Source organism: Lynx rufus, unplaced genomic scaffold, assembly GCF_022079265.1.
Source record: "Lynx rufus isolate CCGP_SWC_20201006 ecotype Redwood Valley unplaced genomic scaffold, mLynRuf1.p SCAF_7, whole genome shotgun sequence".
In the NCBI taxonomy this organism is placed as follows: Eukaryota; Metazoa; Chordata; class Mammalia; order Carnivora; family Felidae; genus Lynx; species Lynx rufus.
In genome coordinates this window covers 123426588-123498676 of record NW_025814889.1, presented here as the reverse complement: position 1 = coordinate 123498676, position 72089 = coordinate 123426588, and the positions used below count along the sequence as shown (strand labels likewise).

At 41.4% G+C, this 72089-nt stretch overlaps 1 protein-coding gene across 1 annotated transcript; it reads left to right on the top strand.

Annotated features, from left to right (window-relative positions):
* Positions 1–23182: 23182 nt before the first annotated feature.
* On the top strand, positions 23183–45397 carry CUNH12orf42 (chromosome unknown C12orf42 homolog). The gene is given in 5 exon segments (XM_047066403.1): positions 23183–23197; positions 24083–24230; positions 40752–41051; positions 44915–45096; positions 45098–45397. Coding segments are annotated over 5 exon segments (945 nt in total).
* The last annotated feature ends 26692 nt before the right edge of the window (positions 45398–72089 follow it).

The following is a 72089-nucleotide window of genomic DNA, read 5'->3' as shown; positions in this document are numbered from 1 at the left end:
GCTTGGGGACATTTGATTAGATTAATTTTCGTCTTTGTGGATGAGGTCCGGCAGATTTCTTTATTTTGATCCAAGACCCGGCTGCCCCACCTTCCCTATTTATTTGTATAACAAAGATGAAAACCACCGAAAAACAATTTAGTTTTTTTAGAGAGAGAAAGAGAGAGAGAGTACAAGTGGGGGAGGAGCAGAGGAAGGGTGAGAAACAGAACATTAAGCAGCCTCTACACTCAGCACAGAGCCCAGTGTGGGGTTTGATCTCATGACCCTGGGATCACGATCTGAGCTGAAATCAAGAGTCCGATGCTTAACTGACTGAAGGAGAGGCTTCAGATGCATGGCCTTTCTCTATTGTGGTCACATCAGCTGGTAACATGCTTGAACTTGACCACTACTTCTTGTCCAGATTTAAAGATGAAAAAGATAAAAACCTTTCCTTCTGGATATGTACATTCAGGGCACATAGATATACTAATTGGTAGTGCTTATTGTGGTGCCAGTTCAATAAGTTTGTACCATTAAAACTAGCAGCCCTGGAGAAAAATGTTGGACTTTCTCCCCGTGATTCTTTTCAAGCATTACTACAATTCTGGTTTCTGAAATGCCATTAAAATGCATCTCAGGAAGTATTCCTTAGCTGACCCTACTGCTTCTGTTAAGATGTTCAACTACATGATGACTTTTATAAATATCCTGTTTCAAATGGGGAACTTTGTCCACAGTCTGATTTGAGAAAGAGCTTTGATTTTTCTCTTTTTAAAGCAAAGTTTTAATCTTGCGGCACTGAATCTTTCCCCAACCCCTCGCAGGGTAAAAAGAAGTCAACTCGAATTGATTTTGTGCTTCAAATGCCTATATGGAAACAAATTGAAAGAAGATATTAAATATCTCCTTTTTTTTACAGGAAGTTATTTGGGGGAATCATTGTGTGTCTGCTGGAATATAGAAGAGCTTTGCTTTCATTCATGAGCATTAGAACTTCATTTTGTTATATAATGTTGGCCACAAACATTGAAATTTTGAAAGTGGATCACTGTATTTGGATTTGTACTAAAATTCTAACAGTTATGTATTTTCCTTTTATTTTTTTCAATATTACAACATCTCTGACAGGTTTTTAAAGCTCTCTGCCCTCTGGACACAGAGTAGGAGTTGTAAACAGGGGAGCAGGCAAAGTGCTCTCAAGCAGTGCCCTTGAATCTGTCCCCGGTGCTTGTCTGGTTATTTTCTTTCTGGCATCTGGAAGGGTGGCAGAGACCTGGTGACAGGACAATGAGGTTTTCCTATCAATGCTGACCCTCAGAAACTGACGTCATCTCTGTAATTTAATTTGTCCAGCTGTCTCTGCATTCTGTAGCCTCTATCGTGGAGTTTTGTTCAAGAGTGGGCTTGTTTTTATAGAAAGATAGAGGAAAATGTGTATGTGGTCTTTGAATTTGCATTTTTGTTTTTTTTTTTTATCTTCAAAGAGCAAGGGTGTTTTCTAGTTAACAAGTTTTCAGATTAACTTCGCTCAAGTTTCTTAAGGAGCATGTATTATGAGGTAATAATACTCAGGTACATTTGAGGACTGGAGATTGTATATATAGAATACCTAGTTCGGTGCCCAGTACAGTAGGTTCTCAATATATATTCATTTTTCTCTGTCACCTCTGTATTTGAGCATCATTTGTAATGGGATCCGGTAAGGCATCCTTCCTTGTCTAGATCTCCATAATCCCAGACTACACGGGATGAGAGATGAAGTGTGACACTGCTGCTTGATCTCTTTATAAGCTTTTCAGTCTTAGGAGATTGTTTCTTCTGTTAAAAGGCTGAGAAGGCCCATAAGTGTTTTGAGTATTTACTGAGTCTTGAGGTTCATCATGTGCCAGAGGTATCCAACCCAGTACCCTTCTAGCCGGGAGATCTGTAGAAATGCAAACATGCTTGCAAATTGATCAGTTTGGTGTGGATGTTTTATCCATCTGTCCAGCCAGCCAGCCAGCCAGCCATTTCTTCCTTTATCTTCTTCCTTTTTTTCTTTCTCCCTTCCTTTCATCCTTCCTTCCTTCCTTCCTTCCTTCCTTCCTTCCTTTGTCTCTTTCTCTCTTTTTCTTTCTTCCTTCCTTCCTTCCTTCCTTCCTTCCTTCCTTCCTTCCTTCTTTCCTCTTCTTTCTTTCTTTCTTTCTTTCTTTCTTTCTTTCTTTCTTTCTTCTTTTTTCTTCTAGTTTTTATTCTTTCTCCTCTTCCTCTTCTTCTTTATCGTCATCATCTATTTATTTATTTAAAGTATTGATTATACTAGCATGGTAGGTAGTGAATATCATAGACTAGGAAGAAACTGAAAGATGATGGGCCTATAACACCAAAGTACATTCCCTCTAGTTAAGGGAACTTTTCTCTCTTTCTTTTTAAAATGTAAAATGGACTTAAGTTAGGCAATCTTTTAATCAAGGCATAATTGGCATAAAATAAACTGCACATATTTAAGGTACACAAATATAATGAATTTTGACCTATGTATACATACACCTGTGAAACCTCCAGCTCACTTCATGACAGTGAACATACCCATCACCCCCCAAGTTTCCTCATTTTTCTTTTGTAATCCCTCCTTCCCATCCCTCCATGCTTCCCTTCCCCGGGCAACCACTCATTGGTCTGCTTTCTGTCACTAAAGGCTAGTTTGCATTTTCTAGAATTTTATGACAATGGTGTAACAAGCAGCATGTGCTGTGTTTTTTTGTTTGTTTGTTTGGTTGGTTGGTTGGTTGGTTTTTTTGCGGGGGAGAGGACCTGTCATCTTTCAATGTCATTATTTTGAGATTCATCCATGGTGTTGCACATACCGGGGGTTTGTTCCTCATCCTTGCTCAGGAGTGTAGCGTTTTGTAGTACATCACGGTTTATTCATTCACCTGTTGAAAGGGATTGGGTTGTTTCCAGTTCAGAACTATTACAAATAAAGTTAGTGTACAAACGTTTGTGTACAAACCTTCATATGGACATATGTTTTCATTTCTCCTGGATAAATACCTATTAGGGGAATGGTTCGATTGTCTGGTAGTTTAACTTTATTTCTTCACGTTGATCTTTGTAAAGTTCCAGCAGCAGTGGTGAAAGTTCCAGTTGCTCCATAATCTCCCCCAAGAGTTCACTGGTTTTGATTCCCATTCACACAGGTGAGTAATGGCTTAAATTTGCATGTTAATGACTAATGTTGAGAATTTTTCACATGCTAATTTGTTATCCACAGATCTTCTTGGGTGAATTGACTGTTCAAATTGTTTGCCAAGATTCCCCTATTGGGTGCCACCAGGGTGCCAAGGCTCAGGGCTCTGTGAAGGTGGTAAGCTGGACAGTCTCAAGGATCACCTCCGTCTCTGTCACCCCTCCAGTGTCACTGTGCTTTCTGATTTACTTGTAAATTTTTTTCCCAACAGCTTTTAAGAAGTCTTCTCCACTTCCCAAGAAACACTGTTCAATGCATTTTATAATGTGATGATAGTTTATTTTACTTAAATTCCGATTGAATTATTTGAGTGCAGTGGATCTTTTGAATATCACTTGCAGTTCTGAAATAAATATCCTTGCTAGAGAAGCACGAAGATGAAATGTAAAGTCAAATACTATGTATATTTGAATTTACCCAATAATATATGCATCTCAGTATGTCATCCTACCTTAGAGACCCAAAATGGAAAAAAATATTTATGTCTTAAATTATTCTTATTGTGAAAGTTAAGAAAAGAGAAGTCTTCTAAATGTAATCTCTTTGGAGTTTAAAAATCAGGAAAATGATGGAACTTGGGCATATTTACATTAATTAATTCAAACAAATATTCCAGATGGCTCTTCTAAAAATGTGCTTTTCTGGGGCGCCTGGGTGGCTCAGTGGGTTAAGCGTCCGACTTCGGCTCAGGTCATAATCTTGAGGTTTGTGAGTTCGAGCCCCACGTCGGGCTCTGTGCTGACACCTCGGAGCCTGGAGTCTGCTTCAGATTCTGTGTCTCCCTCTCTCTCTGCCCCTCCCCTGCTCGTGCTCTGTCTCTCTCTGTCTTAAAAACACATAAAACATTAAAAAAATTAAAAACATGCTTTTATATCAACCTTTACCATAAAAGAGACAGAAGTTCGTGCCCTGAGACTAGGTGGCTTAACAGAATTGGATTCAGCTAATAATTTGGTAAAAGTGTTGAACAATTAGTCACAATGTCTCCTGTCATTGTCCTCCTCTCTGGTCCCCACTCCTGCCACCCTGCTTCCCATTCCAACCTCTCTGTCTGCAAATGGATATATCACCAGCCTTCATGAACTGAGAATCAGCTAGAGGATCCACCAAGCACCTCTGTTATTGGACACGTGCCAGGGACCCAAGAACTATAGGCAACGAGGTGAAGCTGTGGTCTGAAAACAGAAAGGAGTAAAGTGTTGGAAGAAAATAGAAACACATGAAGAAGCTCTTACCTTGAGAAAGGGCTTTATGAAGCTCTAGAATCTGGAAGGACAGGATTCTAAAGATTAAATGCAACAGAGCAATCCCAAGTGACCAGGAAACACTGCTTCAGTCCTCATTAGAACAGCTTGCTGTACAGAAGCCAGATGCTACTCTGAACTTTGCCAGGATGACATCAGTTTCAAGTGCGTCAGTATAGCAGTAAAACACAGAATCTGAAATGTCGAGTTCCAGGTGTTGGTCAGAGAGTTGTGAATAGATTTTCAAAGGCAACCAGGAAACATGGGGCTGTTCCTTTGTCCTGTTAGAGAGTATGGTTGTCCTCTGAAGAGAAGAGATAGGGCCAGATACAAGAGAGGGTAAAGTCTCTAAGGAAGGATATACCAAAGAAGAGACAGAACTTTGTGGCTGTGCTGCTTAAGATACTAGCCACTAGTAACATCTAGCAATTTAAATGCAACTTAAGTAAAATAAGATGTAAAATTTAGTTCTTCGGTTGCATTAACCACATGTCCTGTATTATCAGCCACATCTGGCTAGTGGCTGCTGCATTGGACAGAACATTTCCATCTGTGCAGAAAGTTCTCATACAGTGCTGCTTTAGGAGATGCTTATGTTTTAGACAGGTGGAGGGTTAGACAGAGATGGAAGGAGAGCCAGTAGACAGAAAATGAGAAAATCAGAAATATGGAGGGTGAAGCAGAGAAGGCAATGTCTAAAGAGAAAGGACAGTCGTGGAAGCAAGAAACATACAAAATGGCAAAATGCTGCAAAAAAAAAAAAATACAGTGAAATGCTGCCTGGTGGACAAGAAGGAAGAGGACAGAGAAGTGGTTGCTGGGCTGGGGGACTGTGGTGTGGTGATGGACATCAGGAGAACAGTGTCAGGAGTGGAGGCAGAATTCAAATAGAAGGATTAAGGACTAAGTTGGGGGTGAGAAAATGGAGGCATTCGGAATGGAGAGGACGCCCTTTCCCCAAAAGTTTTGGTTGTACAGGAAAAAAGAAAGGTCAGATAGCAGTATCAGAGCTAAAAGATCTGAGTTGTCTATAGGTACAGAAGAGATGGAGATTTCCAACAGGAATGGGGACAGTCGACACAATGAGGTGATGGGAGAGGTAGCAGGGGATGAAAGGAAGAGGCCAGGTAGAGGCTCACCTGTGTCCTGACAAGGAGGAGAGGACAAAGAGTGGCTGGGTAGAGGCAGACAGAGGAAGTCCATAAAGGGGTTCATGGTAGAAGGCTTAGTCTACTGGGTGGGGTAAGGCTCAGGCTGGGGATGAGGTTCTGGGCTTGAGGAAAGCAGAGGAAGTTTGCATGGCTACGATGGCAAGTCCACAGAGATGAAGTAGAGTGAGAAGGAACCCATGCAGCATCCCCTTCCAAATAAAATGTTGGCTTTCTAATGGAGAACTTCTAGAGGCAATATCTTAACCCCAAGACCATGAGTATGTAAGAGTAAGAATTCCAGGGTAACCTAGTGAGCCCAAGTAAAGACACACGTTGGGAAGGGCAAGGAGACCTTAGAGCACAGGTCAGCTCACCGCATGTGGGTCAGGACCCACTCCAAACTCTGTAGTATTAACCCCGATTGTCACCTCCCATGTACCCAATCAGCTCGTTCAAAGCAGGGCAGTCTTCCTCAGGGGAATATTCAGAGAATCATTTTTACACAGCAGTCATTTAACCATGGATTAGGGAGGCTGGGTAGCATGAGCATGGAGAGGGAAGAAGAGACTGGGCTTGGACTGGTGGGGGGTGGGCATGGTGCGTGTGGCTTACTAGAGGAGACCCAGCTAGGGGGACACAGTCCAAGGGAGAAACCACATCTTACATTAAAATTCCCTGGCCCTCCCGGTTCCTGTCTGCTCCTCTGCATGGTCCCAGACCCTCGTCCCCAGCCCTACACCAGGGACTCCTAAGCTGCCGGGTCGGAACAAACTTTTCAGCTGTGCACAAAGGAGCAGACAGCACCAGGACAGAGGAGGTCTGCCAGCAGTGATCTTCTCAGTTACAGTGGACTTGACACTTTTGGCTTTGGTTTCTCCTTGAATACCTTTCTCGGCTGTAGACCGATCAGAACAGCAACTCTGCTTTAATAAGTTTCCAGCTCATTTCACTGTAACTTTGCAGGATCACGTTTTTGGTTATGCAGCAGAAGTATTTCCATTAAGAGCAGTTTCATTGGCGAAGCACCCCAACTTTCCCTCAAGGGCTGAACTTTGAACCAGGTTTGATGCCCACCAGCAGGATGAAGGTAGGATGCCAGAGATTTGAGAATCCTTTGTTTGACCAAGCTTTTGCGAATTCTCTTCAGGATGGAAGCAGAAGGGGGCTTGTTTCTAATGCCCTGTGTGAGCCATGAAGAGGGCTACTTTAAGCTGTTTCTTTCCCCAGTGATGCATTTTTAGTGTTTTATGAGTTGATAACTTACGGGGGTGTGGGGGGGGAAGGCTTGGCTCAAAATAAGAGAATAGACCCATAATAAACTCCTTTCATGTTCCAAGTTAGCATTTATTAGCGGTTCCTTCAAATAAGAAACTCTGGGATTAGACAGATTTGATGTTTTGAGAATAAATTCATTGATTGTGAACTCAAAAATAGCCAAGCTTTGTAATCTATATGTTCAGCACCACCCTAAGTAGTTTGCATCACTTACATTTTAATCCACAAAATGCCACAAAGGAGGTATTATTTTATTTGTTTCCTACCACCTTTTATCAACAGATAGGGAAACTGAGGCTTGGAGGAATCAAGAGGGAGTTAGTCAAAGGTGAAGTGTGGAGTGAAGCGTGAGATATATGACTTTCAAATTATGCTGTTGCCCCTAGATTTTCTGGCCAAAAAATGTATAGAAAACACTATACCAGCTGCTCTCTAACCAAAATAGAGCATGTTTTTTTATTTTATTTCTTTTTTTCTTTTACAATTAGAGTTTTAGAGCAGAAACACAGGAAGACTATAATTATAGGCCAGTGGCAGTCAGAAGGACGATACCATTAAATAGATGTAATGTTCAGTATCAACTTACCGTGCCCACTGGCAGAGTTCCAACTGTGATCTATAAAATGCTCATGGGTCCTAGACTCGTCTGGTGTCATATTCAAGATGATTTAAAGTATTGGGGCGCCTGGGTGGCTCAGTCAGTTAAGTGTATGACTTCGGCTCAGGTCATGATCTCATGGTTCGTGGGTTCAAACCCTGCCTCGGGCTCTGTGCTGACAGCTCAGAACCTGGAGCCTGCTTCAGATTCTGTGTCTCTTTCTCTTTCTGCCCCTCCCCTGCTCATGCTCTGCCTCTCTCTCTCAAAAATAAATAAACATTAAAAAAAAGATGACTTAAAGTATTGAAAGTATTTATTCAACGATTGCTTATTGAAAATGTATCCATCGTAACCCCAACCATCTAGCTGGTACTGAGCCCTAGCTACTAAGAATACAGCAACGAGCAAAAAGAAGCAATCTATGTCTCCAATAAGTTTATAGTTTAGAAGAGGGTGCAGGTATTATTCTAAGAGATCACAAACATAAAAAGAGAATGACAGTAGTCATTCACTGTGTCTGGCACTGACTCACAGTTTGCTTGTGAGATTCCTCTCAACTGTCTCATTAAATCAGTACCCCTCTGGTGATTTATTCCAGCAAGGCCTTTCTTTTTTTACCTGCAAATAAGAGGGAGGATCTTTTGGAATTTCTGCCATGGTACAATGGTCTGCAAACTGAAGATATTTGAGAACCACTGACCTATAGCCGGACTCTGAGAATTGCATTAGAGAACATGTCAATTGCCTATCTTCTTTTTCTCAGGGTTTGTAATGTTTGCATGCAGAGAATGTGAAGGCCAAGGTCAGAAAGCAGTCAGATTCAAAAGAAAAAAAACACAAACAACTTGTCAGGGGTAAATCCGTGTTGTTGCCCTAGAAAATGCAAAAATGGGTGCAAACTTAGGTATTTTTGTCTTGCAGCATCTATACTAAATGCATGTTTATTTTCTGACTGTACAAAGATCTTTTTCTCTTGAGAGAAATTATCTGCCTACTCAGGCTTTTACTCTTGGGGTAGTGAACTTGAAATCTTAACTGGGTTCTTAAATCTTCCTGCTAAAGAACATCAAGTGCATTTTCTGTTGGAGTAAGGAGGTAGGTGTTTATTTATTTATTTTTTTATTTAAAAAAAATTTTTTTTTCAACGTTTATTTATTTTTGGGACAGAGAGAGAGACAGAGCATGAACGGGGGAGGGCCAGAGAGAGAGGGAGACACAGAATGGGAAACAGGCTCCAGGCTCTGAGCCATCAGCCCAGAGCCTGACGCGACGCTCGAACTCACGGACTGCGAGATCGTGACCTGGCTGAAGTCGGACGCTTAACCGACTGCGCCACCCAGGCGCCCCGGTAGGTGTTTATTTAAAGAGGCTAAAAAGTGCATCCTGCTTGAGACAGCACTAATGGCATTCAACCTCTTATGCATCAAGGGCAAAAAGCATGCAGGTACTCGGCTTTGACGTCCCAATATCTATATGGACTGCATTTGTCACTTTTTAAAAAAGTAGAAAGCCATTTGATTAAAAGAAAGATTTTTGGTTTTGAAATCTAGGCTTCTCCCATTGGGTTGTGGCGTCTCATTAAAAAAAAAAAAAAAATTACAGTTTGCTCCTAGACTGTCACCTACTTGAAAGGAAGCAGAGCGAAAGAGACAGAGCTTGAAGCTGGAAAAGAAAAAAAAAACCCAACTTTTGTTAATGTATAGGCATTCAGCTCCCACTGTTCATTAACACACATATTGCTAATGCTTGGCAATGAAGCGGACATTTTTCTTGAGTGGGGTCGAAAAACTCATTATTCGCCATATGGTGGTTGGCCAGCAACAATTGCTGAAGCCGTGGAAGCAAAGGGAAGTTGGCCGAGCGATTTCTTTGGGCAGTTTGCACAGCTCTGACTCTCTTGACATATGCCATTCATGTGGCCTCTGGAGAACAGATGGACCAGGGCTGGGAACGGAGGGGAAATCATGGCTGGGATCTGGTGGCAGCCCCTGTCTCTTTATCCTTCAGAATGACTTGGAGTCACATGGCATGTGAAAATAACAAGCAGGGGATTGTACTCAGAGGATTTCCCTGCCTTCTTTTATAAAGCCACAGCGTAATTTTGACTGCCTTTTCGTATTTTGTTTATTAAAGGGATCAGGGTTTTAGATGAAAGAGATTCCTTGGTTGTGGGTAGGGTCTGGCCTATGCCAATGACACTTGCTCATTGTCAGCAGGAAAAATGCTGGCAGTTTGATAAGGGATAAGAAAATAGAGGGTTTTTTAAATTAAAATTTAAATTACTCTTTATTTGTTCTCTTCCCGTTTGTAAATCTCACATAGGCAAGTTAAGATAAGAGCTGGTTTAGATTCGGGATACTCAAACCTCCTGAAAGGAGTTAGTGTGGGCTATTTTTTTTTTTTTTTCCCTCTCCTGAGGATCGAGTGCAGCAGGAAAGCCAGGGGTAATGTGGACATCGTGCAGGCACAGCTTGGGTGCTTTCTGGATTTTACATTGTCCAAAACAAACCAAACGGGAGAAGGAGAAGATGTTGCCAGTTAGAGATTAACTGGGCATTTACATGCGTAAAAACAGCTTTACCTAAAATTGTTCACTCAGTAACTGAAATTTTAATTAAGAGACACTTGCGGTTAGAGCAGCAAAGTTATGGCCCCAGGAAAGTATTTACTGCTATTCTTATTTTCACTTATAGCCCTGCTACCTCCTAAATATGAGGAATTATTCTTGGTCTTAATTCTGGAGATTGACTTCCCAAGCGAATTCCTCAGAGACACATCCTGATTGTCAACTATGGTTTACAATTTGTGAGCAAAATCACTTGGTGATTTGAAATGGAAGAATTATAGGTCTTTTTTTTTTGTTTGTTTTTTTCTTTTGACTTTTTAACATTTTGAATTTCTAGCATGGCACGTTTGGCTCTAAGACAACAAGATAATAGGGAAAGAGGACACTGGGAGTTTTTCAACTCATCGGGGAAGTTGTCCTGAGTTCTCACAGTGAGAGCACAGTGTACCTGCTTAGAGCTGAACAAGGAAAAATGGGTTTTGTTCTTCCTTACGTTTCTTCCCTGTTTCCGAAATTTATTTTTAACCTTCGGTAAGGTTTGGGCAAAAGACCATTACTCTGTTCTCGAATTTGTGTACTTTTCCTTTGTGGCCCAATGAGACAAGCATTTTATGGTTTCGTTTCTTGCCATCCGAAATCCCTCTCTTTGTTGTCTTCAAGCTCCGTGTTATGCAGTTTGGAGTGGCTTCCTGACTATTTGATTCTCAAAACAGAAGCAGACCTTTTAATCCAAGGTCAGCAAATTTTTCCGTGAAGGTCAAGATAGTAAGCAATTTGAGATCTGCAGGACGCAGGTGGGCCAGATTTGGTCCGTGGGCCATAGATTGTGGATTTATGCACCGTTGCTGGCCAAGTGTTCTAGTTCGCTCAAGTATTAACATATTTTCAGCCAGGTCATTTTTCATTTCGGGCTTCTTTTGCTTGCTGAATCCATCCTTGAGATTGCCTTAAAAACAAATGTTTTCTAGCCCCTCCCTCACTGCTCAAAGTATGGTCTGAGGACCAGCAGCTTGGGCATCACCACTCAGGAGCTTGTTGGAAATGCAGCCTCTTATCCAGATCTCCTGAAACAGAGTCTGCTTTTTAAAGGTAAGAGGAAGCTGGTAGACAACAGGGCCTGCTCAGAGACGTCAAATAACTACCCAAAGTCACACAGCCAATAAGAAACCAAGCCCAGATTTTTCTTAGGCCTGTCTCATTCAATGTTTTACTTTTAACCATTCTGGTATACTGCCTACAGATCTAAAACTCTTGAAGTTGAGGATCCACAATGGGAATCTTCCCAAATTGGAGTGAATCCTTTCAAGAATGACTTTTCAACTTTGAAACAGAAACTCTGACTGGTTCCTTCATAACGAGTCCTGTTGATGCTTCCAATGTGCCTCCTTCCCATTCTTTCCATCCATTCCCGCATTCAACTCTCAATTCTTTCAACTTGTATCACCTCACAGTTCATTCATTTAAATTAAACAAAAAATTTTTAACATTTATTTATTTATTGAGGGACAGAGAGAGAGCAGGAAAGGGACAGAGAGAGAAGGAGTCATAGATTCCAAAGCAGGCTCCAGGCTCTGAGCTGTCAGCATAGAGCCTGATGCGGGGCTTGAACTCACAAACTATGAGATCATGACCTGAGCAGAAGTCAGATGCTTAACCTGGATGCTTAACTGACTGAGCCACCCAGGTGCCCGTATTCATTTCGAAGACAGTTGTCAAGTGCTGTATTCGTTTCCTAGGGCTGCCATAAAAAAGTAGCCCAAACCAGGTGACTTACCCAAGTTCATTCCCTCACAGTTCTGGAGGCTGGAAGCTTGAGGTCAAGGTGTCGCAGGGCATTGTGCTCGCACCAGGCTCTGGTGTCTGGTGCTCTCTAGCAGTCCTAGGTGTTCATTCCTTTATTTGCAGGTGAGTGGCTCTAATCTTCCTCTGTCATCAAACCACCTTCTGTCTGTGTGTCTCTGGGTCTCTTCTCCCTGTCTTAGAAGGACACTGGTCATTGTAAATTAAAGGCCCTCCCTATTTCAGTGTGAGCTCATCTTTTTTTTTTTTTAATTTTTTTAACGTTTTATTTATTTTTGAGACAGAGACAGAGCATGAACAGGGGAGGGTCAGAGAGAGGGAGACACAGAATCCAAAACAGGCTCCAGGCTCCGAGCCGTCAGCACAGAGCCCGACGCAGGGCTCGAACTCACGGACCGAGAGACCATGACCCGAGCTGAAGTCGGCCGCCTAACCGACTGAGCCACCCAGGCGCCCCCAGTGTGAGCTCATCTTAACTTACATCTTGATTACATCTCTAGAGACTTTTTTTTTTTAAGTTTTATTTATCCATTTTGAGAGAGAGAGCAAGAGAGTATGTACTTTCATGAGCAGAGGAGGAGGGGCAGAGAGAGAGGGAGAGAGAGAATCCCAAGCAGGCTCTGTGCTGTCAGTGAAGAGCCCAATGTGATGCTTGATCTCACGCCCATGAGATCATGACTTGAGCAGAAACCAAGAGTGGGACGCTTAACCAACTGAGCCACCCAGGCTCCCTGACTCATTTGTTTTAGTTGTGTGTGTGGTTTTTTTTAATGTTTATTTATGTTTGAGAGAGAGAGAGAGAGTGAGTGTGTGTGTGTGTGTGTGTGTGTGTGTGAACAAGGGGAGGGGTAGAGAGGGAGACACAGAATATGAAGCAGGCTCCAGACTCTTAGCTGTCAGCACAGAGCCCGATGTGGGGCTCGAACCCACAGACCACGAGATCATGACCTGAGCCGAAGTTGGATGTTTAACCTACTGAGCCACCCAGGTGCCCCAACTCCTTTTTTTAAAGTTAATTAATTTATTTTTAGAGAGAAAGTGAGACAGAGTGTGCATGCACGCATAAGCAGGGGAGGGTCAGAGAGAGAGGGAGAGAGAATCCCAGTCTGGCTCTGTGCCCAATGTGGGGCTTAAACTCACAAACCGTGAGATCATGACATGACCTGAAATCAAAAGTCAGACACTTAACCAACTGAGCCACCAGGGACCCCTAAAGACTCTTTTCAAATAAGGTCACATTCCCAGGTGCCAGTGGTTAGGACTTCAACATCTGCTTTCTGGGGACACAATTCAAACCACAAGTGCCCACCATGGGACAGGCATTACTGAGGATAAGTGACAAACCAGCCACACAGAGTCCTGCCTTTAAGGAGGCTCCGTGAACTAGAAAGATAAGCACATAAAATATTTTCAGATAGGGATGAGTGCTATTTAGAAAATCAAACAGGGGAGGCACCTGGGTGGCTCAGTTGGTTGAGTGGCTGACTTTGGCTCAGGTCAGAATCTCATGGTTCGTGAGTTCGAGCCCCACGTCAGGCTCGCTGCTATCAGCACAGAGCCCACTTCAGATCCTCTGTCTCTCCTCTCTGTCTCTCCCCTGCTTGCACTCTCTCAAAAATAAATAAACATTAAAAAAGAAATAAAGAAAATCAAACAAATATAAGAACTCAAGTGACTTTTTTTAGTTGGGGAAGTCAGTTAACGCCTCCTTTGTTCCCCCAGATTTATTGAGGTATGATTGACAAAAATTATATATATTTAAGATATATATATATATATATGTATATATATATGTATAAGTATATATACTTACAGTATAAGATGCTGTTTTGATATATGTATACACTGAAATGATTACTGAAATCTAGCTACTTAACACAGCTATCATTTCACATAGCTTCTATCTCTGTATCTATGTATCTAACTATCATCGATCCATCTATCTATCTATCTATCTATCTATCTAGTTGTGGTTTAGTGTGTGTATATGTGGTGAGGACACTTAAATCATACTCTTGTAGCAAATTTCAAGGATGCAATGCAATATTATCCACTATAGTGGCCATGCTGTACGTGAAATCTCCAGAACTTTTAATCTTGTAATTGAAAGTTAGTACCCTTGGACCAAGGTCTCCCCATTTCTTCTACCCCCTGCCCCGGGCCCCTGGGGAGCACTTTTCTACTCTGTTTCTATGAGTTCAGCTTTTGAGATTCTACATATGAGTGAGATTGCGCATTATTTGCCTTTCTGTGTCTGGCTCATGTTACCCGGCATGATGTTCTCCACACTGCCAGGTGTATCCATGTTGTTGCAGATGACAGACTTCCTTCTTTTTAAGACAGAAGGTGGTTGTACATACATACCCCATTTTCATTATCCATTCATCCACCGATGCACACGTCGCATCCGTACCTTAGCTGTTCTGAATAAGGTTGCCGTGTGCATCGGAGTGCAGGTATCTTCTCAGACATCTTCACTCCATCTTCATCTTTTGGAAATATACTCAGAAGTGGGATTGCTGGACCATATGGTATCTTATTTTAAATTTTTTGAAGAACATGTATATTGTTTTCCATGAGTGTACCAATTTATATTTCCACCGACAGCGTAGAGGGGTTCCCTCGTCTCTACATCCTTGCCAACGTTTGTGATCGTACGACTTTTTGATAATAGGCATTGTAACAGGTGTGGGATGGTATCTCATTGTGGTTTTGATTTGCATCTCCCTGGCGATTAGTAATACTGAGCACCTTTTCATGAGCACCTGTTGGCTATTTGTAGGTCTTCTTTGGAAAAATGATTATTCAGGTCCTGTGCTCAGTTTTTAATCAGTTTGTTTCAGTTTGTTTTTGTGCTGTTGGGTTGTATGGATTCCCTTTTATACTTTAAATGTTAACTCCTTATCGGATACATGGTTTGCAAATATTTTCTATTATTCCATAGATTGCCTTTCGTTGACTGGTTCTTTTGCTGTGCAGATGCTTTTAGTTTAATGTAGTCTCCTTTGTTTATTTTTGCTTTTGTTTCCTATGCTTCATGATCCTTTCAGTTTGCTAGTACTTCGTTGAGGGTTTTGCATCTATGTTCATCAGGGATATTGGCTTGTGATTTCATTTTCTTGTAGTGTCCTTGTCTGGTTTTGTATAAGGGTATGCTGGACTTGTAAAATGAGTTTTGAAGTGTTCCCTCCTCTTAAGTTGTTTTGAAAATTTTGAATACTGATATTAATTCTTCTTTAAATGTTTGGTAGAGTTCACCAGGACCAAAACCATCTGGTCCTGGGCTCTTTTGTTTTGGGGGAGAGGGGAGAGATTTTTGATAGTTAAGGACTCTTAAATGTCAGCAACCTCCCCATAGTGTCCTTCATCTCACACTTCAAATTCACCTTGCACTTCGTTGCTCAGGGAATTTGCCCCAAACACTGATTTCACCATTCTGACTTATTGAGTCTGGAATAAATTGGTGTGGTGAATAAGCCAGAGAGGTCACCACTTGCTTTATGACCTTAAAGTAACTTTTGAAGAAAGCTTCAGTACTGTTATCAGTGAAATGGTAATATTGTGAAAGTTAAATGAGCCAGCTTGCGTATCGTACCAAGCCCAGAGCATAGCTCTCAGGAGCTTGATAAACAATTTCTCCACAGGGTACAATTTTTCATTTTCTTCTTTTACCTCTCCTTTATACTTCCTTTTGCACAAATTGCTTTCATTGTCATTCTCTTAATTTCTGTATCTGTATGTCTTTCCTAGAATTCTCCCCTCCCAATTTCTATTAATTGAGATCCTTTCCATTTTCCAGAGCCCATCTCAAATGCTGAGCATCTTTTTCTGTACTCCCCACTGTGGGGAGTCAGAACCCTTCTCTATTCTAACTCTCCTTAGGACTACATGCCTCATAGCCTATCCTGCTACACGGTATCTTAACCTGCCTTCCTCTGTGGGCAAGAACTATCTCTACCTCCAACTCATGTATTTAATTCTAAATGTCTAGGCTAGTGACGCATTTGCCAAGACCCTACACGACTTAGCCCTGCTCACCTCCTCAGCATCCTTGTTCTTCACGGTGTACTCCCATACTGGGCTCCCCTTACGGCCCTGTTTTTCACTCCTACATTATCTCTTGCCTTCCATCTTTCACAGTGCAGTTCCCTCTGTAATGTGACAGCTTCCACCCCTTTACAATCAGTGAACTGGGCCACATGCTCCTCCTATGTTCCCCTTTGGCTCCCTGGGCTTACCTTATCTTCATACTTTCTACATTGTATGAAAATTGCTGTATTTCCACCACACATAAAGAAGAAATAGCCTGCCATAGTCTCCTTCCATATAACGATTGCTCAAACATTTTATGGAGAAATAAGTGATTTCTTCCTTGCTGTTGAAGTAGTTAATGCTTTCATCAGGGTTATCATGAACTCTTATGTCATATGACATATATTACATCTTACATGTTGACAATTTGCTTGTTTTTTAACAAAGACCCACCAGTTAGCAGATGTGAGTCTTATATATATTATACTGGATTGTTGCCCATACTTTTTTATAAGGTAAATAGTACTTATTTGATAATGGACTTGAACATCATGAATGTCATAAGGGATTTTCTGAAAGTTAGAACTGTTGAGGGGATGCCTGGGTGGCTCAGTCAGTTAAGCATCTGACTCTTAATTTTGACTCAGGTCATGATCTCACGGTTTGTAAGACTGAGCCCCACATTGGGCTCTGCTCTGACAGTGTGGAGTCTGCTTTCATTTCTTTCTCTCTCCCTCTCTCTACCCCTTGCGTGCTTGTGCTCTCTCTTTCTTTCTCTCTCTCTCAAAATAAATAAATAAATAAATAAATAAATAAATAAATAAATATTAAACAAGTAACTTTACTTGAAGCTGTGGGTTGGATATATTAGTCTTATTCTCTTTCCATAAAAAATATACAGTTGATGGCAGTGGTTCTACAGGCCAAATTTGGCCAATAGATATGTCTGGTTTTCCTTGTAAAGCAGCTTAAAGTAGAAGGAAAGAAAGAAGAGAAGGAAGGAAAGGGAAGGAGAGGGAAAGAAAGGAAAGGAAAGGAAAAGCAAAGAAAAGAAAAGGGAAAGAAAAGAAAAGGGAAAGAAAAGAAAAGAAAGGAAAAGAAAAAAGAAAGGAAGAAAGAGAACAATACCGGAAAGAAAGTGTAACTAGGAGGATATTAAGGTTTTTTAGTTTTTGTTTTCAGAACAAGTAACTTACATGTTTCTATTCTTTTTTTAAAAAATGTTTGAGAGGGGCGCCTGGGTGGCTCAGTTGGTTAAGCGGCCGACTTCGGCTCAGGTCATGATCTTGCGGTCCATGAGTTCGAGCCCCGCATCGGGCTCTGTGCTGACAGCTCGGAGCCTGGAGCCTGTTTCAGATTCTGTGTCTCCCTCTCTCTGACCCTCCCCCGTTCATGCTTTGTCTCTCTCTGTCTCAAAAATAAATAAACGTTAAAAAAAAATTAAAAAAATGTTTCAGAGAGAGAGAGAGAGCGCGAGCATGAGCAGGGAAGGGGCAGAGAGAGGGAGACACAGAATCTGAAGCAGGCTCCAAGCTCCAAGCTCCCATCACAGGGCCCGACGAGGGACTGGAACTCAAGAACTGCGAGATCATGACCTGAGCCAAAGTCGGACGCTTAACCCACTGAGCCACCCGGGGGCCCCATACTTACATGTTTCTGTTTGTAACTCCTTGTCTATAGGTAGGAACGTGAATATGAACATGAATTGAAGCAATATGTTAGAACAAGAGCAATGTGTTCGATAGTTTACCAGAAACTTTCTTACACATTGTCACCTCCTTCTCACATCAAGTTCCTGAGATAGATGGCAATAGTTATTTTTGTCTTATGTGTGATATTATTAAGTTTCAGAGAGTTTTGTTTCAGTTCACCTGTCATGAATAAGCTAGTATTCACCTCCAGGTCTTCTGTTGCTAGGTTTAGTTGTACCCCTACAGTCCTGAATACAGGTAGTAGGTTGTTGTTTAAAACATTTACTGTCCCGAATTGTGGGAGGTTCATGCTTCTCTGCCTCGTTGACATCAGGATTGGCTATGTGATTGTTCCAGTGAAGTATGAACAGAAGTGTGTCACTTCTGAGCAGAAGCTGTGAGAGCCACGGCCTCTTTCCCCTGTGTTATGATACAAGCAGTATCCCACATAGAGACTGTTCCTTCTACATGACACCAGAATGACACTGATGTGGAGCAGAGCTGAAGCCAACTTGCTAATGAACATGAATTGTGAATTATCGAGAATAAATTTTTTTCTGTGAAGCGCTGAGACTTGAAGGTTGTTATTGCAGCATACCCTAGCCTTAACCTGACTGATAAATAGAACCTGAAATCATATGCTAGGTAATTTCCCATGAGCCATAAGGTCTAGAAGAGAGGTTCAGAGAATCATAGTATCAACATGGGGTGAAGCAATCTGACAGAGGCCTTAGGTAATAATGGATGACATCCTCAATCATCTTAGCTTCCTTTCCCTTCCAGGATAAATGAAGTCCTATGATTCCACAGAGGTACCATTCCGTAGTGCAAATGCAGTGGACCAGAGCTTTCTCTAGCTCTGCGTAATGATCTTGTGTCATTTAACTTTGGGGAGCTTAGTGTTTCTGAGCCTCAGTTATCTCATCTGTAAAATGGGAATATTAATGTCTGCTGACTCTATATTCCAGGGCTACAATGAGAGGCTCCTATCCTACTGGTGCAGGCTTCCATGACAGCCTTTGTCACACCATGTGGTGATTATTTAGTTATCTAGCTGTCTCTAGGCTGGAGCCTCTAGAGGGTAGATATTGGGCTTCATTTATTTATCGGTTTAAGACCAACATGTAGCACAATGCCTTGCATGTAGTAGATGACAACAGTGCCTTGTTACGTGAACTTTGAAAGTTGTAAGTCCTCTTTGGGAGTGAGTGTGGCATGGGGTCAAGGCCTTTCCATGAGGTGTTGTGTGTGTGTGGTACAGGAAGCTGATTGCACTCTCACTGAAGCCATGTCTGCCTTTGTGTATTTCCATAGAGTGGGAGTGATAGAGGTTTGGAGGTAGGCAGTCACTAATCCCTCCCCGTCAAATTGGCAATCGACACAGGAGCCAGAATAGGACCAAAGCCTCAGTTTGATCAATGAACGGTAAAGCCGGGTGGGAGAATGTGGCAGTTTGGCCTGGTGTGCTTATAGCATGGGTAATGGAGGCACCGGTGAGCCTGCTGCACACAAGAGCAGGCAGAGAAGAAAATAGGAGTGTGGCAGGAGGCATAAATCCTATTTTCCTGCTTTGGGGTACAGTGATCCCTATAGCTGATAATCTGTCCAGTCATGAGAAAGGGAGAAAGAGAAAGGACTGGTAAGACCTTGACATTGAGTTCCTCCTACACTTAAGTTTAGATGCATTGAAACAAAATAGATGAGGAAGACATGAATAATCCTTGCAAACAAAAGAATCAGGTAAGGACACCGATGCCTGTAGTTCAAGATAATACAGGTGATGAGAAATAAAGCCCCACGGGGAGTTAGAGCACAGAAAGATCACAAAAAAATACAATTGCAAAGCAGAAGATGAGGATTTGGGAACAGTGGTGACAGTGGACAAATGGCCTTCATCCTTCCCCACAGAATCATGCTTGTCTTGGCCAACTGTCTGAAAAAAATTCAGATCCAAATAGTGTTTCTATGTTGTGGCCTGAGCAGCCAACTACATCAGTTTAAAGTTAATGGTTACAGATTATCCACACTTTGACACCATGGGATTTATTGAGACTAATGGGTCTAATCCTATTAGAACTCCCTGTGCCCTCCTGGGTGCAATTCCTTTACCTCCAATGGAACTACCTCCTCATTTTTGAATTTACAAAATAAGATAAGATAATCTGAAAATCATTACTGATATTTAACACACATGGACATCTGTGAAGTCAAGAACCACAGCCTCTGTATATAGGTCCATCTGGAATAAGATTGACTCATTAAATTCTTTTCAATGGAGTATTAAAAGTAACTGATATTCATCCCAACCCACCACTATAAATATAATAAAGAATGCTTTGATGCTGGTCTAAATGTGAAGGAAGACATTATGAAATCACATGAGAGTTATTTGTTAATTATATTTCATAACTGCTTCTATACTTGGAGAGGTAAATGAGCAAAGGAAGTCCAATGACATTTTTATCTCTCTTAAAGTTTATGGCACTTCAATTTTCTTAAATTTTTTGGAGTTGTAAATCTCAGTCTGTTTTGAATTTGACGTCTTTGCCTGCCAAAATGAGTCATTTCACTTGACAATTTCTTTTTATTGCTTCTGTCAAAAAGACTGTCCAAAAGGAATGGTGATATTATCATACAGCAATATTATAGAGTCATAAAAAAGTCTTCAAAGGAAATTTATTGGCATTGGAAGTGTCTAATGATGGAGGGTTAAGTTAAAAATAGAATATAAAATCATCTATATTACTATTGGTGTCATATATATCTCCATGGACATACACATCCATTATACATTTTATATATACCACATTAATACATGTATATTACAATGGTCTATTTTTAGACAGAGAAAGGAGGAAGATTGGATAAAAATAGCATAAGAGTGCTAATAGTGGTTATGTATTTTTCTCCTTTTCCCATGTCTTTTCTTTATTTGCCAAATTTTGTACAATGAATATGTATGCTTTTATTAGCAAACTAAAAGACTTTATGTTTTATAAAGAGCGATGCGATGGCTCATCATTTAGTCTCTTTTGGACTATCTTAGTAACCATTGAAATGGCAAGGTGACGAACTAAAAGATGTTGCAAATCCTCGCACACAAACATATGGCCCCTGCATTATGAAAAGCATGGAGATGAGAGCCCTCCATGTGGCCCCCTTGTGTTAAGTACCATCTCCTGGGCTGCCATAGCCTTGAATGCATATCTGCCTCACTATACTCATCACATCATTTTATCATCTCTGCATTTTGTTTTCTCTCCCTCACTAGGTCAGGATAGTCTGAAGTACATGAACCATGCTTTAGTTACTTTTGTCTTCCTGGTTTGGGGACACAGTAGCGGGGACATACTAGCTGCTCAACAATCATTTTCAATTCAGAAACTTTCAAGAAATACAAAGGAGGTCCATCTCTCTCTCTCTCTCCTTCCAACGTACTGAGTTCCTAGTGTTGGACTGGTCTGTGAAATTGACCCACCATCACCTAGAACAGGCTGCCTTCCTCTATGACTTGCACAACCCTGGAGGTGGGAAACCACTGCCCTTAGAGGCAACCTATACCACCATCGTCCACCTGTATTTATTAGAAAGGTTGTCTTTCTAAAGAATTGAAATGTTTCCTGTTCAAGAACTGTTTTCACTCAGTGGAACTGAACAGTGGGAAGGGGGCCGATTTGGGGAGGTGGGGAGACGCATCTTCCTAGTGTGAAGGAAGAACTTGTTGAAATTGTGAAGGCATAGCTGGAGCAGGATGACTTTAATAAAAGGGTGTTAGCATGTGTCATGCTATTAATATCACCGATGTAGACTGAACTTGAAATATGGGACTCTCTGGTATTTTATCTGCCCAGCATCCAATACCCTTTTTTTTTTTTTCTGGTAACATCACCCTTCTCCCCCACTTTCAGTCCCTATAATTTGGGTGGGGCTGACCCTACTCCCAATTTCATGAGCACATGACCTCAAGAGTCTCATCAGAGCACTTGATTCTCCTGGGCACAGTAATATTGGTTTGAGGGTTGGCATCTGACCCAAAGCAGGCCATGAGATGATGTCCTTGCAATTTTGCTGAAATTACTAAGAAGAAGAATCCTTTTCTCCTGATTAGATTGCTGACATGTTAGGATGTTGGCCTGGAACACAGGTGATCATTTTATCACCATGAAAGAGGAGATTGCCTGAGAAGGAAGCCAATGCAGGGAAAAATAGTGCTGAGACATGGATCTGAATCCTGATGACATAATTCCTACACTCCTGAATTCACTCATTCCTGAATCAAGAATGTCCTTTTTTTTTTTCTTCAGTGCAAAATAACAAACCCAGTTTTTTGCTTAAGCCCATTTGTGTTGGATTTTGGTTACTTTCAATGAATGGAGTCCCGTCTAATACAGAGGAAGTCTGTCTGGTCTCATCCCTTCTGGCCTACTGAATTCTTAGTGTTGGAGCAGGCTTTGGAACCAATCCACACTCACCCAGAACAGACTCCTTTTATCAACATTCATTCAAGTCTTTCAACAGTATGGCTTGCACACGCCTGGAGGTGGAAAACCACTGCCATGAGAGGCAACCCGTTCCACCATTGCCCACCTGTACTTACTGAAAAGATGGCTTCAACATCTGGTCTTAGTTCTATCCTCTAGAGTCACAGAGACTAAAGATCTTTTTCTCTTCAGATATTTGAGCATCCCTGCGAATCATATCTCTTTCTCAATCAAAATTATTTTCTCCAGACTGAATATCATCACTTCCTTTACCACAGGGTTTTTCTCTAAGTGTGACACATAATGTTTTCAGATAGAATATAGGACACTCAGTTTATCCTCCCGATTAATTTTTAGTATAAGCGTGACCCCTGCGATTAATTTTTAGTATAAGCATGACCCCTGCAATACATTGCTTATCCGTTAACTAGGCATCCTATGGGTTATTTGCTAAATCTGACAACCTTATCCACATATCACCTGAATTAGATTCATCTAGGAGCTTCCCACGTTAGAGATTCTGACACTAAAGTGCATTGTTGTTCCCTGGAGTTTGAGGACCGCTTCTTTAGCCATTTCTTACACTCCTACCTGTCCTGCTTTGAGCATACTTGTGTTGCCTAGTGTTCCAAATTTTAGAGAGTTTTGCCATCTTAAGCAACATCAAGGCTCTGGGATAATTTGTAGAATGTATTGAGTGTTTTTTATATGGCAGCATTGGTCTAGGCAATAAACAACACTAAGGATCCTACTTTACAGAATGTACATTCTGGTGGGACAGCCAGACTACAGACAAGCGAACAAATAAATATTTCATAACATAATTTCAGGAACTGGTAAGTCCTGTGAAGAAAAAAATGAAAGCAATAGAAATAAGAGACGCCATTTTATTTATTCATTCATTCATTTATTTATTTATTTATATTTATTTATTTTTAAGAGATGCCATTTTAGAGGAAATGATTCAAGAAGACCTCTCAGAGGGGGCAGAGAGCCTGGAGGAGACAAGAGGTTGAGCCGATACCAAGGTCTAGAGAAATAACATTCTAAAGGACAGGTACCAGCAAAGGCATGGAACCTGGGTGGGAACAAGTTTGGAGTGGTCAAGAAGCTGGAATGGAGTTGAAAAGATGGAGAGTAGCAAGGTATGTGGGCAGAGAGATGAGAGGGGCCTAGATTGTGTAAGGCTTTGTGACTGTGATAAGACATTTTGATTTTTTAGATAAGTGCAATGGGATGCGATTGGAAGGGTTTTAGTGAGGAAAACAGGATCTGATTTAACTTTTCAAAGGATCCTTCTGGCGGCTCTAATGAGAATAAACTGAAGAGCACAAGAATGGACACTGGACCCTGGTTGTGAGGCTATTGGCAAAGTTTTGGTTCTTGCCTTTGACAACCTCTTCTTGTCTTGCTGATCTTTCTCCAGTTTTTTCAAGAGCACCACAGTATAATGGTGAAAGAATATGGGCTCTGAAGCCAAATGGCCTCGGGTTTGAATCCCAACTCTGTCAATTACTATCTGTGGGATGTTGGCCAAGATTTTTAACTACCCTGGGCCTTGTTTTCTTAATTTGAATAAAATGAGGGCAATAATTACACCTACCTCATTAAGTTGTTGTGGGGAATTAAATTAGTTGATACAAGGAAAATGTTTTGAACAGTTCCTGGCACCTAATGAGCGCCCAATAAATGTTAGAGACCATTTTTGAGCATAACATGCTCTTTTTTGCCTTAGGACACTATTGTCCATTTCCCCTCCATCAGGCTAATTTCTGCTCATCCATCATGCTTTGAGTTGGCACAGGAAGCCTTTCCTACCTTTAACCACATCCTTGTGGCAAAATGAGTCACATGACCAGCCCAGATTAAGGGGTGGGGAAACACACTCTATCCTGACATGGGGCAAAGTCACGCTGCAGAGGAAGGGTGGAGAATTAGGGCCATTTGTGCAATCTACCAGCAGACATGCCGAGAGAACTATTGTCAAATGCTGCCAGGACACCCACTTCTGGCCACTCACGTGCCCAAAGGACCCTGCCTCAAGACGGTTTCAGCATGATGTTGTGACCTTCAACCTTGGCGTGGCAAGACTCAGCTTTCCTGCTGTCCAGAATGCTGGCTATTCTCTTGGCTGTAGTCGCTACCTTCTGGATGGAGAAGTTGTCGACAGCAGTGTGGGTGCGTGAGAGCGTGAGGGGAGGTGTGGAAGAGAGAGCCTGTGTCCCAGCAGCTGCCTGCTCTTCGGCCAGCTGATTCCTCAGTGGAGAACCCTCCAGCTTGATGCCAGATCTCAAGGGCTCAGGGCCATGGGGCCTTGAGGTCTGTCAACATCAGATGCTTTTAACGCTGCCATTCTTGCTTTGCCACAGGAGCGGTGCTCAAAAAGGGAGTCCCTCCCTCTGTCCATGAATAAGGCCTGCCTGCCAACACCAATTCCAGCTGTGAACATGTAATCAGCTCTTCTATGGCCCGAAAAGGGGAGTCCCAGAGGCCTAAATTTAATTTTCATGCATATTTGTCTTCTCCCTCTACTTTATGCAAACACTATTTTGTCGCCAGCACAGGCGCCAACTGTTTTGTTTGGATAATTGCTCGAAGTCAACCCCAAACTACAGGGAGCTCGTTTTTTCAGAGAGCGCATTTTGGTTAATTTTCGGTTAACCAAATGATCTCTTCCTTCAGCTCTGCCTTCAGGGTTTCGGCGACGATTTCTGTAAACATTTTATTCATTTCGAAGCAGTTCACCACCAGCGTCAGGTCTATTATCCTCTGTCCTGGGTCGGTTGGAAGGAGCAAAGAAACAGGAGTTCCGCAGCCCCACGGATCATCTGCTACTGCTGTTTTTCTTTCAAATAATTCTCTATTCATCTTGCCACAATCAGCGGGTCCTAGAGTGGCTGTAATAACCCAAGTAGAGGTTCGTGGCTATAATAGGGATGAGGGGAGAGGGAAAAATGAACTCTTGTAAAACAAAGATCTTATTTTTATGGAAATGAATAGAAACTCTAAGTAAGGATGAGACATATGGAAAAGCATAAAATATGAACAGAACGTTTTAAAATAGAAGGTCTTCAGAAATGCTCCATATGGCCCAGCAGTATTTAAGGTAACAGAAAATAGCTCATGTTGCAGCTGCTGGCGTTCATTCCTGGGGTTCAGGACTCAGTCCACAAAACTGTACTTTCCAATTTGTCTTGAAGAATGCTTCCTTTGTCTAACTCCTGGGGCTAATTCTTTTAGGGTTTGGGGGAGAGTTAAATGCAGTAAGTTATTAATTAAGACCTACCATTTTAATTCATTGTATCTCATTCTTGACGAAGGGAGAAATTACTCATATGTTATGTCTCTTTCTACCTTACGTGATAATCAATAGTTATGAAATAGTTATGAAAACTTCATGCAGTTTTAGAGCCTGTTTGGAGCTTAGGGGATGTAGATACTAGAGCACAGTGATAACACAGCCCTCGTAATGGAAACATCATTCTAAAAGTGACACAGGACATTAAAATGACATCTCCTAAAAGCCCAGCCCGCATACACCACTAATACCGAGTAGTCAACGATTACTACATAAAGAGTCAACCAAAACAATTACGCACTTTACCGAGGATTGTCAGATTGTTGCCATGGTATTAAAAATGACTTGGGAAAATCAGTGTGGGAACATCAAATGAGTTTTGTTATTCAGAATTCTCCACAGATAATATGCATCTCAGTATACTTCTTGCCCGGTCGAAAATGAAGGGAATATTTACTTCACCAGCTATGAAACGGAATCACATTGAGTGATTGCATCATGATATGTCATATGCCAGACTTACTGTAGGAAAGCGCTTCTTTTTAATATCCTGGACTAATATGTGACTCAGATCTGTGGATACTGGCTTGGATTTTTCTTGATTTCCATCTTCAGCTGGAATGTGGAAAATGAAATAGAAATAACAGAGGAAACAGAGGAACGTAAAACTCCACTCAAAATTAAGGAGTCTATTTTTGTTTGTTCAATAAGACCTTTTCATTTTTCTGACAGCTTCAGCAGTCTCACTCTTACTTTCCTTGCCTTTAAGTTTGTAAATTCTGCCAGGACGTTTACCATGCTATTGTAGGGCCATTCGTTTCTCGTTTTATTTTGTCTGCGCAGTCCTGATCAACTAATTTCATTTTTTCCTGCCGCTAAACCATTTTCTTTTTGGCTGAATTGACTGGATGTTTGGCTTTGTGTAGACACAGCCTCACTGTAAGTTGGCCCCCTAATTCAATAATTCACCATGAAGACTGGTTTTCATCCTCAGTGTGTTGAACAGGCATCTAATCAACCATTAATTTCCTTTTTGTTGGATGAACATAGTAACTATTTCTTTCCCTCTGATGAGAAGCAGAGGCAGAGAGGATTAGAGGTTGCCCTAAGTCAGAAAGGGAGGTTGTAGAAGTCAGCCTCAGGAATACCTACAGTCTTCAGGAGTGATGTGGTGGAGAAAGGCCAGAATTGGGAAGAAAAATTGATGGAGAAGAACTGATGGATAGGTGCACCTGTGGGTTGCTAGACATGGTGTTCGGCACTTTGAATGGAGCCTAGAAGGTTCTTCTACCAGTGAAGAATTGGACAACCTTGCACATGTCTCTTAGCTTCTCTAAAACTCTTTCTTTGTCATCCTCGAGTGGAACAGAGCAAATTTAATTTTCTTATAGTGCATCATGGCAGTATTTCCAATGGGAAATGGGAAATTATGCAGATCATTACCTGGTACCTTGTCAATATCACTCTGGTATTTTGAATTTATTAAGAGATGGTAATAAATTTTACTACATTTATGAGTATGACTTATAATAAGTTACTTCATAACTTATCTATCTTTTTATAAGCATTCCATTTATTTAAGAGAAATATCAGATGAGCTTAATAGCTTTCTTATGAATTGAGACACTTGTGATGGAGACCAGTTCAAACTTAAAAAGAAGTGCAGTTATAATTAATGTGATATGGTTATACTGGCTAGTTTTATTCAAGGTATTTTGAGTAGACATGGATATCAATCTGAATTACATTGATCTTATTTTTCTAAAGTAAATGGAATTTGGAGTGAAGCCTCAGGGATGATCTGAACCAGGGAATCTGAGAGTCTCTAGGACCCTCCATCATGTACCTGTCATTCTTCCTGCATGTTGCCTTTGTTTCCTCAGAGTAGCTTCTTCAATGAGGACGAAAACATGGTCTCTAATAACTCACAGCTCATATTTCAGAGTATCTCTCTTTGGGAAGGAGTAGAGATGTGGTCTTTTAGGTCCTAAGAACAAAACTCTGTTGAGAGAATCTGATTGTCCAAGCTTGAGTCAGTTGCACAAAACCATGTGCAGGGAGTGTGGCACCAACTTGGATGATTTTCCCATTGTAGTTGAAGAAGGGAATATTCTAATAATAAGGAAGCTCTTCTTTAAACTGCTTTGACTCCTAGGATCATTGGCCTAAAGCAAGTGTGTGTGTGTGTGTGTGTGTGTGTGTGTGTGTGTGTGAGCAGACAGAATAAAACATGATTACTAAATAAGTTTAATAACGCATTGTCAACAGAAATTCTTCTTTATGAATTTGCTTAAATACTTAGAACAATGACTTTTGTATGTTAATGCATTTATTTAGAAAACACCTCTTGAACCCTCACAGAGTGCAACATGCTAGGCACTGGGCTGGACTCAGAGAAGCATAAATATGCAGATTCTTTCCTGAAATAATTTACAACTTTTTTTGGTTAAAAATGGCATACTCACCTAAGACTTTGAATTACGATGTGCTCGTGTCCAGTGAGAATACAGGAAGAGGTTAGTGTCCAGTGAGAATACAGGAAAAACTAGAACCACTTTCTCTGAGTATTGGCAAAGGACTGTGAGCCTGCACAGCAAGCGAAGGCTTCATAAAAGGAGTGGTACTCATCCTGGGCCTTGAAGACTAATAGGATGTAGACAGGTAGACAGTATTCCAAGTGGAAGACATTCTAAGTGGAGTCAATGTACAGGGGTGGAAAGGAGGACTCAATGCCAAGGCAAGGGGCTGAGTGTTTTGAAACACCATTATTCTGCATAACTTTGTACCTGATATATTATGTACACAGTTATTTTGCTTAGAAAATGCCCCATATAAAGATAGTTCAAAAGTTGACTTCCTTTTATTCCTTATCTGCTTATCCCTGTTCTGATGAATTTGTGAAGCTGTATTGCAGTTAGTGGGTGTCTTGTCTACAGTACAATAAAGGAGAATTGCTCCAGTGCTGAATCCTTCCTTCCTTAATGAGCATGAAAATGTCTTTTATTTAACAGAAACTTATGAGCCAAGAGGTGGTATGTTGAGAGTTTGATCCTATTTTATTATTGAAAGTTGCTATTTACGTACAAGTTTTATGGAGCACCCACAGTGATGAAATTGACATATCCAGTCTCTCTCCTTATGAAGGTTGGAGTAATTTTGAAGACAAGATAATTCAATAAGCAATTTCAGGTGTTGATTGTTATTATAAAGCTAGTCCAAGGAACTATGAGAACATACAGAAGAAGGAGCTAAGCAGTTCAGAAGTTAGGGGAAAGAAAAAAAAGAAAGAGAGAAATAGAAATTGGTCAGAGAAACAGGGTCTGTGGAAGAAATGCCAGATAGAAAAAAAAATGTCTGAATGTCAGGAGACAGTGTCAGAAGTATGATGTATCCAAGGAACTAAAAAGAACTCTCTGTCGTCTTTCTCTTTCCCTTTCTTGTCTCTCCCTTCTGACTCCCACCATGATTATGATTAAGGTCAGAGAGACAGAGCTGAGAGATATATGCTTATTCACTAATTTTTTCTCTTACACTGTTTTCAGATCTCTTGAAATAAATTCCAGTTCCTTCCTAAGATGGAGCTTAATAACCAGAACCCCATATTTCTAATATTGAACATAAAACTGATTCTGACCAAGACTGTCAAATAAGAAAGCTAGCAACGTGCTCTTCGGTTTACTAATAAATGCATGTGATACAATTAGCTTTATTCAATTCTGCCATCACGCTTCACTTTGGATCGCCTTTAACCAAGACTCAGTGTTGTCAATGACCCAGATCTTTGAGTTCTTTTGTGCCAACTTTATCAAATCTCACTGATAGAAATTTCATGGACTTGTTGGTGTTTACTATTAAGAAGACCATTCAAGACCCTGAGATGTTAAAATAAGTGATTTCTCTTTTCAGTGTGGAAGGTTATGCCTGTCAGGAGGAGATGCCATTCGGTCTTAATGATTACATGTTATTAAATTCATATTTTAATTGGGTTGCCTGGTTATTCTAACCCCCTATGGCCTCAAGGTGTATTTCTTTAACGTGATCTCTCACCATAATTGTCTTCTGCTGATTCAAAGAAGTGGAAGGATACTTGTTAAAAGAGGAGATCATCACTCAAAATCACTTGCCTTGCTGGTGTCAGCCATCAAGCTAATACATTTATTTGGACAACAGTGGGTTCTGACAGAACTTAGAAAGTTCTCTTTCTCGGTTGTGAGATATGATGGATGTGCCATACCGGTGACCTTTACACAGGGCCACATGTTAATATTCAGGACCTCCCTTTTGTTGGCCTCAAACAATGGCTGTCATTAAGAAAGCTTGGTTTGCCAATATGCCCTCTGTTAGGATGCTGGACCACTCCTGATTGGTCACTGGGAAGTATCATGTGCCTTTGATGGAAATGACATGGAAGATGTATGGTCAAAGTGCTGTGCTCAGCACCACTGCTGTGCGGGGGAGAAAACCACTATGACCCAAATAGCCCTGCACTCAAACAATGTCGCACCAACCAAAGACAACATATTGGGAAGAAAAATGCTTGTAAACTGTGTGTGTTGGAAGATGTATTGGCCAGACGGCCATAGGGCAATCTTTGAACCATTGAAATCTTTAGAAATATTGTTTGGTTCTGAAACAATACTTACAAACCTAATTAATCAAGCATAGATGGTTTATTTTCAGGCTTTCCACAGTGTGTTGCTTTAATGCAAGAATAGGGTCTGTCGGATTCTTTTTGCTGTTTCACAGAGGCACGCAGAAACTCAGCATGGGCATTCATGTTCATACAAGTTGAAGCTCTAAATTTCAAAATAATATCTACATAGATCTCTGGTGAGCCCGTCAACAAAGGCCGGGGTTAGGGGTAGCCTGGATTCCTTTTTCAATTGTTCCTGATTCCATGTGTGACTTTTTCCCCCCACCTTTCTCCTTCATTTTATTTGTCAGAATTATTTATTCACAGAATCACTGAAGAAAGATCACCATTTCTGTGGCATTTTCTAGCTTGAGGGGAAACACTTTTACTTTTTATTTTTTTTTATTAGCAGAATAACTGTCATGAAGGTTGCCTTTCCTGAATATGTGCTACTGAATCACCATTCTTTTCCAGTCTTAGTATCACATTTTAAAAGGGTCATCGGGAAACCACACATCCCCCGGGGGAAGGGTGAAAGATGTGAAAAAACATTTCATGTTAGAAAGTAAGGTGCCATCTGGAGCGATATCACAGGCAGGTAGCACAAGCCTTTTGTGTCTCAAGCAAGCTGTGGCTGAGATAAGCTCATCACTCAGATGAAAGAATTGTCCAAGTACTTAGTTGCATGCAAAATCGTGCCGGGCCAGAGTTTTAGCAAGACATGAAATATTACACTGGGTCATGGCAGTTGAATTGTGTGAGTACAATCCCCGAGGGTCAATTCCTGGTTATTTATTTAGGGGCAGGTTATCAAGTTGGTGGATTATCCAAGTGCTCCCCACTGTGTCCTCCAGGGCTATGTCACTATTCACCAGCTGGTTAGAATTTGAAGAGCAGGAGAAGGCAAAGGGGCTGAAACTCAACCCATGATTATAAAGCTTGCAAACAATTCAGATGAAAGATTTGGTGGGAGGAGAGATGTTCAAACTCATTATTTATCAGGAAAGTACAGGCTAACACCACAACACAGTACTGTTTTATACCTGCCCGAATGGCAAAGATTGAAAAACATAATCAAGTAGTAGCAAGTGTTGGCAAGGTTGCGGAACAATAAGAAGCTGGTGGGAATGTAAATTGATAAAAACACTCTGGAAAACAGTGGGTATTATATAATAAGGTGGAAGATGTGCATACCCTGTAACTTGGCTATTCCACTCCTAGAGAAACTAGAATACACGCAGCAGAGACGTGTGCAAAAATGTTCACGGCAGCCTTGTTCATAATATTGGAAAACAAAACAAAACTGGATTTCACCCAAACACCCATCAATGTGAAAATGGATGAATAAATAGTGGATATTTATATAATGAAATTGGGTTGGTCTGTGGCTATTTGTTTTCTTTAAACTATGTGTATATGTCACATATACTCTTGTGGGCATATTGAGTGGTAAAATATGAAATTGCCTACATTTGGCCATTTTTGTCCTACAAAATAGCAATTGCATATGGTAACACAGTGTTCTAAAAATAAAGAAGAACATTTTTAGTGTAGTTCAGAGACTCATAGGACTGGAGGGCTCGAAGATAATTTATAGATCATTTTAATTCATCTATAGATGAGGAAACCAGGGTCTGGAAACATTCATTCAATGAATCCACCAGCAACCAAGTGCATTGACTCTCAAATTACACTCCATGTTTGAAAGGATCTGTAGTCTAACTTAGACGTTTAAAGACAAAATGTTCCACTCCACTTCTATGTCCCTAGGTTGAAAAGTTTCTGTGATTCTGTGTACTTAAAAACCGAGTAAGCCTGAAGTATCATGGGAAAAGAGGTGGTGTCGTGGGAGGACAGTGAGTTACGTCTGAATGCCCTTCAGTCACTTTCTGATGTGTGGTGAGAGGTGGAAGGTGGACTCTGTGTCCTTTCACTAGAGTGATACCAGGACAAGACCATCCCTCCTCCAGAATGCAGGGACAGGCACCTGCACACTCAGCAGAGTACCTGAGCTGTGACAGGTGCCTGCTCCTCCAGTAGCCACTTCATTGTCCCACATCCATGGTGGGTATCAGCAACTTCCCCATGAACCAAGGCACAGACCTGGAACTCCCTTTAAAAACTGGGCTTCTGGTGTTTGAGATGAAACTTGTTTGCCCTTTTGATTGGGGACAAGGCTCTAGAGCTGGTGACTGTGGTGAACTGTCTCTCTGAGAGAAACAGGCTTGCTGGGTACTTATTTATGTGCTCTTTCTTTCCCCGAGGAAAGAAAAGGGAAGTGGTTACCCTCATACAGGTCTACTGAAGGGGAGGATGGAGGGTGATGTGCACGTGGAGAAGGGTAATGCTATAACGCTAAAGAGCATCCATTGGAGGGGTGAGCAATTCATTCACTCATTTGTTTTTTCTAGGAGAGGTTTCTGAGTGTGCACTATCTGCCTAGTGTTTGAGATACTGTGGAAAACGATTCAGAGATGGTACTTGCCCTCATAAAGCTTACATTCTAGCCAGGAAGATTGGCATAAACTTGAAAACAATTAGATATATAAACTATTGTTATACTGAATAAAAATCAAACAGGGAAAGGAGACATGATGGAAGTTGGGAGGCCATCTTGGAATGAAATGGGGAGTAAGCTTCTTTTAGAAGCAGTTACCTTTTAGATCAATTAAAATAAAAAAAATTAAGATATTTATTCTTCTCTGAGTTCTTCCTTTCTTTATGTAGATCTGAGTTCATGACCTCTATTGTTTTCCTTCTCAATGAGAACTGATTTTAGCATTTCTTGTAAGGCAAGTCTGTAGACAATAAATTTTCTCCACTTTTTTTTTTTTCATCGTTTTTATTTATTTTTGGGACAGAGAGAGACAGAGCATGAACGGGGGAGGGGCAGAGAGAGAGGGAGACACAGAATCGGAAACAGGCTCCAGGCTCTGAGCCATCAGCCCAGAGCCTGATGCGGGGCTCGAACTCATGGACCGCGAGATCGTGACCTGGCTGAAGTCGGACGCTTAACCGACTGCGCCACCCAGGCGCCCCAGATTTTCTCCACTTTTAAATTATTATTTGAGAAAATTATTTCTCCTTAAGTGTTGAAGTACAATTTTGCTGGATATAGAACTCTAGGTTGGTGTGTGTGTGTTTGTGTGTGTGTATGTGTGTGTGTCCTCCAATATTTTGTTAATGTTTCATTCTACTCTCTTCCTGCTCATAGTTTCTGATGAGAAATCCACTTTGATTCTCATCACTATTCTTCTAAAAGGTGCTCCCTGCCTCCCCCACCCCCTGTTCTTTCAAGATCTTCTCTTTGTGTTTGGTTTTCTACAGTTTGAACATGACGTAGTTAGATGTAATTTTTGTTTTCTTTTTTGGCATTTATCTTGCTTAATATTCTTTGGGCAGCCTGGATCTATGGTTTGGTGTCTGTCATTAAGTTTGGAAAGTTCTCAGCCATTACTTTAAATATTTCTTCGGTCTCACTGTCTTTTTTTTCTCCTTATGGTATTCCAAATAGGATATGTATGTTATAGCCTATAAAATTGTCCCCTACTTCCTGTATGTTCTGTTCTTTTTAAAAAAAAATTAAATTTTTAATTTTTTCCCCCATTCCTTTCTCTCTGAATTTTCGTTCAGAAGTTCTCACTACCTCTCTTCATGCTCACTGACTCTTTCCTTGGCCATGTTCATTGTACTGATGAGCCCATTAAGTACGTTCCTTATTTCTGTTACAGTGTTTTGTATTTGCAGCATTTCTTTTTTTGTTGCATTTTTGGGTTTTTTTCATTTTTTAATAAAAATTGTATATATTTATAGTGTACAACATGATGATTTGATGCGTGCACACACACACACACACACACACACACACACACACACACACGCACGCACACACAGAGAAGTGATTACTGCTTTAAAACTAACATGCCATCTCCTTACATAGTTACCTTTTTTTTTTTTTTTTTGGTGTGCAATGACAGCACCCGAAATCTACTCCCTTGGCAAATTTCCAGTATTCCAGTATTGTTAACTATAGTTACCAAGCTGCACACTAGATCTCTACATGTGTTCATCCTATATAACTGCAACTTTGTACCCTTGGACTAACATCTCCTCGTTTCCCCCACTTCTCTGTCCCTGGTAACCAGTATTCTGCTCTCTGCTTCCGTGTGTTGAACTTTGTTGGATTCCACAGTTAAGTGAAATCAAGTAGCGTTTCTTTTTGATCCTTTATTAGCGTTTCTGTCTCTCTGAGAGAAACAGGCTTGCTGGGTACTTACTTATGTGCTCTTTCTTGTGGTCTGCTTTCTCTATTAGAGCCCATCACATATTCATTGCAGTTATTCTAAATTCCTTCTCTGATAATTCCGACAGCTGTGTCATAGCTGAGTCTGGTTCTTATGCTTGCTTTGTCTCTTCAACTGCGTTTTCTGTTCTTGCCTTTGGGCATGCCTTATGATTTTTTTATTGAAAGCCAATCTTGATAGATGAGGAAATAGGAACTTGCTTCTGTGTCCCCTCTGGACTTGGGCTTTCCCTCACTATTCTTCCTCAGAGAGAGTCTTCATCTTCAGCTTTTCCAGCTGTAATACATTATTATTGCCCTGGAGACCTAATGGTGCAATGATAAGGTGTAGGTGGGGAGAAGTATTTTATGATTTTATGATTAAATCTCAGTCTTTTAGTGGGTCTGTGTTTTTGGGTTGTGACCTTCCCAAGTATTTCTTGGCTTTTCTTTTCTCCCCCTTATGTGAGGCAAGATGGCCAAATGGGGCTATGGTGGGACAAATGCCCTTCCCTTGGCTGGGATAAGGCTCTGGTATGCCTTTCTTATGGAGAGTGCTCTGGGCATATTTTGCAGTGACTTTTCTTCCCTTTTCCTGTGTCAGAATTGTGAAGGAATCTTTCTCAGATCCTCAGCTTGAGAAACTGGGGTGGGGAGACAGGATTCTTCTTAGGCAAAACCTACTGAAGTCTAGAGACCCCATAAAACTGTAGCCCTCAGGAGTTTCTCGCTCTCAAGCTGCTCTACGCTTAGACTCCAGCTTCATCAAAATTGCCATTTAAATGATCCTACCACTTTATGGCTTCAGAGGCTTCTACTCTAGGTACGTTGATCTTGGTTTGATTCTCTGGGTTCACCTGTGTCTCCAGGTGGGGTGCCAGTTTATCCTGCAAACTCAGTTCTCTGGGTTCAAGTGAAGTTGTTGATTTTTATTTTGTTTAGCTCTTTCCTGTTGCAAGGATAAGAATGTCAATTTCCAAGCTGTTTCCATGCTGGAGCTGAAACTAGAAGTCCATTTCTTGTATTTTTCCCCATTTTTATGATCATCATTCCCATTTTACAGATGAGACAGACCTAACACCGACTGGCTAGCTCTGAACTGCTATATAAACTACCATTCGCGTCCAAGTTGCCATCCCTGCAACCTTTGGCTGACTGTCAGCTGCCTTCTGACTGGCTTCCACTCTTGTTCCCTCCTGCCCACCTTCCCTTAGAGATCTTTCCAAAGGTGAGTGCGGCTGTCATGGCTCATCTATGTGACACTGTTAGTAGCTTTCCATCGTACATTGTGCAGCCTCCAGACCTCGCCTGCTCCTTCGCTCCCGCTGACTTCCATTCAGACACTGGGGCTGGCAGTGTTGGGAACACAACTCAGTCCTTGTCAGGCTGAAATTGTCTTTTCCCCACTCCTGAACAACTAAGTTCTTTTCAACCTTCAGGTCAGTGTCAGAGTAAATGTTGCCTTCATGAGTCCCCACCCATGTTTCTTTCTGTCAGCCCCTTGTATTTTCTATGCCTTCACTCACTACAATTTGTAATCGCTTAGTTGTGACCTATTTTTGGCATCTTCCCCAGGAGCTTGCAAACTCCATGAGGTCAGGGGCCACGTTTGTCTTATTCTGTTGTGTTCCCAGGATCAAGCACAGGGCAAGACACAGAGAAGGCATTCAATAAATATTTTTGAACAAATAAAATGAGGCAAACTCTGGATGGATGGAAAAGATATTGTTTTATCCTTCGAGTCCTTATTGCTGAAACAGGCCCTTCAGGAGCTATAGAAGGAGAGATGAAGGGACATTGTCAATAACAACAACAATAATAATAAGAGCTAAGGCTTGCTGGCTACATCCTGTGTGGCAGGCACTGCTCTGAGCTGTTTATTATCTGCATCTGAACCCCATATGGTAGGTGTTCTCATTACTGCTATTTTATGAGTGTGGAAACAAGGACAGAGGGCAGTGGGGCAGCTTGGCCTGGTAACACAGAGATTTCTTTGACCCAAGGAGTCTGGGCACAGAACTTGTACACTTGGCCTCTGAGCTCTACCACTGCTCAGGGCTTGATGCTTCACAGACTCCTACCGTGGGCTCAACCCCATTGGCTTAAAAATGACCCAGTCCACAGCTAGAAGACATGCCGAGTGTAAGGTGGCGGATTCCATTAAAGTTCACGACGTGGTCAAAAATCCTTTTAAAGAGTGTATCACTGGAGTTCTCAGCATTAATTAAAGACCTGTTTAAGGGTTGTGTTTGATTTTAGATACATAGGAGATGACATCAATTAGCTTTAGCCCCAATTGGTGCCAACAGTTAAGGGCAACATGTACCTTGGGGAATTAATGGTCCCTGGGTTTCAGTAATCCTTCCAGGACAGCTGCCTCTAGTTTTCCCATAACATGAACACACCAGTGAGGAGCCCAAGAAAGTGAAGAGACTGAGGGGGAGGATATAGACACATAGAAGTCATATGCTGAGGGATAGCTGCCGGGCATGGGCACAAAGTGGGGCAGCACCTTCCTTGTTGGCATCTAGAGGGGCTGAACATGTGGGAGTTACCACATTTGTCATTTTCTTTTCTTTTCTTTTTTAACTTTTTTATGTTTATTTATTTTTGAGAGAGAGACAGACAGAGTGTGAGTGGGGAAGGGGCAGAGAGAGAGGGAGACATAGAATCCGAAGCAGGCTCCAGGCTCCGAGCTGTCAGCACAGAGCCCGACGCGGGGCTCGTACTCACTAACCTCGAGATCATGACCTGGGGCGAAGTCAGACGCTCAACCGACTGAGCCACCCAGGCGCCCCACCATATTTGTCGTTTTCTAATGAACAGAAAATGGATAAAATGAATAAATCAGAATCTGTCATGACTTATCATGAACTACTTTGCTGCCTGAGAGAAAGATAAATTGCTTCTGTGAAATACATTCAGCTCTGAGGCTTATTTTATTGTACCTTGAAATCTCCTGTCTGCCACGATATTACTTCAAATGAAATTAGCAACGGATGGAAGACCTGAGCTGCGAGATGACAGGCAGAGTCGCCTACACATGAAAAGAACTTGTAAAACTGGGATATTGGGAAGAATTTTTTTTTTAAACAAACAACACTCCAGAAAACAAAGACCCCAAGTATAGGAGAAGTTGGAGGGGCAGCCTGGGAGAGCGGCTAGAATGCGGGCTTTCATGGAAGCTGATTCCGGTCATTGGGCCACAGGCAGATGCCCTTTCTTCCTCTGCACATTAGAAGCACTGCCGATAACATTTACTATGGGCCAAGGCATGGGTCCCAGGGCAGTGCCAAGTCCATGGTCAAGTGCCACAGCTTGTTAGCTGTTATGGTGGGCATTTATATTCCTTCCTTCGCCAAATCCACTTCATGATAGCTTGCTCTGGCAATGCTGACACTGATTGGGTAGTAGAAAAACAAAAATCCCCTCAAAATCTAAGACCTGAGTCCCCAACCCTAGCTTCTCTGATGTTTGGCTAGTGATGTGGACAAGGTGTTTACCCTCTGACCTCAGTTTCCTCCTCAGAAAAATGAGGAAGCAGGAGGGTTATTGTCAGGCTCAAGTGGGATTACTGATGGGAAAACATAACATATAAAGGAATATACAAGTTGCAAAGTGATACAGAACGCTGGTTTCTGAAATGAAGACTCGTCCACAGAGAGAGAGGAGAGAGACACTTTTGACTTCACTCTTTGGCACGATCATGATTGTTTGGACTGACTAATATTTATAACAGTACCTGAAATTTCTGATGAGTGAATTAGACAAGTGTTTCCCTGATTGCTTAATATAATACCCGCGGAGTTTACGAAGCCACAGGTCTGGGGTCCTGGGACCACGTATCTGTATTTTTTAAAGCATGCCCAACATTGACTAATGTGCAGTCAGGATTGGGAAATACTGCATTAGATTCAAGAGATGTGTAACCTAACAAAGAGCCCTGGACTTTAAATCATGAACAGTGGATTTTGGCTCCAGTTCTGTCACTATCTTGGTAGATAAATTTGAAAACTTTTTTTTTTAAAGACTGGAAACCACTGGAGTTTGCGAAACGGCCTTCCATTTTCCACAGTCTCCAGTTGTTTAATGCTAAAACAACTGGTTGTTCTGTGTGATTCAGGCAACCTGGTAGTTGTGTCATAGAGGAAACTTGAAATTTGCTCTGGTGTCCATAAACCTTAGAGGCTCTGGGTTTCTGTGCTGAAATCCATTTTGCTATATATCAGCTGGTCAATTTAGTCTCAAAATGATCAATTCTGTTGGCCTGAGTAAACTTTTGTCATTGGATTAGTATCTGGTACATGACAGGAGCTCAATAAATATTGGTTATTCAATTAAATAAGCATAGTCACCACCTGTCCCAACATCATCCAAGGTGGCTTTAATATTATTCCTCATATGTAGTATTATATATAACCATGTATATATATATGTGTGTGTGTGTGTGTGTGTGTGTGTGTATGCTTATCATATAGCAAATGCAGTGTTACTTATTTGCCCTTCTAATAAGATGAAATCCCTGATGCAGAGATAGTGAGATTCAGGCTCCTAGAGGTATTTAAGCAGAGGTGGTTGATGAGGGTGGTGGGGTTGAACTTTAGATAATCTATAAAATCTCTTTCCACTCATAGCTTTTAGTATGTGAAGGTGTGTAGAGAGCCTTTGAGACTTCCCTCCTGTTCTTGATGGTTGAACAACAGAACAAGGGCAGATCAAATGCCACTGGTTCTAGCTTTGTAGGTTTTCCTTTGGGATCGAGAGTCCCGGAGCTACTGTTTTGAAATATTCTAGATAGTTCTTTGCATTCGGGAAAACCTGACAGATTTGTGCACCATTTCAAATTCTGGACTTCAAAATGAAATGAGGCAATCGATTAAAATGAAAATAAAAGCTCAATCTTCCTAAAGTGTTGGAGGTAGACAAAACGTCTAGAACCCTCAAATCTGCTTATGCACAAAGCTTGCATACGCATTCCCATGGTGCCTAGCTGAATACTTATAAAATCATATTCTGAAATGAAGATGGTATGAACAGAAGCAAATGATACTGTGACTTTTACAGGGCTGGCCATAGGCCAAAGATGCAAATTGGTGGCCTGTGGTGATTCAGAGAGCAGATGTGTTTTGTGGAGCCCACGCTGTGTTTTTTTTAAAAAACTCGAGTGAGTTACCAACACTTAAAAATCAGAAGTTTTTACATAAATAAAAAATATACTTCTGCTTCTCCTGAAAATCCAGAACAATCCATCTAGACTGGGCTCACATGCCCTCATGGCCACATAAAACAAGGTCTGAGAAGTAGCCGGCCCCTGTGGAAGTATGGCATGTACTTCCAGGGTACCCCCTCCTTGGCCCTTTCTCCCCTTTCTGTTATCTGTAAGTCCCCTTGCAGGGACATTTGCTTTGATTCCTCCTTCTGCAGACAAGGCTGTGGTTTAAGAGGAGGGCTTCCTGGTACCTAACACGGCCAGCGCCTTCTTCGCCACTTGACAAACACCTTGAGAACAGGGAATAGGAATCTGGTAAAAAACTTGTGTGCCCTGGCACCATTTCTGCCACACAGAAGAATTCATGGAAATAGACTCACTTCCCTTTCCCATCCCACACCTCCTGGCTTTTCCTCTTTTCTACCTTCTACTCCCCAAATCTGAACACCTTATTTTTCCCCCCAGACTGTTAATAACTCTTCTGGGGCAACGTGGGTAAATTGGAACTATTGTGGATCCCCAAGTTTCCTAGGCCTGATGTAAGAAATAACTACCAACTGGATGGCTTAAAATTGCTTTCTCACAGTTCTGGCAGCCAGAAGTCAGAAATCCAGGTGTCAGCAAGACTGGCACCTTCTGAAGGTTCTGAGGGACAATTCACTCCATGCCTTTCTCTTAGCTGTGGGTGGTTGCCGTAACCCTTGACGTGCTTTGGCTTGGAGATACCGTATTCCAGTCTCTGCCTCCGTCATGACGTGGTGTTCTTCCTGTGTGCCTGTGTCTGATAAGGACACTGGTCATATTGGGTTGAGGCCTCGCTCTAACAGCCTCAACTTGATTGCATCTGCAAAGACTCTATTTCCAAATAAGGTCACATTCACAGGTGCAGAGGGTTGGGGCTTCAACATACCTTCTTGGGAGACACAGTTCAACCCATTAGCCTCAAACTAGTTTTCTAACCTGTAAAATGGAGTAATAATAGCATCTGTGAGACATGGTTCTTGTGAGGACTGATTCGTCTTGTCCAGGTCTTCACATGGTGCTTACAGCAAAAGCATGTTCAGCCTTTTGCCTCATTTGCTGTATCTTTTCCTTCCTCCACTTCTTCCACTTTGGTACCCTGGTCCTTGGCTTCTCTGTCATTTCTGTTTGTTCAGTATAGAAATAGCAAACAAAAAAACAAAATCAAATATTGCTTAATTTCATCCTTCCCATCATTAATTTAGTAGGAAATACTGAAGTCCATTCTTTTAAATGAATGTGTTTGTTTTTTGCAGTGTTTCCAGGAAAGGTTCAGACTCCAGGGGCATGTAGAAGACTACTTTGTGCTCAACAGTACAGTATACCCAGGTCTCCTGCTCCTGCTGTAAGTACAGCTTTTTCTGAAGAGGAAAGCCATGGAGAGGCCAGTTTCTCCCAAACACCATCCAGTGAATGGGGCGAGACCCGGTTGATCTTTGCTGTCAGACAAGAAATGAAAAAGAGAGCCAGAGGAGCACCCAATGCGGCCTGGAGTCGTCCACTTTTGGAAAAGTCCATGACAAAAAAGCCTATTAGACCCAGTCACAGTCACGCCTGTGCATCTAGAGGCTGCAGGAACACACAGGAATAGACACGTGAGGCTTCACAGTCAGCCCTCCTTCGATTCCAGGGGCGATTCTGCCCCACTTGGTAAGGATCACCTTGTGGCTCTTCATTCCTTTTTTTTTCAATTGGTCACATTTTGTTTTTAACCTCATACAAACAGCAAAGCTACTGACCCAATGGCAGGTCTTATTCTAGAAGGCTCTATAAGAACTGTATCAGTCAGTCTTGAATGGAAGTCTTCTTGTTGCCGGGTATCATATTGGAGGAGAGAACAAGTGTGATTTGATGACAAGTAATGTGATAAATCAAGTGTTGCACCTGATAATGATAATGATAGTGATAATGACAATGACAATTATTACTATCACGATTGCTTCATCCCCCATTTAACAAGCTCTCACCATGTGCCGTATACTGTGCTGAGCATTTCACATTATTTTATGAAAGCCTCGTATAACACCTTTAGGCAGGTATTGTTATTATCCCCATTTTACAGATAATGAAACTGTGAATTCATAGCACAGGATAATGTATATTATCCTGTCAAAAATTCTCATGGGAGTAATGATTAAAAGTAAGGAAACAGACCAGAAGGAATGAGCTTCAAAACCTTGGAGACGTGGGTTCCAAACTGCTTTGTCCCATCTCAGTTCTGTAGCCATGATCAAGTCCTATAAATGTTCTTTGAGCCCAGTATTTTCATCTGTCAACTAATGACAATTACTGCCTTGAAGAGATGTAATTAGAGGATTGCTCTAAATGAAGTTCACTGAACACAGCAGGGACTGAATGGTGGTGGTGATGGTGGTGGTGGCATTTATGGGGCTGTTGTTCAGATAGGAGGTGAGAAAATGTGAGGAAACAATGTATATTCTAGACACTCTAGAACTGTCATGTAGAAGGATTATAGTAGTCTTACATAGCTTTTTTTTTTTTTTTTTGAAAATCTTTTTGGTATATTTCGCTTCAAATGTTTATAGTTTACTGGAATTGACCAATGGAAGAAAGAAACAGATTTTGACTCAGTACAAAGAAGAACTTTCTTTGAACTAGAGGAGAATGTACTGCTTGGGCTCAAAGTGGTAAAGGAGGCACTGGTAGACCTTCTACCAAAGATGCTGATTCAAAGATTTCTTCTTTTCTGGGAAGCTGGGCTTGAGCATGGGATGCTGAGGATACTGGTTGGTTAACATGTTTTTCTCTTATTACGTGTAAGGCAATGTGCTAAACTCTGAACATACGTCTTCAATTTTGATCCATATGGCCAGCCTCTGAGATAGGAACTGCTATTTTCCCGTGCTTTGGATGCAGAATCTGAGGCCCGTGGAGATTCTGTAACTTTAGGGCTGGAGTCAGGATTCAAGCCCTCCATTTTGACTCCAGGTCAGAGTATACCTCTATTGATTTTGAATATGGCAATAATGGCTCTTGGGGATTGAGCACTTACTGCGTCCTAGATGCTTTAATTTTAGCATGTTCTTCTCTTGGATACTTAACAAGTTTGCTTTTTCACTTCCTTCGAGTGTTTATTGAAGCTGTCACCTACATGTGACATTTCTTAACCCCCTTTCCCACATTATTTCTCTGCTTTGGCTTTATTACCAGCTGATACTTACACATTTCTTCATTTGCTTATTAAGTAGTCCACTTCCCCGTCCCCACCCCCTCTCCCCATAGCTAGGATGTAAGTTCTATAAGCGCAGGGATGTTTCCTGCTTTATTCTTTTCTGTATCTCTAATGTTTAGAATACTGGCAGGCATATAACAGACGAGTATTAGTGAATGAACAAATGAATGAACAAATTTAATCCTATTAGTGACCTTTTGAAGTAGGTGATACAACCCTTATGGTTCAGGTAAGGACAAAGAGGCTTAGGGCAAGTGATGTGCCACGATTTGGATCTATGATGGTCTGACACCAAAGGCTTGTTTCTTCTATGACACCACACTTCTCTGTAAGACAGTTTGTTACAAAATGCATCATTACCGCATTGCATTCAGGGAAGGAATTCCTATTCTTTGCTTATGACCGAGCCTTGATGTGTCTTGACCTGTCTAGGTTATATTCTATTGCGGAAAGTTCCAGAGCCACATCCACGTTCTTCTGTGGAATTCCCTTGCACTGATTTTTGAAGGCAACAAATTAGTCATCTGCCAAGGCTGCAAGTCCAAATCTGCAAATGGTTATTAAGCATCTAGTTTTCGGAAAGTGGTGTGTCCGGCATTGTAAAAGCTTTTACTTACCTGGAGATAGAGAAATGCCATTTCACCTTTATTTCCAGGAAATAATTCTCACACTGAAAAATCCAATTCACTAGAAGTTTTTCAGTGTTTGGCTTAGGTATGTTGAGAGTATAGTGGGAGGTGCCCAATACATACCGGGCACAGTATGCGATGAACTAATTGAATTGCCGAGAGATAGACTGGCTCTTGGACACCCACTGTAAGGAAGGTACTGTGCACTTTAATCTCATGCATATTTTTTGAAATGTGAATGATCCCGTAGGTGGTTCCAAATACTCTGTACATCTACACGCTATTCAATGTCCTTTAAAAACTTGTGGGAAGTGGTTTAAAACACATAACTTGTCTCACTGTACTATTGAAGAATTAGGCTATTAGGAAAATGGGCAGAATTTCTCAGGGGAAAAACCCTACATAGGAAAAAATAGATATACATGGAAATCAGATGGAATATGTATATATTCTTTTTCAGTATTGGCTGTATTGTAAACATATCTCATCTTTTACATAAAAAGTATTTGGTTGGGCAAAGAAAATCACTGAATTTATTATTAATATTAGTGTGTATGTAGGTGTTGTATAGACCTGGATCAGCAAATTCCTGGATTGTTTTAATTTTCAGCTGGTTTGAAACTTCTTTTTTTTTTTAATTGTTAAATGTTTTTATTTATTGTGGAGAGAGAATGAGCAGGGGAGGGGCAGAGAGAGAGGGAGACACAGAATCTGAAGCAGGCTCCAGGCTCTGAGCGGTCAGCACAGAGCCCAACGTGGGGCTGGAAGTCACGAACCACAAGATCTTGACCTGAGCCCCGCGAGATCATGACCTGAGCCGAAGTCGGACACTTAACCGACTGAGTCACCCAGGAGCCCTATGGTTTGAAACTTCTAATAAAACGTAGGGAGTATTGCCTTTTGGATGTTTCAATTACTAGTTGGGAGTCTACATGGGCTGTGGATCCACTTGTTGTGTATGTTCTCTGAGGCCACTTGGTTTTCCATGCAAAAACTTTTCCCTGATTCCGAATTGGAGGCTCTATTTTAGTTATGGATTCTTCTGTTTCCCCTCTCTTTAGCAGTTTTGAACAGTTTTCCTTGAACTAAAAACGTTTATGAGGATCTTGTAAAAACTATTTTTTGGAGGGGGTGCTTTTAAAAAAAATTTAATGTTTATTTTTGAGAGAGATTAGAGGCACTGAGCTCGAGCAAGGGAGGGCCATAGAGACTGGGAGACACAGAAACTGAAGCCGGCTTCAGGCTCTGAGACACCAGGCTCCAGGCAGGGCTCAGACCCAAGACCCTTGAGATCCTGAACGGAGCCAACGTCTGATGCTCAACCAACTAAGCCACCGTGCGCCCCTGGAGGGGGTGCTTTCAAACAGCAGGAAAGGAATAGATCGCATTTTGTTTTCTTAAAGCAATGTGGGGAACCATGGAAGGTAATGCCAGGGATCTCTCTCTCGCTCTCGCTCTCGCTCTCTCACTCGCTCTCAGCACATTGCAAATGTTGATTTCTCAAACATCCAGTCATCAGCGGAGACCTTCTGCAAGTCCCGGCGGGGCGGGTGAATTCCACCCATTTCAGTGCCACTCCTCCCTGTCTGCCTTCCAGGTTCCCCTGCGAGGCCTCCCAGCGCCACAGGCCTCTGCAGGAGAAGCCAGGCCCCGTTGGCCTCGTCGGGGGTCTCCCAGAGTCCCCCAGAGCCCAAGCTGGAGGACAGGGTGGCAGACGCAGTCGTCGCTCTGGCTGACCCACCTCTCCAAAGCCGGCCCTGGGGCGCGTCCGGAAGTCCGGGGGGGGGGGGGCGCGGTTGCCATGGCACCGGAGATGCTCCCCAAGCATCCTCATCCCGGGGGAGGGGGGGGGAGGGGGGAGAAAAGGGGACCCAAGGCGGACGCCTCCCTCCACGGCAATCTGGCAGGGGCGCCCGTTCCTCTGCCCGCCGGTGCTCCCACCCACCTTCCCTCCAAGAGGTTAATCAAGGTTTGCTCTTCTCCTCCCCCCCACCCCCCCCCCCGCCGCCCACCCCAGCGTTTCCATACGGCTTGTTCACAGGCCCCTCCTAGGCCGAGGGTGAATGCTCCCTTACACTGACCGCTGCGAGGGAATTGTCCGCGAGTGCTGCCCATCTTCGAATCAATGCCTGCCCAGAACAACAGAAAGGGCCTCAGATGTACTGGTTTCCACAGAACCATTGTTCGGCTTTTGTGGAGCAGTTTTGAACCTAATAAATAATGTCAAAAGTCTCTATCGCCGCCAAAAATGTTCCTTTTGAAGCATTTCTAATAGTATTTCTGTTCTGCGGTGTCTCCCGGTGTCACAAAGAATTTGTGCCTCACAATGGGGATGGGGTACACGGCGTGCCACTTCGCACGGCGCCTGCAGGGACTGTGAGGACCTCTCTCTGTTTGGCTCTTGCAGGTAAACGGCTTCATCTGCCAACTCGAGCTGTGGTTTAGGGGATGTTTTCTAAGGGCCTTTTGAATTTCCAAACAGAGGGTTGGGACACCTAATTGAATGTCTGTAATTTAATAAACATGAAATTTGATTACTCCTGAGGTGCCTAGGGGAATTCTTCAGACCATATGAAGGTCTTTATGTCAGAAACCCGAAGCTGGATCCTCCCTTGAGGTCCCGAGACTCTTGGAACTAAGTTTAATGCAAAAGACATACTGAGTTCTCTTATTGGTGATAAAGAAACACTGGAGAACCTTAGCTAACATTCTATCAAATTGGTCATTTTAGGCACTACTTTTTGCTTCGGTTAACTTAGGTTAAACACAGCGTCTTTTCACCATGATTTAATGCGGAGACTGACTCTATCAAATGATTTAATTTTACTTCAGTTTTTTACATGTAGTATTCTTTTTCTCAGCGTTGAAAGAGAAACGCGAATCAATGAGACCAATACATCCCTATGGAGATTTGCACTCAAGTTCCTTGCTATTTTCCTCCCCCAGGCTTGTATTCAGAGAGTCTGATAAGTGGAGTTCATAAATCCTCCTGCATTCTGACCCCCCCTTCATTTCAAATTAGTATGTAGAATATGCCTATATTTAAGACTTATCAAATCTAACGTCCAAATTTACGTCTCAAATTTTAATAGGAATGAAATGTAATAACCAGTAACTGCTTAACATTTAGAAGTCTGGTTAGTCCTTTGAGGAAGATTTGATTTCCTGGCATTCGCTAGGGGTAATGCGCTTTAAAGGAAAAAAAGGATCCCCGAACTTTAGAGCTTACCTTCTTCCAGACTATGGTTTTATAATAAATACATTTTTTATTTTTAGTATTTATGTATTAACATGACTTTATTGTAAGAGAGCATATGGGTTATCAGTGGTGGTCGCTATTGTTTCCTGAGGGGATAGTGGCACCTGCTCACCAGAGTTCACATGGCAATTATAAGTTCAACTTCATGCCATTTGGTTGGAGAGAAATGTGTGGTTAACTCCTGGGTGTACGTAAAATTTTGACTTTGGGATATTTATTATTATTATTTTTTTAATATTTATTTATTTTTGTTACAGAAACAGAGCACGAGTCGGGGAGGGGCAGAGAGAGAGACACACACACACAGAATCCCAAGCAGGCTCCAGGCTCTGAGCTGTCAGCACAGAGCCCAATGCAGGGCTCAGATCCACGAACTGTAAGATCATGACCTGAGCCAAAATTGGACACCCAACCGACTGACCCATCCAGGCATCCCTTGATTCTGGGATATTTTAATTTGCTATCTAATGATGAGTTAGTATAACTTTTTCAGATCAAGAAACTATTGCTTTAAGTGATTGTAAAACAGTTAACCAAGAAAATTTTTTTAAAGTTTATTTACTTATTGAGAGAGAAAGAGAGAGAGAGAGGGAGAGAGAGGGAGTGGGGGAAGGGCAGAGAGGGGAGAGAGAGAATCCCAAGCAGGCTCTGCACTATTAATGCAGAGCCTGACTGGGGGCTCGAATTCATAAACTGTGAAATCGTGACCTGAGCCGAAACCAAGAGTCGGTTGCTTAACCAACTGAGCCACCCAGGTGCCCCAATTAACCAAAAATTTATAATCGTTAATTACAAGGGTGGAGAATGTTTTTGATATCATCAATAGATTCACTTGTGGAAGTGAAACACTGAATTTACTAAAAATACAATACAGAGGAAGCAATTCTATTCATAATTGAGAAAAGGGATACAAGCAAAAGATGTGAAATGTGTGGTATGCCATATTGTAAAGAGGTTTCTCAAAGTGTGTTCCATGGAACACTGGAATTACAAAGATGCTTTGTGAGATGGGGGGTCTATAGATAAATACGTGTGAGGGATGTTGTCCAGCATGCTCCCTCTTGGAGAAGCACAGTAACGTATTAAGAATCCCCAGAAATTAGCATGATAAAAAAATCTGATAACTCTGTTTAGCTTAGTGTTTTTCAATTTACCTTGGTCAGCAAATCCTGATTTATGTGTTCATTTGTGTGTATACACACACACACACACACACACACACACACACACACACATTTTTAATGTTTATTTATTTTTGAGAGAGAAAGAGACAGAACCCAAGCACAGGAGGGTAGAGAGAGAGGGAGACAGAATCCGAAGCAGGCTCCAGGCTCTGAGCCAAAGTTAGATGCTTAACCTACTGAGCCACCCATGTGCCCCAATATATATATTTTTAAATAGCACCTATCGATATCTTGTAGCACTTGTGTCCTATGGAACACAGGTGAGAAAACTTTGCTTAAACTCTATTCTAAATATACCAGAATTCATGTAAACTGGTAAGGTTCAGATTAAGGATTTCTTTTCAAGGTAGTAAAGAAAGTATCAGAACTAAAGAAAGAAACCCTTGGGGTGCCTGGGTGGCTCAGTTGGTTCAGCATCAGACTTCGGCTCAGGTCGTGAGTTCAAGCCCCATGTCGGGCTCTGTGCTGACAGCCTGGAGCCTGCTTCAGATTCTGTGTGTATGTGTGTGTGTGTGTGTGTGTGTGTGTGTGTCCCTCCCCAGCTCACATTCTGTCTCTCAAAAATAAATTAATTTAAAAAAAAAGAAGAAAGAAAGCATCCCTTAATAAATACCTCCAGGAACACATTCTTCCTTGGAGGAATGTAACAAGCTGTTTCCAGTTATTTTTTTCTCATTTTGGATACACATGGTTGGGAGAAGTTTGGTCAGTCCATCCATGACCATGCTTTGATAGTGATGGATGAGGGACATTTTCAATTTGACTGTGACACTCATGGGCTGTGGGTGTTCCAGTTCTGAATGGCGACTACTTTTTTATTAGAACTTAGACACAAATGCCCCAATGTAAATGCAGTTAAATCTTTCTCAATGCCATTATTTCTGAAAACAATGCTGAATTAAACAACCATAATTGAGGATGAATTGCTTTTAGGATATAAATAATATGTATTTATTTATAGTACTATCACTGAGGAATAGAAAAAAGTCCTATAGTTTAAAATAATTGTTACTAAGGTTCTGAATTACAACTTGCTTATATTTCTTCAGGGGTATGTGATTCAACTTATGGTACATTTTACCATATAGTGTAAGTGTCTTGTAAGGAAGATGATATGCCACTTTAGCAAAAAATGTTTTATTGAAATTTGCATTAGAAAATAGATATTGATGGGGCATCTGGGTAGCTCAGTTGGCTGAGCATCCAATTCTTCATTTCAGCTCAGGTCATGATCTCACAGTTTGTGAGTTTGAGCCCAACGTTGGGCTCCATGCTGGCAGTATGGAGTCTGCTTGGGATTCTCTCTCTCTCCTCTCTCTCTCTCTCCCCTTCCCTGCTTGCTCTTGCTCTTTCTTTAAAATAAATAAATAAGGGGCGCCTGGGTGGCTCAGTCGGTTGGGCGGCTGACTTCGGCTCAGGTCATGATCTCGTGGTCCGTGAGCTCGAGCCCCGCTTCGGGCTCTGTGCTGACAGCTCAGAGCCTGGAGCCTGTTTCGGATTCTGTGTCTCCCTCTCTCTGACCCTCCCCCATTCATGCTCTGTCTCTCTCTATCTCAAAAATAAATAAACGTTAAAAAAAATTAAAAAAAATAAATAAATGAACTTAAAAAAAAAGAAAATAGATATTGATAAATTTTTTAAATTGGTGCATTGAAGAAACTAAATATTTAACACACTCTTCAGTGAATAATGTTTACAAACGAGGAATCCTTTGATAATATATAAAGTAAATAATTATAATGACAGGTGGCATTTATTAAGTGTTTATTATGTATTAGGGACTGTTGTAAGTGTTTAGCATATATTAATTCATCTAGTCACGATGGCTTTATGAAGTACTCACTATTATTATTATATCTGTTTCATGGATAAAGGAAGCTTTATTTTTTGCAGTTGTAAGATACATATATATGTATGTGTAGGTATATAAACACATATATGCGCACACACACACACACACACACACACACATATATATATATATAAAAGTTTTGCAGGGCACCTGGCACTTGGGTGGCTCAGTCAGTTGAGGATCCAACTCTTGATTTTAGCTCAGGTCATGATCCCAGGGTGGTGGGGTCGAGACCCACAGCAAGTCCCACATCAGGAATCAGGCTCCGCACTGAGTGTGGAGCCTGCTTAAGATTCTCTCTCTCTCTCTCTCTCTCTCTCTCTCTCTCTCTCTCCCTCTCTCTCTCTCTCCCTCTGCCCCTCTCCCCGGCTCATGAGCTCGCTCTCTCTTGCTAAAATAAATTTTAAAAAATAAAAATAAATAAATAAAAACTATATTAATGTTATATATTATGCAATTTATTTCATATACAAAGTTACATTATTATATAGTGTATTATGTCATATATTATGACATATATGTACATATGTGTGTGTATGCCACTTACAACAGACAGCATCTATAAATCTGTAAATATACCATGATAGGGGTGCCTAAGTGAGGTAACTATAGAAAGTCTATTCTTATCCCTTTCCTCCTGATAACAAGGTACAGAGTGGGAGTTGGTAACTATGGGTTGATGACATATAATATGTTTCAACACTTTGAAGAGCAAAGTGGGGTCTGAGACTATTATCACATTGTTCCTTTTGTTTGAAACACCATCTCTGTGAACGAAGGCTCAGAAAATAAAAGAAGAGAAGGTGGTTTTGAGGCTCATTAAAGACGGCAGCACTTTTTCAAGGCTACTGGAGCTGACATCAGATTTGTGGAAGGGATGGGGTGCTGCCGAGCGGGGAGTTAAGGAAGAGCTAAGGTGCTGAGATCCCCCTGGATCCAGAGAACCAAGAATGCGTTCTGGCATACGTGAACCTGAACTCAGTGTCACTCCATCCTTTGGCTGGACTTTCGTCACTGTGAATCTGGGATGACATGTTTTGTTTACAGCAGAGGTGATTTCGGGAGTTAAGTTTTCTATCAAATCAAGGCATTTTGAAAAGTAAGAACATTATGCAAACGCAAGTCCTTCTTTGGTGACCAATACCAACAGTAACTGGCACAACACTATCATTGGTTATGCAGGGCTGATTTTTTCTTAAGTTTTTTTTTTTTAATGTTTATTTATTTTTGAGAGAGAAAGACAGAGTGTGAGCGGGGGAGGGGCAGAGAGAGAAGGAGACACAGAATCCGAAGCAGGCTCCAGGCTCCGAGCTGTCAGCACAGATTCCAAGGTGGGGCTTGAACTCATGAAGGGTGAGATCAAGACCTGAGCCAAAGTCAGCCGCCCAACCGACGGAGCCACCCAGGCGCCCTCTGCAGGGCTAATTTAAGGACTTTTCATCCAACGTCTGCTCACACTGCCAGGGAGTACTATTTCTGGTGATCATGTGATCGTGTCCCTCTACGAAGTACTGTACCTTCATCACAGCGCTTGGGGTAAGTCATAGTATCCCATTTACTGGTGAGGAAACTGAAACAGAGAAGCCAATTCGCCGCAATGATGACTGCCTCCAGTACCCACGCTTACAGACATTGTGCATTAAAAAACAATATATGTAGTTGATAAATTAACAAACCATTCCATTTAGAACCTCCAATTTAGAAAAGTGCAGTTTTTAAAAAAAAAACTTTTTTTAAGGTTTATTTATTTTTGAGACAGAGAGAGACAGAGCATGAACAGGGGAGGGGCAGAGACAGAGGGAGACACAGAATCGGAAGCAGGCTCCAGGCTCTGAGCCATCAGCTCAGAGCCCTACGCGGGGCTCGAACTCACGGACCGCGAGATCGTGACCTGAGTCGAAGTCAGACGCTTAACCGACTGAGCCACCCAGGTGCCCCAGAAAAGTGCAGTTTAGAGCACAGAATGCCAGTCTGCAGTATCGAGCATCACATCTAATCTTTTAGCCTGATTTTCTATAAAAGTCTGAAACTACCCAGAAAAGGGGCAGAATGACGCAACGTTTTTGTAAACTACGTATGCAATGTCAAGGGTTCTAAATCACACGGGGACCCAGGAAAGAGGTTGTTGTCAGGAGAAGATTTGACATTAAGAAAACTGCCCCAGAATTTTGAAAGGATGTGGCATCCCTGTTGCACAGGCCAAGGTCATTGTGGAATACAAATCCTTGCACCTGTACTTTCGTACAAGTTTGTCACTATGTCTAGGCTCTTCCTCCTCTTGCACCTTCCATCCTCACTACCCAGTGCTTTCCCACTCCTGTGGGAATCAACCTGATTTTGTAAGTCAGCGATATCGGGATCAGCGTCTACCGGGTACCTACGAGTTTAGGTAGTCATTGCGAGAGAGTTGAGAAATCTGGTTTCACTCAACCAGCATTTATTGGTGCCAGACGCTGGCCTTGGTGTTGGGGATATTGACTGAAGAGGACGCAATCCTTTTCCTTGACAAGCTCAACCTGCTATAGGACTCAGTTCTTTCATTCATTCATTCTATCAAATTACAGTATAGTGCTGAAGAGTCATCTTGGTCAAGTAAAACCTAAGGGGTGAGACATGAAATAATGACACAATAATGTTAAAGTCTATAATCCTTTAGTCATAATTCAGGAATCCCAAATCTCTGAAAATTGGAAATTCTTTTTAAAAATTTTTGCCAATTCTTTAAGTTTTTTAAAATTGAGAGAGAGAGAGAGAGAGAGTGAGGGAGAAAGAGAGAGAGAGAGCATGTGAGGAGGGGAGGGGCAGAGAGAGAGGGGGACAGAGGATCTGAAGTGGCCTCTGCACTGAGAGCAGAGAGCAGGTCATGGGGCTGGAACCTATAAACTGCAGATCATGACCTGAGCCGAAGTCGTACACTTAACCCATTAAGCCACCAAGGTGCTCCATGGAAATTGAAAAATTCTTTTATAACTCATTTGGTATCAGTTATGACCCAAACCAGGGTGAGGCATTGTATAGCTTTGTCTCACTGGAGTGAATAGTAATGTATATTGACAAAGATGCATTAATATATTTGATTAGGGGGGTTACCTTGGACCTGATGGGTAGTGTTACATAAAACACAATTTATACGCCATTACATAATATATAGGGCATTTTATACACTATCACGTACAAAAACATTTAAATTCCTGAACGCAACCTGGAGGGTTTTGGAAAAAGGATTTTGAAGTTGTCTAATGGATAAAAGCAGTGGCAACTTAGAGAAGGGAGAAGTCAGTCTGAGTTGGAGCAGTCGTAGAAGGCTTCCTGTGGCAGGATTTGAACTTTGATTTTGGAGAAGGAACAAAGAAATGAATGGAATGGGAAGTAGCAATCAGGAAAAGATTCCCTTTTATGGGGCCTAAAGCTTCCACATTTTGAGGGGGGCTTTTTAAGGAATAGAATATAAAGTTATGGATATTATTGGGTAGACAGCCTGGGAAGAACCTTTGCAGATGGAAGGCCCTGAAGCTTAAGTGTTGTTTGTTTCTTAGTAAATCTATCTCTGAGCAAGGCCAAAAGCATAGATCATTTATTTTACAAAATGAAATACACCTGTAGATCTATGTTGGTGAGGAAGAAAGAGAGAAGACTTGAATTCTCATAGGAGAAAGGAGTGAATTTGACCATTTTCATCCTTTTGAATTGTTTGAGATTTTGAAAATTGATAACCACAATAAACTCTTTTTTTTTAATCAAGGCGTAATATGCATGGCCTTTGAAAAATGGTCCAAAGAGGTTTTTTTTTCCTTAAAGAATGAATCCAATTATGAGTGTATTTCAGAATGAATGACCTTTCTCAATTTTCCCATGTTTGATTCTGTAGCTAGTCAACTTCTAAAGCTACAAGAAGATTTGACAATCATAAATAATTTAATATACTTAAATGACAGGCTCTTTAAAGGAGAGGAAAAGCTGCATTTCACTTGAAAAAAATTTTTAAATAGACTAGGCATAGATTGTCTTTAGATCTTAGGGGATACACTTGCATTTACAAAAAACCTTCAGAGATGAGTAATTTAAGATTAAATTGGAAATGTCAGTCTATTAGTCAGACTACATAGCACTACTCTTTTCCAAAGCTATACACAATGATTCATATTTATTCATACAAATAATACTGATAGTCAATGTTTTGTGCAAACTCACTATGGACCAAGTGCTATGCTGATTCCTTTATCACAGGGTATCTCCACCCTCCTCTCTTGTGTTTTGTTTTTGCCGTGAAGATCTGACGGTCATTCCTGCTTGGCTCCTTTTATTTGTTTATTTATTTTTAATAGCTTTCTTAAGATATAATTCACATATCATGCAAATCATCTGCTTATAGTGTACATTTTACCGGTTGTTAGTATATTCACGGATCTGTGCAGCCGTGATCACAGCTAGTGATCACACGAAAATGTGCTCCCATAGAAACTCTATACCCCTCAGCTATTATCTTCCACCCCTCCTCTTTGCCCCTGCTCTAAATGATCACTAATCTTTCTGTCCCTATAAATGTCCCTATTCTGGGAACTCAGTATGAATGGGATTATATAATATGTGGCGTTTTGCGGCTGGCTTTTTCCATTTAATGTGATTTATCACGATTCATCCATGTTGTAAGCAGGTGTCATATATCATTCCTTTTCACGGCCAAACAATATTCCCTCATGTGGCTCTGCCACACTGCATTTATTCATTCTTCAGTTGATGGACACTGGGGTTGTTCCCACTTCTTGGTTATCACGAGTCATGCTGCTATAAACATTTGTGTGCAAGTTTTTGGGGAGACATCTGTGTTCATTCTTCCTGGAGGCCTTAATCCTCTCGGTGCTCCTGTGGCTTATCGTTGTTACCCCCTTAGGCACAGGTGGAAACAGAATTGTGAGGTTCAGGCTGTTGTCCAAAGTCACGTGACCTATGCAGGCCATAAACCTAGCGCTTCTCTCTGACCAGCTCTTCTCAGAGGGGTTTCTGGGCTTTCCTTTTAAGGATGGCTAAGAAATTGTACAAAAGTAATAACCTCCATTTAAATATACACACCCCCCCCCCGCCATTTACCTGTCATCCAACTAAATGCTACGTATATTTCCTAAAGAGCATCCATAAAATATCATTCTTACAAACATAGCCTGCTTGGAATTAGCACCCCTTGCACATTTTGTATCATTTTTTTAAAAACTCACATTTTGTCACTTTGCCCCAAATTATACTTCTATTTCTAATACGCATTGTGGGTAGAGGTTTGGAATGGCAAAGGCCATCCCCAAACTATTAACAAGTCCTCTCCCCTCTCTCTAATCTTTCTTTGGGATGAAATCAGTATTGCAAGTTAGTGCCTTCCTTCCCACACCTCCTCTAGGTTAAAGTTGAATTCTTTGAGATCGCGATTTTGTGTGTGTGTGACTTTAACAATATTCTCTTCACATGTCCTTGCATAAGCCCAACAATTGCTTGTTGACCCATTTTAACCTCTTTTGAGCGTCATCTTCAAAGTGTAACTGTCCTTGACAATGAAAGAGACCTTCCTATTGTCCGGTCCTTCCAGGCAATCTTTAGCATGGCGCTAAATGGCTTTCAGATGGAGGAGTTGGCCAGAGGAAGGAGACAAAGTAAGCTGTTGTTCCTGAGTGACTTTGCTAAAGTTTCCCTTTTCTTTCGCAGAATGGTGCATTTCTATAGAAGATGACAGACGTTTTGACAGGTGCAATATGCTTTGAACTGTTGTGTCCGATAATTCTTTTGTCTTGGGTTTTCCCAGCGGAGTGGTACATCTTAGGATGCTGATATGCATACTGTTTGCCTTTCATTTAGTGTGGTGAGCCTTCCTCCTCACTTCCCTCCACTTCACCCTTTAGGCCCTTTGCATGCAGATGGGGAGGCTGGCCTTGGTGCAGGAACCTCTCCCCTAACCTCTCCCCAGCTTTTTTTTTTTCTCAAAATGGAAATCACTTCTTGCATAGTTTTATCATTATTGTTAAAAAGGAAAGAATGGCAAAAGAAATTACTTGGAGTGGGAAAAAACACAGTGGCACATCAGAGACAATGGCTGACAGAGCTAAAAGCCTAATAATAATAATACCTAATATGTATCGGCACTCCCCATGTGTCAGATACAATGCTCAGACTTTGACATGCCTGGTCTGTTGTGGAAAAAGTGGAAGTTATCTATGACCTAATAACCCAATGACCACCATTGTTTACATTTTGGAGCATATCCTTTCATATCTTTTTCTTAGCTTATTACATTTCTTGCACTTTTTTTTTTTGGAAAAATTAGACCATACTGCACACACTGTCTGGATTTTTTCCCTATCGCAATGAATGCGGATATCTTTGCCAAATCAACAAATAGTTGTTATCATACCGTTTTAAATACCTACACGGAATTTCATTGTACCATCATAATTTAATTAACCAATTCATTATGTTAGGACATTTTTGGGACTTCCAAATTTCACTACTGCAGATACTTTTTGTGATGAATATGATGAATATATTTTACATATCCTTATATGTACTTTTCTGGTTATTTTTGTAATGACAATTCCTAAAAGTGGGATTGTTGTTCAAAATGCATGCAGGATTTAACTTTTGATTATCTTTTGCCCTGTCCAGAAAGATTGCTAAGTGTTTCATCTGACATGCTCTCTGACTTCCAGAACTTAAAGAAGAGGTGATGTTACAAAAGATTTAGCCTAAACAAAGATAGACACCAGAGATCCTAAATTAAATCATTTTGCCTCTTCACCTTTTGTCATGGTGAATTAGATCTACATAGATTTTTCTTTATTGAGGGAACGTTTTTACAAAATTGAAGGTTTCTCTCACTTCAGAAACTAAAACTGGGAGCTTCCAAATATATAATGAAACAGCACTAATGTTCCATATCTGAACTGATATGGAAGCAGAAACTTAACATCGTCCAGTTTGTTTCTCTGGATGTTCTTTTGTGTATTTCCATTAAATGTGGCTGTTGCCAAGGACTGTGTCCCACATATGACTAAAAAGAACACGGTGACCCATGATGGGAGGGAATCATTTATAAAATGAAATGAAATAAAATGAAATGAAATAAAATAAAATAAAATAAAATAAAATAAAATAAAATAAAAATTGCCCTGTTCCTTGTGATAAGTAATTTTACTTTTCGTTCTAATTCGTATTTTTCTTTGTTTTTTATTTTATTTTTTCATATTTTTCTTCAGTATTAAGAAAATGTCAGAATCGGAGGAAGAATGAACTAACGGGGAGCTTGGATTTGAGGTTTTGCTAACGTTAGAAATAGTTAGAGATGCTGAGATGTTTATGTATTTACCTTCAGAACCATCTAAAGATACTTATAAATAAAGTGCCTTACCTATAAGCAGCATCAAACAGAAGTCAATGAAGAGCAAGTTCTGTCACAAGTCTGGCATAATGGCGTCTGGTTTAGAAAATGCCTGAAAACTCAAAATACCGTGCTCTGTGCAAAATGATGAACTCTAGCATCTGTGGTTTGGGTTGAAAAAAAGAAGGCAGGATTAAATTTGAATGTGTATTGAAAATAATGAGTGAAAGTACTGAGAACTCTCATAAGGACACGTTAAATGAAATTGCATGGAGTGCTAAATGTAATGTGTATTTCCAATTTTTTTTTCTTGTAAGCTGTATGGCCAAGTCCCCCGCCTGACTCTGCGATGCCCCAACCCTGACCTTTTAGCCCCCACCTCTAGCTTTCTCCTTCGTTTTACTCCGTGGCTCTCTGCAGTCTGAACTGAAGGGTGGAGATGAGAAATCAGTGTGGGTTGTGAATTCCGCGAAGCGGGAATAGTTACAAAGTCACTCCTGCTTTCCTTGGAGCAGCAGGACACTGGCCGTTTGGCAGGCCGTGGGTCATGTGATCTGCTGACCTCTATCTGGGCTCCGTGACTCTGCCTAGTAACAATTGATTAATGGTGGATGGTAACTCTGAGAGCAGGGCTCATCCGTTCCCCTGAGTTTGAAGACTTCCTCATTATCTTAGGCTTTTCACTGCTGCCCTTAGGAAATTTTACTCACAAATTAGGTGGAACAAAGTCTTCTCAAAGAAAATTATTTTCGGTGTTTGGTCATCAGGGAGCAGAAGGCTTGATGGTCATTTACTGCATTGACAAAGGGTATGGGAGGCAAGTGGCGATTAGAGGGCTGGACACCGTTCAGGCCCCCTTCCTCTATACTCCGGGGCTGGGTTTTCAGAAGAGGCAGTGTAACAAAAACGATCACTCAAGTGACAAGTGGGCCTCAAACATTTTTGGGGTGGGGACAGAATATCTGATTTTTGTGCTGGCACAGAGGTTATGTACACATGTATTTATTGAGCTTTAGTATTCAATAGCCATCCGGATTTGTGACAGGCACTGCTAATTGTCTACCCAATATTCATTCTCTGCTTCTTAGTAACAGAACCCCAGTTTTATTTAGGGCAACAATACGCTGGGTTAAAAATATTCTCATCTCCGTATTTCCTTGTAGCTAGAGTAGTTGTGTTAACCTGTTCTGGTCAACTCGTTAGAAATAGAAGTCTACTGGAAAGACCACCATTTTCCTGAAAAAAAGGGAACAGATTCAGCTGGCATGTCCTTTGTCCCTTGCTTTTCTCCTTCTTGCTTCATGACAGATGCAATACCCAGAGATGGAGCAGCCATCCATCTCCTGACCCCGAGGACAAGAGCCACAAGCCAAGCATGGTACAGCTGAAAGCTAGAAGGAAACTGAGCTGGTGTGTGAGCCTGAATTCTCTACCCTTGGATTTCCACTTACGTAGGAAGATTATACTCATTTGGTTAAGCTACTGAAGTCTGGTTTCTACGGTATAGAATTGAATATACTTAAATCCTGGTCTATCATTTCCACTTGGGTGGTGCCCTCTGAACTTCGGTTGCCTCATCTACCAGGTGGGGTCGTCAAAAGCCGTCCCCACCTTATAGGGTCATCCTGAAGATTAAACTCAATAGACAATGCACATCAAAGTCTTAGCATAATATCTGACACGTGGAAGGTGTTGATCATGTATTAGCTATTATTATTATTACTAAGGATTTAGCTCTGGCTGCCATTGCCTCTGATGTGCCTTTGTGTTTTGTCTCTCTCTGATATTCAAGTTTATCCCATCATTTTTAGGATCCAAAAAATGATCAGATATTTATGTATTCATGTTGAGATAGCATTTGACACATCACTTACTTCTCATCTATTGTATATGTATCCAGACCATGGACAAATTGCTAAATCAGGAAACAAAGCCAATATATACTATTAAATATCATTGGATTATGATTTGAGTGGCTGTTTCTCTTTCCAGAGGGACAAAGAGACTGGACTTTTTCAAGGGAAAACAAGCCATGATTGGAACCCAGACCACCTATTTGAGTACTGAATTAAAGATTCCTCTTTGTTACCAGGGGCAAGGAATCAAAAGTCCAGTTTGTCATTAAAGCACATGCTATAGATTAGGAAGTTTTTTGAAAGCAAGTTATGTCCCCTGGGCTTTTGTGTCACTCAACTAACCGAAGAAACTTTGGAATTCTCTGTTGTTAACAGTCAGAAAACTTCTGCTTATTAACCCCTCCTGGGTCAGGGTGGAGGGATAAAAATATGGCAGATTGACAGCAATTGATCCCACAAATAATTTGAGTCTGTTTTAGGTATTTTTTTCTCTGTTACCCTGAGAACGCATTTTCATTACATTTTTTTTAAGCCTCAGCTTTAGGAGACCTGATTTCTAATTTAAATTCTGTATTACCTTGAATAAGTTATTTCACTTCTCTGGGCCCTGGATTCCTCATCTGAAAAATGGGAAGGACTTTCAGAGCTGATTTTCTATGACTCTGTGCATTCTCCAGCTTTGTCCACCTCCCTCAACTCTACCTTCTCCATCCTGTTTTAACTACATCCATTTATTCGGCACCACCCTTCCTACTTGCTATCCCATAGAATACTTGATTTTATTCCAATTCACTCCCATACTCGCGGATCCATTTATTTTTCTTCTCTATGTCAGGCCTTGGAAAAGAGGGGCAAACATCTAGAAGTTGAGTCTTAATCATAAAGAGAAACTACAGATGTTTTGCCTCTTTATTCCAAAGTAATAGTAATAATAATACTGATAATGATGAATGGCTGAAGTGTACTGATTACTTAGTATGTGCTAAGCACTTTATCCACACCTCTGACCAGTGGAGCATAAAAGAAATCTGTTGGGCTGCTCAGGAAAGGTCTACTCATCATTGTTGAAGGAGAGGCATGTGAGAAGTCCCAGTTCAGGGCAGCGGCAGCCGTCTTTACTCTGGATAGGCAGGTCAAGAGAATTCCAGAGATGCTGGATAATGTCCCTGTTATTGCTAAACAAGTGATGGACAGCCCACCTCCAGACTTCTTGTCAACAGAATTACAAGCGTTTACATGATTTCAGCCACCACTAGTCGGGTTTTCTGCCCCTTATAAGCAAAAGCATTCCATTGGACGTAAATCATTGTGGCCAGGTATTGCTAAACCTTTTATAGCCATTATCTTTTTAATCCCACAGCAATTCTAAGAGGTAGGTGCTGTCACTTCCCTAAATTTTGCAGGTGAGGAAATAGATGGAGAGGGCTCAGGAACCAGACCCAAATCACAGATGGTTAGCGCCTCTGTGATGATGCCCATGTTCCCCATAAAGCCCTGAGCCACCTGTGGTTGGGGAGTGTTGGTCACTTCTCGTTGCATCTCTAGGCAGCAGGTGGATCTACAGAAAGCCAGTGGAATGATTACTGAATGAATGCTCTATGCTTCAATTTTAGTTCACTCTACCCTTTCCTTCAGATTTGTCTCAAGCCAGTACAAGATCATGGTCAAAAGATGATGATGCTCGTGAGCAAAACATTCTGTTTCCCTATGCATCCAAATAGGCATGATGGAATAAAAAACACAAACTCCAAATAGTTATTTATATCTACAGCAGTTTTGAAATTTTGGAAAGATAAGAAGCCCTTGCCATGTCATTTAATGTTCTCAGGGGACAGCTTTGATTAGGACCACTCAGGGGTCAGAACTCAGGAAAGATTCATATACTCTGTCACAAGTTTTTTTTTTTCTTTCTTTTTTTAATGTTATTTATTTTTGAGAGAGAGAGAGGGAGAGAGAACACGAGTGGGGGAGGGACAGAGAGAGAGAAAGGGAGACAGAGAATCCCAAGCAGGCTCTGAACTGTCAGCACAGAGCCTGACATGGGGCTCAAACTCACGAACGTTGAGATTATGACCTGAGCTGAAATCAAGAGTTGGATGCTTAACTGACTGAGTCACCCACGTGCCGCTGTCCCAAGGTTTAGACGCGACTCTGCCACTCAAATTTCTTCTTTATCCCCAAAGTTACCTAAATTGTGCCTTAGATGAAGTTGGCACAAAGGTTCCAGGCTAACTTTTTTTTTTCCATCCTAATAATTAGAATGGACTTTTAAGAAAATGTGCGTTGCATTTGAAAATTCTTGCAAGTTACTTATTCTCTCTTGGCTTTAGTTTACTGGACCTGAAAGAAGACGAACGATTTCCTAGCTCATTCATTCTGTCATTTATAAAGCATTTATTGAGCAGCTACTACATGTCAAGGAAGGTGTGAGGCATGAGAAACAGACTGGTACAGAGCAGACATTACCTTTCTCCTGAAGGAGCTCAGCACCAGTGGGTGGGAGACACACAATGCTGTTGGCTTCAGAGAAAATTGACTTCTTCAGGGAGTTGAAACAAGAAGTTAAAGGGAAACAAGGTTAAAGGGAAGAACATTTCAGGAAGGACATTAGCTGGTCCAAGAATGGAGAGGAGATAAACTAGCATGTGTGAGGCCAGTTTGTCTGGGACACAGAGAGTGAGGAGACTGTGGTCAGAGATGAGGTTGGATACACTGATGGGGGCCAGACCATGAGGGCTTTGGACTTGCTTTTGAGAATGTTGATTTTCTACTGAGGGCGATAAGCCAGATGGCGGTTGAGGACACGAACAAGTGGACAGATTCTGTTGGTACCAGCCACTGACTCTTGTGTTCTCTGTCAGCACCTCACTCCATGCCCACAGATTATGATGGTGACACGCCGAGGCACAGGATGGAATGCTGGGGAACCTTGTCAATTTCAGACGTCAGTTTGAGATGTTGTTTTATATTACATTAAAAAGGATAGGGGAAAAAAAATGAAACATTCATATGACATTTTAAAGCCCAAACGGAAAAACATTTTCGTTTTGGGCCAAGATCCTTTGGGCTCTGCCTCCTGGTTTCCGTGTATGGGTCTGTGCACTCACTCACGCACACGTCATTTGCCTCTGATAATAAAGGTGTTTCTATGGAATAACTTGAAAACCATTGTCATGAGGTGTCATCAGACCCTCCTCCCCAGGGTGTCTTCCCCACATAGAGCCTTTGTGAAATGTCCACGTTGCTAATGTGAACAGCCAAAGAGGGGTTTGTCTCGTCTACCTGTCTTTGTCTGCTGTTTTGAATCAGCATGTACCAAGAGGTGATGGGGCATCTCACTCATACTGATGACAGATACAACGTGCCCAGCCTGAGCCAAGTGGGTGAGCAGAGACAAGCCATCCAGCATCCCCAAAACTCCCTCCAGTGCTCCCTTTGCCTTCCTTCCAGATGACGGTGTAGGCTTCATTTTTGCAAATCCCATGATGCTTCGTCTGTGATATTACCACTTGGACTGTTTTTGCTTCCTCTTTTTTCTTAGTGGAGAAAAAAAGACATGATTTTTTTTAAAAGCCTGTTTTTGTCCAGTGGAGGGGAAAAAATGATTTCTAGAAGTATATCTTGAAAATAGCTATTTTCAATTTCATATACCATTTAAAATTTTTTAAATGTTTATTTATTTTTGGGAGAGAGAGATAGAGCACGAGTAGAGGAGAGGCAGAGAAAGAGGGAGACACAGAATCCAAAGCAGGCTCCAGGCTCTGAGCTGTCAGCACAGAGCCCAACGCAGGGCTTGAACTTACCAACTGCGAGATCATGACCTGAACCAAAGTCGGATGTTCAACAGACTAAGTTATCCAGGCACCCCCATTTTCCTTTATCGTAAAAAAGATCCAATCAATAATCAAAAATGCTTCTGAGGCTTCCCATAGAAAATATTTCCCATTTTTACATTTGTTAGCATAATGATTAATTTTATGTATTAACTTGGCTAGGCCATGGTACCCAGATATTGGGTCAAACATCTAGATATTGATTTAAAGGTATTTTTTACATGAGATTCACATTTAAGTCAATAGACTTTGAGCAAAGTGGATTCTACTCTATCTTAGTTCAGGCTGCTATAACAAAGTATACTGGGTGGCTTGTAAGCAACAGAAATTTATTTCTCACAGTTCTGGAGGCTGGAGGTCTATGATCAAGATGCCACCATGGTCAAGTTCTAGTGAGGGCCCTTCTCTGGGTTGCATCTGGGCCATCTTCTTGCTGGGTCCCCACATGGCAGAAAGAAGGTGAGAGAAATCACTGTCAGGTTCCTCCCCTGTAAAGTCACTCTTTTTATTCCCTTTCCATACTGTCCTCTTTGGAAGGAAGTTGCTATGCGCAGCCCAAACATCAAAGATGGGGAGTGATGGTCCACCTCTTTGAGAGATGAGTATCATTCGTGTGTTTTTGCTGGTATTAAGTTATTGATGCTTTGGTTGATTTTTATATCCAGCGACCTCCTTGGACTTTTGTGAGGGCACTAATCCAATTCATGAGAGCGCCACTGTGATGACCAATCACCGTCCCAAGAAAAGCCCTCCCCCACAGCACCATCACATTGGAGGTTAGGATTTCAACATATGAATTTTGGAGGGACATGAGCATTTGGACCATAACACCCTCCATAATGCAAATGGGCTTCATCCAATCGATCGAGGGCTATAAGGAAAAGACTGACCTCCCCAGAGAAGGAGGGGACTCTGCTAGCAGACTGCCTACAGAATGAAGCTGCAACAGATACATAGATGATAGATACATAGATGATAGATAGATAGATAGATAGATAGATAGATAGATAGATAGATATTATACACACACACACGAGTGTGTACACATGCACCCTGTTCGTTGTTTTTCTGGAGAACCCTAACACAGGCAAAAACAAGCACCCTAAATAACAATTAATGGTGCTACATTTATAACCTTTTGACTCTTAAATGGATTTTCTATAATCTACATGAGCCCGGGTTAGTTGATCCCTTTGAAGGCAGTAAGTTAACAAATCAGATATTTCCAACATGGCAGAGTGCTGTATATGACAGCAATAAAAATAGGTATGACTTTTGTTAAGAGATGAATATTAAAATCCTTAAGATTTAAGCTTCTGGCTCAGAATAGAGGTATAAAAATATTTGAATGGGTGAACATTATGTACAGCAACCTTTCAAGAGTATAAACTTTTGTCAACAAATAAGCTTCTAGAAAGTAATGACCAAGTTAAGATTTTTGTTTTGTATTTTCCTCACTGCTTCACATACCTCAGCATCTTGGTGTTGCCCTCAGTACAGCAAGATCTTGGGCAGAGCAGCTACTGGCAGCAGAAAGGGTGAATCAGTGGAAATGGCCAACCATTATTTGCTTTTCATTGAGCCTCTATTGAGTAAGGTTATTGTTGATGTTACTGTTATAATTGCGTTGAGCTATTATTTAGAATCTTCCTTGTTTTCCTAGGAAGTGGGTTGTGATCACCAGAGAGCTTCTTCCTTGCCCAGCACCCAGACAAAGAATATAAAAGTTTGGAAGGCATGGGATGCAACTCATTTTCCCAGTTGAAGACAGGGCTATACTGGGGGTGGGGTGGGGGCGGGGAATCCTAGAAAGTGAGAAGAAGGAAAGCAAGGTATGAAGACTGGGCAGTGTGTTGAGCAAAACAATGTAGAATATCTATTTGGGAGAGCAGGTGGGGGTCCTAGGAGAAAAGACAAGTCAGTTATTTTTGAGGTTGTGCTCTCCTGTGGAATGTATGATGTCAAAGATTTTACTGTTTTTCATTACAATCTTGAGTAAAATCTCTATCAATCACTTGTACTTTTGGGCAGTGGATTCTGTCTGGGAAAGTAAAGAGGGGCTGAGATTTACATTTTGCTAGGGATTGGAATAGCACATAATGGCACATCCCACATGGATGTCTGGGTTGCACAGGGGTATTAATCAACACCTGACCCTATGGCTTTCAAACTCAAATCTGTAAGAACAAAAGACAAAATGAAAATGGTTTAGCCTATTTTCTTTTCTTTTCTGGCAACGATACAAGACAACAATTATAGTTATGAACTTTGCTAGTGTAATTAAAAGTTGTGGTTTGCTCTTGAAAAGTGATCTTGCATAGAAATATGTTTGGTCTTTCAATGAATAAATATTATCTTAAGTATGTTACACAAATTAGTTGATGCAGTATTGATACATTTTAAGACTCCTGGTGAAAGACAACACTGAATTCAAGTCAATTCTTGGGCAAGTGGTGATGTCCATCAGGGCCAAGGGGAGTCTCACATGTGGGAGCTGGCCCTGGTGATCAGGAGGAAAACTGTCCCCTCATTTGCTGATACCACATCTGAAGATGAACTGAACCAACTTTTCTGAGAGATTATTTCCCCCGTGTGTCCATTGAGTGGGGTCACTTTGGAGGGATCCATGGAACAGCTAAAGAAAGGCTTTTAAAGTGAATGCTTGCTGAGCCAATGCAAACCTTCTGGAATTCCAATGAGAATTCCCTCTTCATCAGGTCATACTGTTGATGGAGTACTGCTTAAGCCGTGTGGGTCCTCTCCAGCATCTACTGAGTGGAGCCAGTTGGGTGTCCCAAGCCCTCAGCTGAGGGATGTGACTAGATTTCACAGCTTTGTTTGAGTCAGAAATCTGAGGAGATCAGAGTCATGTTCTGATGCCCTGTCTCTAATATTACATGACTTTTTCAAAGAAGAAATGTTTATTTAGTTTTTAAAGTTTATTTTATTTTAGTTTATTTTTTATTTTATATTATTTTTGAGAGAGAGAGAGAGAGAGAGAGAGAGAACAGGCATGTGCAAACAAGTGGGGAGAGGGGCAGAGAGAGAGGGAGAGAGAAAATCTCAAGCAGGTTCCGTGCTGTCAGTGCAGGGCCCAACATGGGGCTCAGACTCACAAACCGTGAGATCATGACCTGAGCCGAAATCAAGAGTTGGACGCTTAACCAACTGAGCCACCCAAGCTCCCTGTAAAAGAAGAAATGTTTAAACTGGAAAACCATTTTATCTTATCCATCCCAATGGTACTGCACTAGAGAACTCCTGCTCCCACTGTTCAATTTCTGTCTTTGGAGGCCAAGGCTGGTGGTAATGACACTATAATTTAAATACTGTTGTTCCATAGCAACCCCTTCAGTCAATGTTTTTTATCATTTACCCTTAGTTTCACAACTTTGTAGAATTACATTCTGATAAGATGAGAACAAAGCACTTTAAACATAAAAATTAGTAGTTTTCAATAAAACTACGTGGTCTTACAAAATTTTTTTGCTCTCCTTAAAAATTTGTTATTTGTGTACCTCTATTTTAATATTTTCATTTTTGAATGAGTTCATTAAATTCCCTCACCCACTTCACCCCCCACCCCAAAAATCTTGCTGGAATTTTTTGTATTCATTGAGCAATTTTGAGACAGAAATTTACTTTAAACAATGTTGTCAATCTACCCATGAAAATGATTTATTTTCCATCTTGTTCAGACCTTTGTTGTATCCCTTAAAAGAGTTAAAAATTATCCTGATCAGGGTCAGATGTGTTTATTTATCACTAGTTGTCAAGTATGGTCGGAAAGCTTCTAGTGGTCCCTGTAACCTTTTCAAGGAGTCTGCAAGATAAAAATGATTTTCATAATTATAGTAAGAAAGTTTTTTTAAGTTTATTTTTTAAAATTTATTTATTTATTTTGAGAGAGAGAGAGAAAGAGAGTGTGTGTGTGTGTGTGTGTGTGTGCGCACATGTGCACGAGCATGCACACGCAAGCAGGGGAAGGGCAGAAAGAGGAGAGAAGTGAATCCCATTCAGGCTCTGCACTGTCAGTGTGGAGCCCGACAATGAACTCGAACTCACAAACCATGAGATCATGCCCTGAACAGATATCAAAAGTTGGACACTTAATTGACTGAGCCACCCAGGCACTGCAAGGAGTTATTTATTTTTTTACTTTCACTTTCCAGAAGCTAAATGACATGTGATATAATAAATTGAATGTTAGAACTTTATTTTGAGGGGAGAGAAAGGATTTTATGCATATGATTTCATTATCTTTAATAGGTGGGGCATTCAAGGTTTCTGTTTCTTCTGGTGTCAGTACAGACTTTTTACATTTTTTTCAAAAATTAATGCGTTTAATATAGATTTCAAAATTATTGGCGTAAGGTTTTTCATGATATTCTTTTACAGTATAAAAGATAACTATTATATCTTTTTCCCCTAATTCCATCAACTTTTTTTCTTTCATCTTAAATGATTTAATTTTCAATGAATTTATTTTCAATCAAATTATTATCCCAATGTTTCTAGATGAATTATTCCCAGAAATAAGGGTCTTCTTTTCCAGAAGTCAGTCATAGGAAAATGGAGATACAGGATACACCAATGAAAATGCAGAATTGGTAATTAAGGATTAAAATTCAGCTGAACTTAGGTAAGGCATTCACTTAAGTCTTTTCAATAAGCCATAGATGAGAAAAAAAGGAGTGATTTTTTTTCTCCAAATATTGTCTCTTTTCTCACAAAAGGAAACTCTTAAATGTCCTAACTGTACATAGAACCAAGTAGTTAAGATATCAGGAGGAAAGACACTTCGATTCTGGCATATCAGTCAGGACCTTGGAAACTAAAGGAAACAAATTTCAAATTGAGCATGGAGTGTTTGGCTAGCTCAAAAGAATAACAGCTGGAAACTTCTGCTTATTAAATCTAAACAAGCTGTATTTCTGGGGCTTTTTTTCCCAGTAGCAAATGCTAAAACTTGAGAAGGATTCATTTATTCAGTACATATGAAAATATGGTTCTACACAGTGTGCATGCGTGCACACACACACACACACACACACACACTGACAAACCTCAGGCAAACAAATACCTATTTCTTTTAATGTTTACTTATTTTTGAGAGAGACAGAGAGAGGATGTGCATGAGCAGGGGAGGGACAGAGAGAGAGAGGGCGACAGAGGATCTGAAACGGGCTCTGTGCTGTCAGCAGAGAGCCCAATGTGGAGCTTGAACTCACGAACTGCGTGCGATATCATGACCTGAGCCGAAATTGGACGCTTAATTGACTGAGCCACCCAGATGCTCGAACCAATACCTGTTTCTATGCCCAGATGAGTCTTGGTTTAAAGATGCACCCGAGGTTAACCATCTCATATGTGAGGACCCAAGAGGGTCTGATTCCGGACAGCCACGTATACATTTGCGAGCACAGACACCGCAGCCACACTGTCTTTGAACGCTGCTCTACCACTTGACAGCTGTGTGGCCTTGGGTATGCTACTCAACCTCTCTGTGTCTCAAATTCCCGGTCTGTAAAACAGAGTTACTAACAGTACCTACATCCTAGGGTTGTTGCGAGGATTAAATGGAGGAATGCATGGTAAAGCACTCGGAATGGTTTCTGTCCCCGAATAAGGCCTCGGTAATACCCTGTTGTGAATCTGGAAAGGGGACAAAATGGGGAGGCAGGGGAGGGCATAGGGATGCTCTTGGGAGGATTTTTCTTGACCCTAGACAGCACACTGAATACTTAACAATTCTGCTTTCCCTTCTTGGACTTTAACTAGAAAGTAAAAGAACCAGTATTGGGAGACATTGCACAAGTGTGTCAATTCTGAAACTGTGGACATGTCAATGCTGCCTCAGACCAATTCAATAATCAAGTATGCACTGGGGTTTCTATTCTTCTCCTTCCCACACCCTCCCTCTGCCTCTCCCTCCACCCCCTTCCCCTCTTCTCTTTTACTTTTCCCCAGTTTCTGGTTTTTTAATTTACTGGTCCTATTCCCATACCACCTCCTTATTCTTACTCCTTAGACCTTTATTTTTTATGTATTTATTTAAAAAAATTTTTTTGTTAACGTTTATTTATTTTTGAGACAGAGAGAGACAGAGCATGAATAGGGGACAGTCAGAGAGAGGGAGACACAGAATTAAAGCAGGCTCTAGGCTCTGAGCTGTCAGCACAGAGCCGGACGCGGGGCTCGAACTCACGGACCGCGAGATCATGACCTGAGCCGAAGTCAGCCGCTTAACCGACTGAGCCACCCAGGCGCCCCACTCCTTAGACCTTTAGACACAGCATCCTGCATATTAACAAACTTGACAGATTTTCCAGTCATGAAATTAGGAATTAAAGAGTCTAGACCTGGGGCGCCTGGGTAGCTCAGTTCAGTCAGTTAAGTTCGGACTCTCGATCTCAGCTCAGGTCTTGACCTCAGGGTTGTGAGTTCAAGCCCAGCATTGGGCTCTTCGCTGGGCATGAAGCTTATTTGAATAGATGAAGAATCCAGACCTTTGATTTAATCGATGAGAACATGCGCCAGGAGAGTTCAGTGATGTGCCGAAGACGACAGAGGTGGTGAAGCTAAAATGACGACACGGAGACGTGTCCCCAGAGGTTTCCCGCCCTCCATTACGGCAGGACGTGGCCAATATTCAATGATGTGTCTGTTTTTAAAATAATTCCTAAAAGCAATCGTTACAGCCATCAACATTTTATTTACCGTTTCACTAGGTAGTAAATTATGTACATGCAACACGTTCTTATTCTTTTATTACCTTTTTTTTTTTAACCTCAGTGGCTAAAGGGTTACAAAGGCTTCACCCGCTGGGTCCCTGGAGGATCCAGGCTGGAAACATGAGTTTGAGCTGTCAGATGCTCCGATACTGAGTCACGCCAGCATAGAAAGAGTGACTAATATCCTGACAGCTAAACATCAGCAGGTGTTAAGATGTAAGAAAGAAAACAACCTGCATTAAAAATACTCTTCTGCCTTGTGTCTAACAGGGAACACACGGGGAGCTTAAGAATAAGCTGGAACAAGTGAGCAAAACTCGACTTCATGTGTGAATATGATGAACTTGTGATTTTGTGGAAGCGGAGAGCCTGATCGAATAGTGAGCAGAAAGCACGCTTGGGTGACAGTCAAGAAACAGAGAAAGGCAGGTTCCAGGCCAGTCAGGAGGCCTGAGTGGTTCTGCCTCTCACCAGCTGCGTGTCCCGGAGCTATTTTCTCCTGGGTGTAAGGAAAGGTTCAGATGGACCGGTCCCTAAATTCTCTCTAAAGAAAGAGACCTTCAACAATTCCAAGTGGACAGTTCTATCTCGTTTTGATCTTACGCTACTTTCTACGAGCCTACTTTCTGTAGGAAACAGAAACCACTGCAGTCCCCACAGTATGTGTCCCAAGATGTTCATTAGAAAAGAAGAGTGCTCCTGTTTGGTGGGAATGCAAATTGGTGCAGCCACTCTGGAAAACAGTGTGGAGTTTCCTCAAAAAGTTAAAAATAGACCTACCCTATGACCCAGCAATAGCACTGCTAGGAATTTACCCAAGGGATACAGGAGTGCTGATGCATAGGGGCACTTGTACCCCAATGTTTATAGCAGCACTCTCAACAACAGCCAAATTATGGAAAGAGCCTAAATGTCCATCAACTGATGAATGGATAAAGAAATTGTGGTTTATATACACAATGGAGTACTACGTGGCAATGAGAAAGAATGAAATATGGCCCTTTGTAGCAACGTGGATGGAACTGGAGAGTGTGATGCTAAGTGAAATAAGCCATACAGAGAAAGACAGATACCATATGTTTCACTCTTATGTGGATCCTGAGAAACTCAACAGAAACCCATGGGGGAGGGGAAGGGAAAAAAAAAAAGAGGTTAGACTGGGAGAGAGCCAAAGCATAAGAGACTCTTAAAAACTGAGAACAAACTGAGGGTTGATGGGGGGTTGGGGGAGAGGGGAGGGTGGGTGAGGGGTATTGAGGAGGGCACCTTTTGGGATGAGCACTGGGTGTTGTATGGAAACAAATTTGACAATAAATTTCATATACTGAAAAAAAAAGAAAAGAAGAGTGCTCTTTCCACATGTTCACTGGCTGATGAATGGATAAGGAAGGTGTGGGGTGTGTGTGTGTGTGTGTGTGTGTGTATACACACACATACTAGGCACAATGCAATGTTACTCGGCGATCAAAAAGAATGAGATCTTGCCATTTGCAAAAACATGGAGCTAGAGGTATTATGCTAAGTGAAATACATCAATCAGAGAAAGACAAATATATGATTTCACTCATATGTGGAATTTAAGAAACACAACAGATGAACATAGGGGAAGGGAAGGAAAAACAAGATAAGAACAGAGAGGGAGGCAAACCATAAGAGACCCTTAAATACAGAGAACAAACTGGGGGTTGTTGGAGGGGTATGGAGGGGATGGGGCTAAAAGGGTGATGGGCATTAAGGAGGACACTTGTTGGGATGAGCACTGGCTGTTGTATGTAAGTGATGAATCACGGGGTTCTACTCCTGAAACCATTATGACACTATGTTGACTAACTTGGATTTAAATAAGTACATTTTTTAAAAAAAGAAAAAATGAAAGAAAACAAAAGTGCTCTTTATGTAAAATGTAGTAAGTGAAATCCAGTTTTCCCACCGGGGCAATTCAACCTAATGACTGGTGCATAAGCGTCGGAGGCAGACCCCTGGTACCATCACCGATTAGCTGCTTCCCAGTTATCAAGGTGTGAAATCGCTGTGGTCCTTGGTCAGTTGGCTCAGGGGGGCCGTGGGGAGGGTGTAGGGATTTCACACAGTGCTGGGCACATGGTAGGCACTCAGTGTTCTGGTCATTTCCTTACTCGTTCTAAACATGTTCAGCTCAACAGACTGCGTGAGTGTCTCTTTAAGGTCAACACCATTGAGTCAGTGCTAAAGAAGGAGAAATAACACAGTCACGGTCAATGTTACGGCCCAGGACAGCGTGTTCCTCTTCCATGGCGCTAACGTCATGCTTAATTTAGTCATCCGATTTCACACCACCTCTTTATTCTCACCTCTTAGGGCTTTAGTCACCGCGTTCTGTATACTGGTAAACTTGACAGATGGACAGACATGAAATTAAAGAGTGCGCATCTTTCATTTCATAGATGAGAAAATGTGCCAGGACAGTTCAGGGATGCGCCCAACATCACAGAGTTGGAGGTGGAGCCAAAATTATGTTGGTCATAGCAGTGTGGCCAACATCAGTGCTGTGTTTATTTCTGAAATAATAATCAAAAGCTAGCAACATGGCAAAAATAAGTGAGACCATTAAAGGAACCTCCTGGAAGGAAGTGTCAGTTGCAGCCTGCCAGTGGCGAAGACTGGCTCGAAGTGACTGACTCCTTCGATGGCTAGTGACCTCGTTCTTACTCATCGTGG